At 52.9% G+C, this 60,948-nt stretch overlaps 3 protein-coding genes across 3 annotated transcripts; 1 reads left to right on the forward strand and 2 right to left on the reverse strand.

Annotated features, from left to right (window-relative positions):
* Window positions 1-8,145: 8,145 nt before the first annotated feature.
* On the reverse strand, window positions 8,146-10,087 carry LOC124518256 (cytochrome b-c1 complex subunit 9). The gene is made up of 2 exons (XM_047088157.1): window positions 9,926-10,087; window positions 8,146-8,406 (listed from the first exon to the last, which is right to left on the reverse strand). The coding sequence occupies exons 1-2, from the start codon at window positions 10,073-10,075 to the stop codon at window positions 8,365-8,367; spliced, it is 192 nt and encodes a 63-aa protein (XP_046944113.1). The 5' UTR covers window positions 10,076-10,087; the 3' UTR covers window positions 8,146-8,364.
* A 282-nt stretch (window positions 10,088-10,369) lies between these two features.
* Window positions 10,370-37,812, forward strand: ZMAT5 (zinc finger matrin-type 5). Its single transcript, XM_047088455.1, has 6 exons — window positions 10,370-10,521; window positions 22,909-23,057; window positions 28,513-28,575; window positions 29,949-30,029; window positions 31,776-31,887; window positions 37,391-37,812. The coding sequence occupies exons 2-6, from the start codon at window positions 22,931-22,933 to the stop codon at window positions 37,518-37,520; spliced, it is 513 nt and encodes a 170-aa protein (XP_046944411.1). The 5' UTR covers window positions 10,370-10,521; window positions 22,909-22,930; the 3' UTR covers window positions 37,521-37,812.
* A 1,234-nt stretch (window positions 37,813-39,046) lies between these two features.
* CABP7 (calcium binding protein 7) lies at window positions 39,047-53,848 on the reverse strand. Its single transcript, XM_047088512.1, has 6 exons — window positions 53,811-53,848; window positions 47,671-48,200; window positions 41,224-41,367; window positions 39,972-40,084; window positions 39,501-39,654; window positions 39,047-39,271 (listed from the first exon to the last, which is right to left on the reverse strand). The coding sequence occupies exons 1-6, from the start codon at window positions 53,846-53,848 to the stop codon at window positions 39,144-39,146; spliced, it is 1,107 nt and encodes a 368-aa protein (XP_046944468.1). The 3' UTR covers window positions 39,047-39,143.
* Window positions 53,849-60,948: the final 7,100 nt, after the last annotated feature.

Consider the following 60,948-nt stretch of genomic DNA (forward strand, 5'->3'; position numbering starts at 1 on the left):
TCTTTGCTCGTACGAAAGCAACTGCCATCACCTTCACTCTGCCTGAGGAATTTGTATTCCCTCCAACTATGCACATTGCTCAGACATTTGAAATTCATTGATTTCTGTCCTTTCCTTGCAAGGCTTCAAATTCATTTGTAGGACAGTCCTTGTTCCTTGTTATCGGAAGGGCTGGCTGAGTTACGGGATGGAATCTATTTCTTTTTAATAACTTATATTGCTCCCCCCCCCCCCCGGGCCACATTACAAAAACAGTAACATGCTTCTCGGTGTGATTCACACAAGTAAGCAAAGAGAAAGAACATTTCCACCATCCGGAAATAATTGCTGTTAGGATTTTAGCTCTTATCCTTCCGACATTATTTTAGAAAAAGGAATATGCATACGGGTTTTCTCTGAAAATGGGATCATACTACATGTGTTACTGTCACCGTTTTTTCAGTTAGTTAGACATTGTGAACATGTTCCATTTCTCATCTTTGTCCTTTTAATGGGTTAATGCTGTTCTATCAGATTACACTTTAGTCAACCTGGTAGCTGTGCATTTTGGTTTTCTCATTATTTGCTATTAAACTACAGTGAACAACCTCCTGGCTAAATATCTGTCCACATCCATGATTATTTTCTCAGGGTAAGTTCTTAGAATTGCTAAGTCAAATTTTTTGACTGTCGAATTGACCTTCCCAAAAGGATTTGAGAACAATCATTTCCTATGTCTTTGCTCAGGCTGGGTATTACAATTTTAAAAATTTTTCCCAAGTTTATTTTTTAATTTTCATTTTATTTTTTTGAGAGGACGCAAGTGAGCAAGCTGCAGAGAGAGAGAGAGAGAGAGAGAGAGAGAAGTAGGGCTCACTCAGGGCTCATGTTTTTACCCAAAGCAGGGCTCGTGTTCACCCAATGCGGGGCACAAGCTCACCCAACGTGGGACTTGAACTCACGAACTGTGAGACCATGACCTAAGCCAAAGTCAAATGCTTAACGACTGAGCCACCACCCAAAATCTTCACAAGTTTGCATATCTAGCTATTTTAACTTCACAAATCCTTTCTTTTTTTTTTTTCAACGTTTATTTATTTTTGGGACAGAGAGAGACAGAGCATGAACAGGGGAGGGGCAGAGAGAGAGGGAGACACAGAATCGGAAACAGGCCCCAGGCTCTGAGCCATCAGCCCAGAGCCTGACGCGGGGCTCGAACTCACGGACCGCAAGATCGTGACCTGGCTGAAGTCGGACGCTTAACCGACTGCACCACTCAGGCGCCCCTTCACAAATCCTTTCTTGCAGAACCTCAAGGAGTAGATGCAGGTATAAAATGGGCCCGAGAGGGTGGGGGGTGGGCAAAATGGGTGAAAGGGAGTGGGAGATAAAGGCTTCCAGTTATTGAATGAGTCATGGGAATAAAAGGCACAACATAGGAAATATAGTCAATGATACTGTAATAGCTGATGACAGATGGTAGCTATACTTGTGGTGAGTATAGTATAATGTATAAACTTGTCAAATCACCATGTTGTACACCTCAACCTAATGTAACACTGTGTGTCAGCTACACTCACATAAAAATTAATTTAAAAAAATTAAATGGGGGCGCCCGGGTCGCTCTGTCGGTTGAGCGTCCGACTCTTGATTTCGGCTCGGGTCATGATCCCAGAATTGTGGGATCAATGCTTCGGGCTCTGCACTGAGCGTGGAGCCTGTTTGAGACTCTCTCTCTCTCTCTCTCTCTCTCTCTCTCTCTCCCCCCCCCGCTTTGCCCCTCTTTCCTACTCTCTCTGTCTCAAATTAAAAATAATAATAATAAAAATAAAGACAACATTAAAAAAAATAATCCAATGGACCTGAGAAGCAAACCTCTTGCACACTAATGACAGCCCAGAGTCGGTTTCCCGAGGAACTCAGCCTATGATAGGCAGCATCCTTGTGTCTACTGGGGAAAAGTCTAGAATGTTCCAAGGGCTGGGCCTTTCTTTGAGCTGCCAGGACAAGTTGGACTCCACCCAGAGCTGAAAAGTTTTGAACATTGGCAGGCAGCCCTAGAGTGCCAGCCCGGATAGCTCCTGGCTGGGTTAATTAAGCAGTCAGCTTGGTGAGGATTTACTGCACAGTAATCCTTACTCCCTTTGACACCCCTCCAAGATGACAGCATCTCCAGAAATAACAAGAATCATAGCTGCCATTCTGCAATATCATGGTGGGTATCTTACAGATGAGAAAACTGGCTCAGGGAGAGTAAGTAACTTGCCTAAATTCACTCAGCCCGTGGGTGGTGGGGCTTAAATTCTAACCCAGGACTGTCCATTCTGAAATCAGTGCTGTTTACACCTCACTAGAGCTATTCAGTGGGAATAATAAAATGACCTCTTGGATTATTGGTCAAATAAAGTGACACATAAACTGCAAAGCACTTAGTACAATGCCTGGCTCATGGCAACTAGTTGATAAATGTAAGCTACTAATCAGAACTCCTCCAGGGTCTGACCTTTCTTCTTAGAATGAAATCCGCATGACCTACAAGACCATACAATATCTGACCCTGTCTATTACTTCCTCCCTTCCTTTAGTTCAGTGAATAAGCCAAACCCATACTCACCCCAGGGCCTTTGCACTTGCTGTCCTTGTTTCCTGAATGCTCTTTGGATCTTTACCCAAGATTCAAATCTCAGCTCAAATGCCATCTCCAAGGAGAAATGTTCCCTCACAGTTACCTGAGCATTTCACACTGCTCTTTAAACCTGAGTTACCCCCTATATTTTACCCAGTTTTATTTTATTCATAGCCCTTAACATGAGCTGAAGTTCTTATTTAATTTCTTGTTTACCATCTGTCTCCCCTACTCGAATGTAAGCTGTAAAAGGGTAGGGATCTTTCTTGTTCCGCACTCTATAGCCAGGGTCTAGAACAGAGCCAGGCAGAGTAGGCACTCAATACACATGTATTGGTTGACTGACTGAATGAATAAGTGGTTTCTACCAGTTTTCTAGAGATTTTTGAAATTGGACATCAGCTCCAATACGCTTAGCCAAGAGAGTGGTCCTGCTTGCTCAGAGCTACACTGGATGCCAACTTCTCAGAAGAGGATTTCAGAGGCCTTCAGTAACCTACTTTTATGAGGTATCCAGGCATTTAGCTTTTCCTAACACCTGTGCAAGGGGAGCAGGTGGGAAGTTCTTGGGGCTTTCTAACCAAAAAGCCCCTTTTCAACTCTTGACTCCAGGAAATATCTCAGGCTGAGCTGGGGAAGGAAACTTTTTCCAGTAATAAACAGCTTCTTGGTGCCAGTCTGAGGAGGGTGCTAATCCTCATTTCCCCCACCTGCGAGGCACATCCACCCAGGGAGCTCTGGGGAGGCCCAGCTCTCAGTTGGCAGTGCCACTCAAGGGCAAATTCTCATTGGGACCTCAGGAAGGGGAATCCTGGGGCCTCCAAGTAGTGGGTTCTAGGCCTGGAGCCAGGGCTGGGGGCACACATTTTGCATTGGTCTGTGTTCACACTTTCTCTGGGCAGCCCCCTCTTAAGACCCCCGCCCATTATAAAAATAATACACGCTTGGGGTGCCTGGCTGGCTCAGTCAGAAAAGCATGCAACTTTTAATCTCGGGGTTGTGTGCTCGAGCCCCATGTTGGGTGTAGAGATTACTTAACAGTACATTATTTAGGGGAGCCTGGGTGGCTCAGTCGGTTAAGCGCCCGACTCTTGATTTCTGCTCAGGTCTTGATCTCACAGTTCATGGGATCGAGCCCTGCATCAGGCTCTGCGCTGACTGCACAGAGCCTGCTTGGGATTTTCTCTCTCTCTGTCCCTCTCCTGCTCATGTGCGTGTGCGCTCTCTCAAAAACAGACTTGAAAAAAAAAAAACTGCATTAATTAATTAATCATAACAACAGAATTCCTGTTACCCAGTAATTCTATTTCTGGTATATACCTAAAAGAACTGGGGCACGTGGGTGGCTCAGTTGGTTAAGTGTCTGACTTCCACTCACGTCATGATCTCGTGGTTCATGAGGTCCAGCCCCACGTCGGGCTCTGTGCTGACAGCTGAGAACCTGGAGCCTACTTTGGATTCTGTGTCTCCCTCTCTATTCCTTCCCCGCTCGCAATCTGTCTCTCAAAAATAAATTAAAAAATTTTTTTAAATAATTAAAAGCAAGGTCTTGATATTTTTGTACATCCACGGTCATAGCAGCATTATTCAAAATAGTAAAAACGTTGAAACCCAAGTGTCTACTGATGGATGAATGGATAAGCAAAATGTGGTATATGTATATATATGATGAAATATTATTCAGCGTGAAAAAGGACATTTAGCGAAATGCTACAACATGGATAAACTTTGAGAACATTATGTTAAGTGAAATAAGCCAGTCACAAAAAAACAAATACTATATAATTCTACTTATATGAGGTACTTAGTCAAAATCATAGGGACAGAAATTATAATGGTGGTTGTCAGAGGCTGGGGGAAGGGAGAATGGGGACCTATTTAATAGGTACAGTTTCAGTTTTACAAGATGAGGACAGTTCTGGGGATGGATATGTGAGTTTATTTAATATCCTGTACACCTAAAAATGGTTAAGATGGTAAATCTTGTCATGTGTATTTTATTATTTTTTTTTTTTTTTTTTTGACAGAGAGAGCATGAGCAGAGGAGAGGAGCAGAGAGAGAATCTCAAGCAGGCTCTACACTCTGCACGGAGCCCAACTCAGGACTCAATCCCACAACCCTGGGATCACGACTTAAGCTGAAATCAAGAGTCAGATGCTCATCCAACTGAGCCACCCAGGCAACACCCTTTTTTTAAACACGAGAAAACCAAATTTATTTTATTTTTTTAATGCTTATTTAGTTTGAGAGTGTGAGCAGGGGAGAGGCAGAGAGAGAATCCCAAGCAGGCTCCACGCCGTCAGCACAGAGCCCGACGCTGGGCTCGAACTCACAAACCGTGAGATCATGACCTGAGTGGAAATCAAGAGTCAGACACTTGAGCGACTGAGCCACCCAGGCGCCCTTATTTCATTTTAAAGTTTTATTTATTCAGGTCATCTCTATACCATCATGGGGCTCACAACCCCAAGATCAAAAGTCACAGGCTCTTCTGATAGAGCCAGCCAAGTGCCCTAGAAACCATTTAAAAGCGTGCATGTGTACATAGGTAATCAGATACGGAAATTCTCTGGTGTTGCTAATCTTTTTCATCTTTGTCGATTTGGTAGTCAAAAAATAGCATTCCATTTTGTTTATTAGTGAAACTGGGCATTTTTTCATGTTTGTAGCCACTTTTATTTCTTGTACTAACTTCTGAGTTATTAACCTTTTTCTTAGTAACTTGGAAGACTGCTTCATGTATTAGTGAGGTTGGTACTTTGCCATATGTGTTGGGTATTTCAGTTAAAACAAGGTTTTCAACAACTGCATATTTCACCTCAACAGTAATTCTTATTTAGGATATTTTGTTTTCACTTTTCCCATTACAAAAAACACCATGATGAACATCCCTTATGGATACCCATATTTTTTTAGGAAAATTTGCCAGAAGTGGGGTTTCTTGGGTCAAAGATATGCACATTAAAGATTTTAATACAGGGGCGCCTGGGTGGCTCAGTCGGTTAAGCGTCCGACTTCGGCTCAGGTCATGATCTCATGGTCCGTGAGTTCGGGCCCCGCGTCAGGCTCTGTGCCGACAGCTCAGAGCCTGGAGCCTGCTTCTGATTCTGTGTCTCCCTCTCTCTCTGACCCTCCCCTGTTCATGCTCTCTCTCTGTCTCAAAAATAAATAAACACTAAAAAAAAATTAAAAAAAAAAGATTTTAATACATAAGTACAAAATATCCTTCAGGAAAACGGTGCCACTGCACATGCACTTTCTTACAGTACAAGTTCCATATGTATTTGATACAAAATGGCATTTACAAGGGGCACCTGGGTGGCTCAGTCAGGTAAGTGTCCCACTCTTGATTTCAGCTCAGGTCACAATCTTGCATTTCGTGAGTTTGAGCTCCACGTCAAGCTCCTCGACGACAGTGCGGAGTCTGTTGGGATTCTGTCCCCCCCCCCCCCTTTGCCCTTCCCTCTCTCTCTCTCAAAATAAATATGCTTAAAAAGTGGCATTTACAATATCTTTTGTAGTTCAAGCCTGTTAGCCACCACATGCCTGGTTGCACCTACCACAGTGCCTCACACACAGTGGCCACCCAAATATTTGTTGAATGAATGACTGTACTATGTTCCTTGAACCTCTTCCTCCCATCCCTACTGCTCCATAGCCTGCCAGCAGAATCTTCTGGTTCTCCAGGTCCTTAAGCATCCCCCCATGTCTCTCTGCCAGCAGTTGTGTCCACGAGTCAGGATCTGTGACTGTTAACTACATTTAAATGTTTCTTTGAGAGAGCGAGAGAAGAGAGGCGGGGGGGGGGGCAGGAGGGCAGAGAGAGGGAGAGAATCCTAAGCAGGCTGTCAGCACAGAGCCCAACACAGGGCTCAATCTCATGAACTGTGAGATCATGACCTGAGCCAAATTCAAGAGTTGGACGCTTAACCGATTGAGACACCCAGGTGCCCCTTAACCTGCATTTAACAACTCATTTAATACTCACAAAGAACCCACACAGAAGGTACCTCCATGAATCCCATATTACAGACCAGGAAACTGAAGCTCAAAGAGGTCAGGTGCCTTGCCCTTGGTTCACACAGCTAGAACTGGTAGAGTGAGGATTCAAACCTATCAAGGAAGCACCATGATAAACCAAACTCATTAGAGAGGGGAACTCTGGCAGGAAGGTCAGAGTTCTGGTCCAACTTCAGCATCAGAAGATGGGCTGTGGCCCAGAGAGGTATGCCAACTTGTCCAAAGGCACTCAGCAAATTAAAGGCAGAATGGAGAGACCCAGGGGCAGGGAATGGCCCCAAACCCTCAGGGCAGGGTTTTTTCCTACAGCTCAATCCACTGCTTCCCTATGGTTAAGCCAGTCAGTTCACCCCCATGAGATTTTAGAATGGAATTTTAAATCTTAAATAGAATTTAAAAATTTAATTTTGGGGGTGCCTGGGTGGATCAGTCAGTTAAGTGCCTGACTCTTGGTTTCGGCTCAGGTCATGATCTCACGGTTCATGAGTTCAAGCCCGGCAAGGGGCTTGCTGCTGTCAGCACAGAGACCACTTTGGATCCCCTGTATCCCTCTCTTTCTGCACCTTCCCCGCTCATGTGCTCTCTGAAAAATGAATAAACATTTAAAAAATAAACATTTTTTATTATTTTTTATTTTTTTTTAATTTTTTTTAACGTTTATTTATTTTTGAGACAGAGAGAGACAGAGCATGAACGGGGGAGGGTCAGAGAGAGGGAGACACAGAATCCGAAACAGGCTCCAGGCTCCGAGCTGTCAGCACAGAGCCCGATGCGGGGCTTGAACTCACGGACCGTGAGATCATGACCTGAGCCGAAGTCGGCCGCTCAACCGACTGAGCCACCCAGGCGCCCCTATTTTTTATTATTTTTTAAATGTTTATTCATTTCTGAGAGACAGAGACAGAATGTGAGTGGGGAAGGGGCAGAGAGGGAGACACAGAATCTGAAGCAGGCTCCAGACTCTGGCAGTCAGCATAAGAGCCTGACATAGGGCTCAAACTCACGAACCACAAGATCATGACCTGAGATCATGACCTCAGATGCTCAACCGACTGAGCCACCTAGGTGCCCCCAAACTAAAATGGAATTACTGGGGCACCTGGCTGACTTAGTTGGTAGAGCATGCAACTCTTTTTTCAAGTTTTATTTATTTAAGTAATCTCTACAACCAACACAGGACTCGAACTCAACTCCTAGATCAAGAGTTGCATGCTCCACCAACTGAGCCAGCCAGGTGCCCCAAGCATGCGACTCGAGCTCAGGGTTGTGAATTTGAGCCCCACACTGGATGGAAAGCTTACATTAAAAAAAAAAAGAGTGCAATTACTGATTTAGAAGCAAAAGTGGAAAGTAACACCTCCAATTATAGTTCATGTTTTGCAAACCAGAGTTCTTTGGAAGTTAACGGGGAATCCGAAATAATGGAACTTGCCCTTCAGATGTCTGCAGAGGACTCTGGTCTCAATCAATAAGTGAAGATCGGGTAGAGTTAACAAAGCACTAGATGCAGAAGCATGTCTCAAGGACAATTTACATTTATTTGCTGATGACTGATTAAACATGCTTCAAACACAGCAGAAGTTAAAGAGTCTGTCAGGTGAAGCCACTTCTTGCCAACAGCTAAAGGTGGTCGGTGAAGAGTAATCTGAGCATCATCTTCAAGCTGAGGCCCTGGTTCTGGGCAAACAGCTGGTGGATGGACCTGGTCCTTTTGGCTTGGGTAGGGGTCTCCGGGGAACTACTTATTCTCATACTTGTGCTTGATGTGTTTCCACAGCTTCTGCATTTTAAAGACAAAAGTCACAAACTTTTAGTTTTGTTTCTCTCATTTTGCAGCTACTCCCACTGTCCTGGTCTCTAAAACAAGCTTGAGAAAAACATATACCACGTCTGGACAGTTGGGGTGGGCAAAACGGAAGCAACGCTAGGCTTGACGCACATTCCCAACACTTGCAAAATGCGTTGATGTTATCAATTGCCATGTAAAATTAAGTGGGAGAGGATGATCCTTCTTTTACAGGAAATTGAGGTAACTGCTCAAAAGTACACAATTAAGGAACAGAGCCCAGAAGATGCCTTATTTCCTTAACTCCCAGGTATTATTCAAGAGATCTAAATGCATAGGCCCAAATAATTCACACTGCATCATTTTTTAGTTCCTTAAACATATTATTCTTGGGTCAGGAGCTAGTTGGATTCTCATTCCTAAAAGCACAGATTGATGTTTTGATAGCATACTTAAATCCTGTTCCCAAACATTGAAAATGGCCAGCAGAACTGCTTTCAGGAGATGGAACAGTGGCAACACTTTCATAGGGACAGAAAGTTGTCCAGGCCACAGGCGGACAGCATTAGTGGGCAGAGTCTTCCTGTGCCATAAGGTCAGACAGCTCTGAATTAAAACCACAAGTGAATGGTGAAACAGGGCTATCTGTAGGAGACCTTCCCTAGTATAAGCCACAATTTAATGATATAAAGCATGTACAGCATCTAGCACACTGTTGGCACACAATGAGTCTAAAAGGTGTGGTCATTCCCTACCTACATTCTCCTGAGGAACGTCACAAACGTTATTTTTTTGATGCACCACCTACCAGGTACTGTGACACCTTGCAAGTATCTCACATAATCCTCACAGTAATTCTCTACTGTAGTTACTGTTATTAACATCTCTATATTACAGATAAAAATGAAGTTCATAGAGGCTAAGAAACTCCCCCAAATGAATGCCACAGTTATCAAGTGACAAGGCCCAGTATTCCCATCCAGGGCTCTGATTTCATATTCCCATCTCCTAACCATTATGACTACCATAATGCCTGCGTGGGAAGCCTTTGGGAAGTGAAGAGTGCTGTCTTTCAGATAGGCCTTTTCAAGGCCAGCCACAGTATCTAAGGCGATGTCCTTTTCAGGACACTTGCCCGCTCAAATCTGCCCTTGAAACCCTCAGAGGAGACAATGGGTCCGGGTTCTAGCCCTGACTCACCACTGACTTCTGATTGGGGTAGCCCTAGTAAGACCTCTGCTCTCACTAGGCTTTAGTTTCTACTTCTGCAAATGGACAAATGGGGATGTGATATCAAAACTTACAACCCCCCCCCCCCCCCCCGCCAAAGGATCTACTGACCTCATTTAATGTTTTGGGATTCACATCTGGTGGAGAGAACATACGGCAGTCGACCGACATAAGGCGCCCATGGCTTTCCCCCCTCTTAGTAAGGAAGACTGAGTCCCAACCCATCTCCACTCCCAGTCACCCCTCAGGTGGGCCCAAGGTCAGGAATGGCCCAGTCCCTCACCCCCTCGTTGATGTGTTCGTAGATCGCGTCCGCGCCTTGGTCGAAGGCGCGCTCGAAGAACAAAGCGCCCACGGCGATGGTGAGGGCGAAAGTGGAGGTCCTGCGGAACAACAGGGAGTATAACCTCGCAGTAAACGTCGGGGCCGCCATCTTTCTCCACTGTGGAGCCCGCGCCTGCGCCGCGGCCGACCATGGGCTCCACAAGCCCTCGGCGTGCAACACTTTATGGGATATGTAGTTTTTCTGAATCTCAGTGCTTGTCGTTTTGAACAACAGAGGTAAGTGATGGCTTGCGGGGGAGAAAAGTCTCATAGGATTCAGATTAGGGCAGCCCAGATAGTGCGGTAAGATTTTTTTACCCATTTTTTCTCTTCAATAATCTCTTGCCGATTGAATACCTCGAACTACAACACCCAGAAGCTTTCGCGCTTCCGTTACCTCTCCCACCACCTGCGGTGTCTCAGCTATGATTCCCAAAGGTTTCTGGGAAGGGCAGGCTGGTACTCAAGGAAGGACTACGAATCCCAGCAAGCAGTTCGAGACTCGAAGTCACAGGAGGAGGAGGAGCTCGGAGCCGTCGGGCCCTGCGGAGCCAGGTACCCTCTTTGGCAGTACGTCGAGGGGCGAGTCTTAAGTCTTCTTTACTCCACGGGAGGACGTGGGCTCTTCTTTCTAAGTCCCTGCCCTCCGCAGTGGGCCGCACCACTTAACGGAATGGGGAGTGAATAAAAGGGCCAGAGGGCTTCGCTGCCCAGGTACCTGGCTCATCTCAGCCTGTCACCTTTGTTAGCCCCGTGTCTAGGCCTAGAGTTGGAGTCCTTGTCAAAAGTTGGGTCCTGGGGCTTGGATTTCTTTACCCGGCCTCCGGGGAAGGGGCGGTTCTGCATATGCTTCCTGTTCCCCTCAAGCCCGGTAGAACCCTGGCCTGGAAAGGGGAGGTCTGGAGACCACTCATTACTTCTTGGGAATAGAAATAGCAGGGGCTTTGGAGTGCCCTTCGACTGATGTTTTGTGAGCCCTGCCCTAGGCCATGTGCCGGGGACTTAATGGGTGAATAAGTCCCTGCTCTCGTGGAGGGCTTGTGTGTGACAGATGGGGAGGTGCGGTAACCACAAACAAGTAATACTTTAAAAAGCAAAAGACAGGTTGATTGAGGAGAGTCTGGTGGTACTATTTTAACCAGGGTGCCTAGGGTGACACTTAACCAGGGACCTGAATGAATAGAAGTCCCATCAAACAGGAAAAGTTTGGTGCGAAGGACTTGAGGCTGCGGCAGTCCTGGAGTACTTGAGGGAAGGCAGTTGGGCGGACTGTGAAGAGGTGGGCTTGGGTCAGCTCATATGTGTCCTTCTAACCCGTAGTAAGGAGTCTTATTTCTCTTTCTAATTGCTCTAGGAAGCCACTGAAGGGTTTTAAGCTGGGATGTGACTTGATCCAATTTACATTTTAATGTCATCATTCTGGCTGCTCTTTGGAGAGCACATAGAAGAGGGGAAGTTACCGGGTTGGGTCAGTTGGGACAGGATGGTAATTTGGGATATGGATTAGAGTAATGATCAGATCTGGGATGTATTTGGGGAGGTAGGACAGACAGAACAAGCTTTCAGATGCATGTAGGGGCTGCAGGAAAGAGGAATGGAGAATGACATCTCTTAAATTTTGATCTCAACAACTAAAAATCCACAAGGATGACCTTAAATTCTCTTTGGCCATGTTTGGTTTGAGCTGCCCCTTAGTGGAGATGCCAGGAGGCCAAAGGGGATTTGGATCTGAGTTCAAAGGAGAGGCCTAAGCATCGGCATCAGCAGAGGTACTGAAAACCAGGGATTAGAGGCCTGGGTCTGCCTCTGACTTGGAAAAGTAACAGGAATGCCTCACTGGGTATTGGGAAGAAAAACGTGAAAAGCTCCACAGCATGATGAATTAACCTTAATTAGGGTGATTTTCTATTTGAAAAGCATCCTGGTTGCTCCTTGGGGTGGAAAGTTGTGAAGCTTCTAGGAAAGAGTACTTATGTCTTGCTAACAACAAATCTGGCTGGTGGGAAGTTCAGGGGATGGAAGGATTATTTTAAGTGGAATGGGTAGGAAAGACAACAGGGAGTTAAGGTGTGGCTTGTTTTAATTTACTTTACTTTAATTTTATTTTATTGTCTTTTTAGTTAATTCTCATTTTTGGAGCAACAGTTTTGAAATACTTAATTTTCTTTAAGCCATTTACTTCAACTTAGAAATTATTTTATACATAACTATAGAAAAATAAGAAAAATGACCTTCACTTTTCCTTTGATGTTTGAACTCAAGTTGAACTGAATTCCTTAAATTCCTTCAAACAGCCCTTTTAACAGCTTAATTACATTCCCTTACACATTTATTTCACTTGTAAATTTAATATGTTTGATTTCCTCTTTAAGTACTTCAGATATATAGCCTAACAAGTATAATTTCCCAAGAATTTCCAAAACATTACCAGAAAATCTAATAAATTAAGCTTACAAACATAATGAATTTCAAGTTCTTATAAATAGTTCAATACTTTTAACAGACTTAGATTCTTTTATGTCACTGGTTCTCAGTCTGGGAAGCTGAAAAAAAAAATTTAGGTGCCATGTGACAAGAAATTAACATATGGGGGGCACCCTTAGTAGCTTTCACAGCACTCCAGCTGATTCTAATATACAGCCAGTGTTTCCAACCATTGCTAACCTCTCAATTTGAAATCAGAAATCTAGTATCAATTACCTAACTATATATTTTAACTTCTTTATTTTTTTAAGTTTTATTTATTTATTTTTGAGGGAGAGAGACAGACACACACACACACACACACACACACACACACACACACACGTCAGGGAGGCACAGAGAGAGAGAGAAAGAGGAGTGAGAGAGAATCCCAAGCAGACTCCACACTGCCACTAACTGAGCTGGCCAGGTGCCCCAGTATATTTCTCAATTCTTGACTTCTGTATGTTAAGTTGGAATTGCAATGTTTTTCTGTCATATACTCAACATGTCTAGCTCTTTTCAATGTTATAGATATTTTTACTTTTTTTATTAAAAAAATTTTTTGTAGTGTTTATTTTATTTATTTTGAGAGAGAGAGAACAAGCAAGTAGGGGACGGGCAGAGAGAGAAGGAAAGAGAGGATCCCAAGCAGGCTCTGGACTGTCAGTGCAGAGCCTGATGCAGGGCTCGAACCCATGAACTGTGAGATCATGACCCAAGATGAAATCAAGAGTCCAAATGCTTAATGGTCTAAGCCACCCAGGCGCCCCAATGTTATAGATACTTTTAAATACCAAGTATACACTGATTATTACTAAACCTAGGTCGGGAACAGTGAGTTTGATTTATTTTATTTATTTTATTATTTATTTATTTACTATTTTATATTTATAAATTTACTTATTTATTTTTATTTATTTATTTTATACAGTGAGTTTGATTTATTTTACTACCTCTATTTTAAATTTTTTTTTTCAACGTTTATTTATTTTTTTTGGGACAGAGAGAGACAGAGCATGAACGGGGGAGGGGCAGAGAGAGAGGGAGACACAGAATCGGAAACAGGCTCCAGGCTCTGAGCCATCAGCCCAGAGCCTGACGCGGGGCTCGAACTCACGGACCGTGAGATTGTGACCTGGCTGAAGTCGGACGCTTAACCGACTGCGCCACCCAGGCGCCCCATACTACCTCTATTTTAAATTCTAAACTTACCTGGAGCGTGACAGGATACTTAAATAGTAAGAAAACAGCTTTATCTATCCTAATGAATTGTGTTTAGCATTCCAATCATGTTGGGTTTACCATTTTAGTGAGCTGAGGTTATTTTTATAATCAGACTGATTTCTGACTGGGACAAGAATCCAGGGATTGTGTCTACTCAGAGTGACTGTCCCCAGCAGAGGCTGCCTTTGGAATGCAGGGAATAGAGAGGTCGATGAGCTGGAGAAGCTTGTTCCCCCAGGCTTTGTTTCTTTTTTTTCTTTAAGTTTTGTTTGTTTGTTTTGAGAGAGAGAAAGAGAGAGTAAGAGAGAGAGAGCACATATGCACATAAGGGGGGAAGGGGGTGGGGGAGGTGGGGGCAGAGAGAGAAATCCGAAGCAGGCTCTGCACTGTCAGCATGGATCCCAATGCGGGGCTCAATCTTAGGAACTTTGACATCATGACCTGAGCTGAAATCAGGAGTCATCAAATGCTCAACCGACTGAGCCACCCAGGTGCTCCCCTTCCAGGCTTTGTTTCTTAGGGGGTACTAGACTCGCTGATTAAAATGCAGATTTCTGGGGGTGCCTGGGTGGCTCAGTCAGTTAAGCGTCCGACTTTGGCCCAGGCTATGATCTCACGGTTTGTGAGTTCAAGCCCCGCGTCAGGCTCTGTGCTGACAGCTCAGAGACTGGAGCCTGCTTCGGATTTTGTGTCTCCTCTCTCTCTGCCCCTCCCCAACTTGTGCTCTGTCTCTCTATATCTCTCAAAAAATAAATAAATGTAAAAAAAAAAATTTTAATTAAAAAAATAAAATGCAGATTTCTGGGCCCCTCTCCAGATCTGCTGAGTCTGAAATCCTGGAGATCTGACAGAGGAGACTTCATTTGTATTAAGCTCCGCACCAGGAGCCATGGAAAATCTTGAGCAGGAGTCCTTTTAAGAGGGTTGATCTGATGCTGCCCAGGGTGGGGTGAACTGAAGAGGCTGGATCAGGTACTAGGAGGTGAGAACTGACTTGGGCAGCAGTGATGGTGGTGACAGGAGGGAGGCAGAGGCAGTTCTGAGTCTGCGTTTCTGGTTCAGAAGCCTCATTCATACTATTTTTACCTTTCCTATTTGGAAGCTCTGGCCTCCTGGGACCTGTAACTATCTGATGAGAAACTGTGTCTCCAGCCTACAGCTCCCTGGAGCCCAGATTCTGGTTTAACCAGCCTGTGCTGGGCCAGGTCTGCTTGGAATCAGAATGCCTTCAGCCTTCAGCCAGGGACTGAGGGTAAGATCTACTGTAGATCTTTTTTTTTTTTTTTTTTTTTTTTTTTTTGCTTATTTATTTATTTTTGAGAGAGAGAGAGAGAGAGGGAGGCCAGGAATCCCAAGCAGACCCCCTGCTCTTAGCACAGAGCCTGCCTGATGCAGGACTCCATCTCACGAACCGTGAGATCATACATGACCTTAGCCTAAATCAAGAGTTGGACACTCAAACGGAATTTTTTGAGAAAATTTAACAGTACACACTAAATGTAGAAACTTAGAAAAATAGAAAAACACAAAGCAGGAAAAAAAATTCTGCACATAATCCTTTTATCCAGATATAACCACAATAAATATTTTGTGTCTGCTCTAGTGTGTGTGTGTGTGTGTGTGTGTGTGTGTGTGTTGGGGCAAGAGGTAAAAAAAAGGGTATCATATTGGACAAACTGTTGTGATAATGAGCGATTTTTTGTTTAGCTATATGGAGTGAATATTTGTCCATGCGAGGGAATAGTCTCCTTTGACTTGTTTTTTTTTCCTCTGACTTGATTTTTAATGGCTGTGTGGTAGTGCATTGAACAGATGTGGCTCATACCCTACTCTTGATGGTTGCCAGCTATGGGATCCCTCTGTCCATTTTTTGTTTTGTTTTGTTTTGTTTTTAGGGTAAGATGAGGATAACAGGCTTTGTGCATCATGTCATTGAACCCCCAGTTTCCCTATCGGGGAAACTGAGCAGCATACATGCGCATAGTAAGCAATGAACTGTCAGCTGTTCTTACTGTTGGACATTTAGATTTCACTTTTAGGGCAAACTACACTGCAGTGGCCATTTTGGTACCTAGATCTTTGAGATCATCTCTGATCATTTGCTTGGAGGAATTACCTGTTGGATGTAGGTGCCCTCCTTGGTGCCCTCTGGCACACAGCTTCTTACCTACTGCTGTTACTAGGGGCACATCTGTTGGCCATCCCAGCATGTACTCAGTACACTGTCTTGTGAGAGCAGGGACTCTGTGTTGTGAGATGTGAACCTGAGTCTGGCAGAGAAGAAATGTTTGTTTAGTGAATAAATGACAGAAAAGGGAACCAGAGAACTCGAGGGTTATGCCTGTGTCAGGAGATTGGCTCCTTTGACTCCACTCAGGATATTTTGGGACATGGGGCACTTTATGCCTGTGGTCTTCACATATTTTAAAGTAATTTAGTTTTTTCATTTGTTTATTTCACTGTATTAGTTAGCTATTGCTGCATAACAGATTACCCCAAAACTTAGCAACCTAACACAATAAATATCTCATACAGTTAGTTTCTCAGGGTCAAGAATTTGGGGGGCGCCTGGGTGGCTCAGTCAGTTAAGCATCTGACTCTTGATTTCAGCTCAGGTCATGGTCTCGCAGTTCGTGGGTTTGAGCCCCACATCGAGCTCTGCACTGGACAGCACAACTTGTTGGGATTCTCTCTCTCTTCTCTCTTTCTCTGCCCCTCCCCCTGCACTTGCTGTCTCACCTTCAGAATGAATAAATGAATAAACTTTAAAAAAAGTTATTAAATAAAAGAATTTGGGAGTGCAGGTGCAGCTGGCTGATTCATTCGGAGGAGCAAGTGACTCTTGATCTCAGGGTTGTGAGTTCAAGTCCACACTGGGGGTATATAGCTTACTTAAAAAAAAAAAAAAGGAATCATATTTTAAAAAGAAAGAATTTGGGACTGGTTTAGCTGGGTAGTTCTGGCTCAGAGCTCCCACTAAGTGGCAGTCAAGCTATCTGCACTCATCTGAAGGCTTGACTGGGCTGGAGGATCCACTTCTAAGCTTACTCACATGGCTGTCAGCAGAAGGTCTTAGTTCCTTACCACATGGGCCTCCGCGGGGGGGTTGTTCACAATATGGCAGCTGGCTTCCCCCAGAGTAAGTGATCAGAGAAAGAGGCACCAGGATGGAAGGCATATTGTCTTACACCTGATTTTGGAAGTAAATACCATCTTGTCTATTCTCTTAGTGACACAGACCAATCCTGATAAGATTGGGAGTGAACAACACAAAGTGCAAACCCCAGGAGATGGGGGCCACCGAGGCTGGCTGCCACATCTACAAATGTGTATTGAGCACCATTGACATGCCAGGCACTATGCTAAGCGCCTAGTAACCATGATTTAATCCTCATAGTAATCTTATAGAATCATATTATTACTCCCGTCAACCGGATGAGGCCCAGAGTGAGTAGTTTGCTGAAAGTTTCACAACCTAGAAGTGGCAGGGATGAGATTCAGATCTAGGTTGAATGATTAGAGTAAGGATTGGCACGGGTAGTCTGTGTGACTTTGGGCAAGCTCTCGCCCTCTCTGTTCTTCAGTCCATCATCTACCTTAGACCAGCATTTCTCTGAGCATGGTCTGTGGACTACACATCAGAGCTGCCTTAGATCCTGGTCCTGGCCCAGACCTGCCAAGTTAGAAATTGTTGTGGGTGGGGCCACCACTGCCGTATAGTGCCGGAGGTATGATGATTTATGCACCTTACCCCAGGGGGTGGAACACATAAACGAGGTCAGGATAAGAGAGGTGTATGGTTGCTACTAAGCACTGAGGGGTCTGAGAGAGACCCCTAACATAATGGGGCTCCTATCAGGGAAGACATCTGGATCTTCCTGGCACTTCTGTTGGAGTTGGGTTCTGAGTGGGTAGTCTGTGGGCCACCCCCACAGGCAGCTCTGATGCCATCGACTCCAGACGGCAGGCATATGTGGCACTGGGACATTGCTGTGCTCCTAGTGGGCGTGCGATAAAGCTGTCCTCTGGCTGCTGTTTATTGTTTACCTGGGGTCTGGCGGTGCCATAATTAGAAGAAATGACAGGTGAGCTTGAGGGCAGCATGTGGTGAGCACAAGTCCTAGATAATTATTACAGTGCGCATCCCAGCCCTTGGCTACGGCCGAGCTGTTGGCTTATTTTAGCCTTGTGCCAAAGACAGCTCTGTACCTGAGACGCACACAATGAAAGAAACCAAGAATATCAATGAAGCACAAATGTCTGCCCCATGACAGCCTCACAGCAGAGCAGTGGGCTGGGAAGAGAGAGGGTTCGGGGCTCCACCAGACCCCAGGGGGATTGCTGGCTCTGGCTCTCCACGCCTTGGCTGTGGGGTGTCAGCACATGGCTTCACGGCGTCATGGTGAGGTCTCCCCAAGAGGGTGTGTGGGGGTCCTCAGCGCTGCTGGCCCTCCTGTAGCACTCAGGTTGATGAGAAATTGTTATCAGTGTCTCTCCCAGTCTTGGCTCAGAGCAAATTGGGAGTATTTCTGAATGTGTGTCCTCATCTGTGAAATGGACACCTTGATGTCATCTGTTGAGCATGAAATAAGAGAATGAAAGCCAAGTGCCTAGCATGCAGGAATGTGATGCTATCTTCCCTCACCCCATCCCACCCCCATTCTCTTTTCTTCGCTCTGCCCACAGTGTCTCCACTAGTAGGTGATCTTTTCCTTGAGCCCAGAAGACTGAAGTCAGGCACCACAGGATGGCCAGGTGTGCTTTAAGTCAGCAGAGCAGGGCTCTCTGTTGGAGACAGAAGTCCTGCGGGGAGGGCAGTGGTGGCAGCGAGAGATCTGTTTTGGGGACCTAATGTGTCCTTTTTCTGTATCCCTCCTCGTCCTGGTCCCTAGATCCAGACTTGAGGAGAAGAAGGTCTGGGAACTGTAGGTGAACAGAGGGTGATAGGCCTCGGATTCTGCAGGCTGCTCCTTGGCTCATTCTGCAAGCAATTGTGTGTGCGAAGCCCTGTTCCGGGTGCTGGGGTGCAGCAGGACAGACCGAACTCTCTGCCCTCAGGGAGCCTGTATTCTAGTGGGGAGGCAAGCACACGTGACAGTAAGTCAGCATGTGAGGGGAGACGAGCTGCAGAAAACAGCAAGTTGTAAGGGGGGCGGAAGTACCTGCGGCTGCCACTTTGGCTGCAGTTTTCGATCTGGTGGTCAAGGTAGGCTCACCAGGAGAGCAAGGGAGTGAGCCGCCTGTGTGGTCATAGTACCAGCAGTCACAGCCTCCATTCTTTGAGCACTAACTATATGGTAGGCATCCTTATATACTCCTGCCTTGGTCAATCCAGTGTAGCAGTGGGGTCCCTATTTTATAGCTGAGGATATATGCAGGAAGATGAAGTAACTTTCTAGAGGTCACCTAGCTGATCAGTGGCAGAGCTGGGATTCAAACCCACACCTGTGGGCTGTCCCACTAGCCTTGCCTGCTGCCCCTTGGCCATGAGGAGCCATCTTGTCACCTGGTGAAGCCCCCGGGAGCCAGCAGATGCTGTTGCAAACATGGACCTGGTCCCTGAGAGTGGGCCGGTGGCACAGCCTGTGGGGTAGAGCTGGATGGTTTTGTACTGCAGGCAGGGCCCTGCTCTCATGCTGCCGAGTGCGCCAGCCTCAGAGGATGAGGATGAATCACGGCGGAGAGGGCCAGCTTAGTCAGCACCCCATGCTGGTGTCTGGGCGCCATCAGAGGTGTCCAGCTGTCTCCACCCCCCTTCCCTGACCTCCCACTCAGGGCTGCCAAGTGTGGTGGTGCAGGCTGTGCCTTGTGCAAGGACACCTGGCTGAGGAGTGAGTCGGAGTGAAATACGCTCTGTTTGCCAAGTTGCCAAACACGCTCTGGCAGGGCACCGTATCTGTTTAGAGGATTCTGTGCCTGCACCTTTTCGAGGTGTTCCAAGGCACTAAAGAGGGACGCAGTTGGGTCAGGAGCTCCAGAAGTTCACACCTGGCTGATGCCTGGGCGAGGTCACCTTGCTGAAGCCCAGCTCCTGCCCAGGAACAGGGCCTCTGCCTCCGTGGGGACAGGCTTGTTAGGTAGGTGGGAAGCACTGGCTCCCCTGGAACTGGTCTGCCTCTAGGTGTCTAGATGTCTCAAGACATCCAGGTTTAAATCCAGGTGCCACTGCTTTCTAATTCTGTGAATTCTGTCACCTAGCAGAGCTGGGACTAGAGTGCAGGATCCACTGACCCGTGCTGGACAGCCAAGCACTTCCTCTGTGCCAGATGCAGGGTGGGCAGGGGAAGGAAGGCATGGGTGGACAGCACTGCCTCTGTGGCTCTCCTCCATGATTTGTGCATGTGGGAGAGAAGGGGAAATGTGAACACACACACACATACCCGTAGAAACAGTCCACTCCTGAGGGGCTCATCATTAGACTTCAGGGAGGCTTTCCTAGCAGGTGCAAGTATGGGCACTGTGAGACCTGTTCTGCCTTTCCCAGAAGTGTGACCTGGGACACCCCACAGCACCTCTCTGAGCCTCAATCGTCTCTTTCACAAATGCGATTATAATACGTACCATTTAGACTTTGAAGGGGCCATATGGTCCCAGGGATACAGTGAATGATTCATAAAGGAGAGCCGTCAGTAGTATGATTTTATGGGGAGGAGACTTTTCTAAGTGATTAGGAGTGTGGGCTCTAGATCCATCCTACCTGGATTCTAAACCCAGCTTGGGGTTACTGGGTGGCTCAGCTGATTAAGTGTCCGACTCTTGGTTTTAGCTCAGGTCATGATCTCATGGTTTCGTGAGTTCGAGCCCCGTGTCGGGCTCCGCTGACAGTGTAGAGCCTGTTTGCGATTCTCTCTCTGCCCCTCCCTCACTTGTGTGCCTGTCTCTCAAAATAAATAAATAAACTTTAAAAAATAAATAAACCCAGCTTGGCTGCTTTCCAGTATTGTGACCTTGGCTAGGTCACTTCACTTCTTGGAGCCTCAGTGCCATCATCTGAAAAAGTGTAATGGGTCCTACCTTACAGTTTGTTCTGTGCACTAAATGAGATGATGCATTATAAAGCTTTCAGCCTAGTGCCAGCCCGTGGTAGGTGCTCAATAAATCAAATAGTAGGTAACTTTTATTGAGCACTTGCTCAGTGCTGGACATTATTAGTGTCATTTGTATTTCTATTACTCTTTTATTAACAATTCATTTGCATTAGCAAACGTCTGTGTCCTGCTCCCAAGCAATCAGCTAACCTGTCAGACCCCTGCCTCACATTCCTGCAGTGAAAGTAGAGGCCTAGAGAGGTCCAAGGTCACACGACTGGCTTCTCAGTGCCCTGCGTGATTTTGTCCAGCTAAGTCTGCCGCAGAGCCACCATTCCATCTCAGTTTCCCGGAGGGACACCTCCCCAGCCCATTACTCTCCAGAGCCAACAGCTCCTCAGAGCTTCAAGCTTCGTGAATGGCTTGGTTAAGCACTCGGCCGTTAAACGTTCATCTCTTACAATTTCAATCCAATTCCTATAAGTTTATTGGCAAGACGGGGTGTATTAGAGCTGCCAAATTTAATATATCAAGTCCGTGTGTCTGGGATGCGGTTTCTCAGCCGTAATAGGAGAAGAGAGGTTTTATACGTTTTCATTTTGAATGACTGTCTGTTCCTGATCCCATTACAGCCCTTGACTTAATGGCTGCTGTCCCTGTCAGCCGCAGGAACAGCCTTCTCCATCGACCCACCTGGCTCCTGGACAGTCCAGGGGCTTGTTTGTCTCTGTCTCTCTCCCTCTTCTCTTCTTCCCAAGATACATGCCCCCAATCCATCTGCCCTGTGGTCAGGTCCCAGCTGTATCTTTAATTTGCCAAGTCCTGGGAGTTGGCTGTGGGCTGCTTGGGGAAGTCACTCTCCTTCTTCCTCTGGCACTCAGGAACCTGCTTTGGGAAATGAGAAATCTGACTATAGGACCTGAAGGGCAAGGGGCTGGTCTGGGCTCAGCCTTTGTGATCCCACTTGACAGCCCAGAGTGGACCCATTCATCCTCTGGTCTTTCGGCAGCAAACTGGGGGACCAGGGCCAAGGGCTGGCCCTGACACTCATAGATTTGCCTCCTGCCTATGGCTGTGGGTCTCCCGGGTCAGGTGTGGCAGCTGTGGTCACTATGACTGAGGGGTCTTCAGTCTTAAGGCTGAGACATTCTCATGTCCCTCTCTGATTGACCTGCCCTCTGAGAGTTTAGCTAATCTCTTGGGAAGCTGTTTGCATTTCTGCCTGAGCTCTCTGGCTTCTGTAAGCTTTGAGCTGGCTGTGGAAGTGAGGATACCCAGCAGTGGGATTTTAGGGCACTTGGCTTCACCTTCTGCTTACCGGCTGTGTGACCTTGGACAGATCACTTCCTTTCTCTGAACCTCAGTCGTCCCATAAGGAATATGGGAATTAATCCACTTATTCCTCAACTATTGGTTGCCTACTCTGTACTGTGCACCACTTTGGGTACTGGGGCTCAGCAGTGAACAAAACAAAGATATCCCTGCCCGCCTGGATTTATATTTCTGTTGGGAGAAAAAGATAATAAACATAACAAGTAACTTATTACTTCAAAGGTGATAAAAATGAAGCAGGGAATGGGGAAAGCTAAGTAGAGTGTTCTGCAATTTTAAATAAAGCTGTCACAGGAGATTACTGAGAAGACAGTATTAGAGTGAAGGTTGAAGAAATCAAGTGAGCAAGGAAGGAATCTGAGGAAGAGCATCCAGGCAGAGGGACCAGCAGGTGCAAATGCGAGAGGTGGCGGAGTGCCTGGAGTGTGGGAGCGGAGGAGCAGAGATGAGGCTGATGTGGCCAGATTGGAGGAGAGGGGAGAGAGGAAGTCAGAGTGGAGTAGGGGCAGGGGCAGTGGCCAGAGGGTATAAGGTGTGGTTCTCCCACGCAGCTGCATATGAGAACTCCCTGGGGAGTTTTACAAACGTGCCTGATGCCTGGGTCTCCCCCTCTCCCTGCACTGAGGTTCCACTGTCCCTGGCCTGGGCATCAGATTTCTTAACAGATCCCTCTGAAATGAGGCCTTCTCAACCCGTAATCAGTAATCATTACAGTAATGATTGGCCTGTGTGGTTCCTCATGGGCTGTCCTGGGGTTGAAAATGAGGGTTTGTGTATATAGAGCCTTCCTCACACTGGCCCTCAGGGAGTGCTGGTTTGGTGTGGTGCACTTTGGGCCTTAGTGTGTGGCGTTTCCTCCATACTCCTGACTGAGTGCTTTGTGGCTTCCCAGACAGTATCTGGCGGAGGTGGCCATGGGGAAGCATTACTTCTGTGACTACTGCAACCGCTCCTTCCAGGACAACCTCCACAACCGCAAGAAGCACCTGAATGGGCTACAGCACCTCAAGGCCAAGAAGGTCTGGTATGACATGTTTCGAGGTGAGTGGCAACTGACCGGGCAGCTGGGCCATTGGAAGCCAGCTCTCAGATCTTTCCGGTTGTCAGACAAGGAAGTACCGTGTGCCAGTGACAGTCTCCACAGCCTAGGTTGGCTCTTTGAATGGCAAAAGAGAGGAAGTTGGGCCCCTAGGGGCAGATGGGCCCTCCAAGGGGCAGTCTGGAATGTGAGCTGCTTCCCCCAGTAATCTTGACTGAGGGCTCCAGTCTGCCAGCCTCTGGGGATACTGTGGCCAGGAAGGAGGCTGTTTCAAGGAGGTGATGTTTGAGCCAACAGCTGGAAAGATAGGGAAAAGCCAGCCACAAAGCCACACCATTTTGGGCAGAGGGCATGCAGAAGCAGGTGGCCAAGAGCAAAGCACCAGGTGCTCTTGGTGCAGAGGAGAGGGGATATGGCTAAACACAGGGGGAGAGGAGGGTGGTAGGGACTGAGGCTGGTGACAGGGCAGGGACCAGATTGTGCCGGCCTGTGGAGGCCACAGTAGGAAGGGTGGTTTGTCCCTAGGGCAAAGGTGGAGGGCAGCCTTTGAAGGGCACCAGGCAGTGGCCAACATGACCAGACCTACAGTTGACAATGATGACTGTCTGCTGCGTGGGGTGCAGTAAATAGCTGTTGAATGACTGGCTGACTGGATGAATAATCGGCTGCCGGAGCCAGGGCTTTTCCGGGAAAGGCTTCTTAGAGCAGGTGCTACCAAAGCAAATGAGCTCAGGCCATAAGCACCTAGCACAGGGCCTGGAACCTTCGAGGTACTCGCTTCAGGGAAGCTGCTGCTGCTGCTGCTGCTCTACTGTCATCAGAACAGACAGGGAGCTTGGCAGTGGGGTGGAGGTGGGCCAGGAGCTTCTAGAATGAGCTGGGGCAGGGCTGATGCTTCAGTATTTGGGGAGCAGGATTCCCAGAGCAGAAGGAAGGAGATGAGTCTCAGCAGTTGAGAAGGGAGAAGTGGAGACAAGGTTTCCTGGTCTGAGACTCAGAATTTACAAGAAGGGAGTGAGCATTTATGGAGTGCCTGCTGCATGCCAGGTACCATTTGTGGTTTGTCATTTGCTTTATCAGTAATCCTCTAAGGCAGATCTCCACCCTTCAAGTTAGGATCACCTGGAGACCTTGAATAAAAAACCGCTGGTCACCTGACCCCATCCTCAGAGGCAGGTTTGAGGTGGGGCCTTGGCACATTATTTTCAGATCTCTCAGACTCTCATTTCAGATGAGGAAGCTGAGGCTCAGAGGCTTGGGTGAGAGAGGGTGGCCAGGCTGCTCAGCAGGCCAGGCATGGCTGAGGTCGCAAGGGGCTGGGAGTGGGGGCGGAGGGGAAATCAGCGCCAGAGGTGTCTCCTGGGTGCCTGGGAGGCCTCTGACTCTGGTGTCAGGCAAAGGATCCCTGTGCTCCAAATCCAGTGGGGACTGCTATCTGGCATGGAGCCAGGTTTCAAGATTACCTTGGTGTTTCCTCTTAGCCCCAGATTCTTAGCTGGGAACAGGTGGGACTTTGGGTCTAGGGCTGATTGGCAGAGGCTATTGTATTACATAAAGGAAAGATGAAAGAGTGGGTATCATAAGCCCCTTCGCAGGAGTCCTGTATTCCTAGTGTCTTCTCTCATCCCCAGGCACATTCTGTCCCTTGAACAGCTCTGCAAGGGAGGCTGCATGGGGGGGGGGGGTCCCCACTTAAAGGTGTTGATTTCAAGATCCAGAGTGGTGGATTACTCACCCCGGGGTCCACAAGTTGGCCCATGAGCTCTTTCCACTTAAAGGGGCTTCCCCAGGGCTCCCGCTTACCTGAGCAAACTGCACAGCACAGACTTTGGGGAGGCACGTGACGCCCCAGCCTGGGCTAGGACTCAACGTTCACTTAGCCCCCAGCTCCATGGCCTTAGACAAGTCCCCTAATCCCCCAGAGGGGCTAACCATCCTTCTGCCATGGCCAGGACAAATATGAGTCCTGGAGCTAAGCTGACTGGCTGTCAGTCCCAAGGTGTCACTCCCAGTGTGGCCCTAAAGCTGCCATGTGTAAAACGGCCCTAACAACAGTACCCACCTCCCAGGGATGTGACAGGGACTCAGTATATTTCATACATGACTGTGTGGCCTGGAAGGGTTCACTCAGTAGGAACAATGTTTATGGGACCACAAAAGGATTGGCCTCAGGCCCTTTATCTCCTGGACTCATCTATTCAGACAGTGCTCAGTGAACACTTAGCATGTTCTCTCTGAGGCAGGCTCTGAAGACTTCCAGGTTAATAAGACAGGACCCCTCTCCTAAGCAGCCTCACTCCCAGTTACAGCAGTGTGTTCTGGGCAGAACCCCTGTCTTGTGCAGGCCTCCATGCCCTGCCCGCCTCTCCCTCCAAGCTCCAGCCACCCTGGCCATTGCAGGTACTGTCCTGTCTGTGGGCATGTCTTTCCTGCTATTGTCCTGCCCTCAGCCTAGCCCTTCCATCCCAGAACTCAACTCAGGCAGAGCGTCCTCAGGGATGCCCTCCCCACCCCCTAGGCAAGGTGAGGTCATTTGGCTGAATGCTGGCTTCTCCCGTTTATGTCCCCCACGGCTTAGTGTGACTGTTGAACTGGAAGGGAGGAGCAGGTCTGACTTACTGTCCACTAAATCCCCATCCTGGCATGGCGCCTGGCGCACAGGACCAGCTCGGTAAATGTTTGTTAGATGAATATCTTAGTGAACGAGCAAACAAACACCAGGCACCAAGGTGGCTGTTAATTTTGGGAGATGAAGCAAGAAGGACCAAGGGGGTCAGATCACAAGGAGCCTTGAATGCTGGGTGGAGGAGCATGCCTTCTTTATGCGGGCCCTGGGCTAGGGTTCTCAGCCCTGGGTGCCCTTCAGAGTCACCAAGGAGCTTTTAACAATTTTCATGCTCTCCCCCTCAGATGAGTTAAAGCAGAACCTGAGAAGGATGGGCCTCAGGATTATTTATTTTATTTTAAGAAGAATTTTATTTTTTTAATGTTTTATTTATTTTTGAGAGAGTACAAGCAGGGGAGAGACAGAGACGGGGACAGAGGATCCTAAGCAGGTTCTGTGCTGACAGCAGCACGCCCAACGTGAGGCTTGAATTCAAGAACTGCGAAATCATAACTTGAGTAGAAGTTAGACACTTCACTGACTGGGCCACGCAGGTGCCCCAGAGAAGAAACCTTTTTTTTAATGTTTATTTTTGAGAAAGAGAAAGAAAGAGAGAAAGAGAGAGAGAACACGAGCAGGGGAGGGGCAGAGAGAAAGGGGGAAGAGAATCTGAAGCAGGCTCCATGCTGACAGCAGCGAGCCTGATGTGGGGCTCGAAGTCACGAACCATGAGATCATGACCTGAGGCAAAGTTGGACACTTAACCAACTGAACCACCCAGGCGCCTCGGAAGAAACTTTTTAAAGTTGTTTATTTATTTATTTTGAGAGAGAGGAAAAGAGACCGTGTGCTCAGGGGAGAGGCAGAGAGAGAGGGAAAGAGAGAATACCAGGCTCTGACAGTGCAGAGCCCTGTTGGGCTCAATCTCACAGACTGTAAGATCATGACCTACGCTGAAGTCAGGAGTTGGACTCTTTACCAACTGAGCCACCCATGCGCCCTGGGATCCATGTATTTTTAATGTTTATTTATTTTTGAGAGAGAGAGACAGACAGACTGCGAGTAGCGGAGGGGCAGAGAGAGGGGGAGACGCAGAACCCGAAGCAGGCTTCAGGCTCTGAGCTGTCAGCACAGAGCCCAATGCCGGGCTTAAACCCACGAATGGCGAGATCATGACCTGAGCTGAAGTTGGACACTTAACTGACTGAGCCACCCAGGCACCCCAGGATCCACATATTTTAAAAGCTGCCTGATGATTCTCCCATGTGGCTGGGGTCAAGAACCACCAGCCAGAGACTGGGCAGCCTGGAACTTTTCTCCCACAGTGAGTCTCCCAGCCAGGGCGCCCTGGCTAAGATGCAGGCTCAGACCCCCCACTCAAGCTCAGCTGTCCTACCTCTGGGACATGGGGGCAGGACCAGGCAATGTTCACATCAGCTGGGTGAGCTGAGTCTGACAGGCCCAGTGCTGACAGATAGACACCCTCTATCCTGCTGGCCCCACCCAGACCACTCTGCCAGGCCACCCCTGGAGTGAGTCCTTTGATAACCAACTCCTGACCCCAGAGGCCCACCCCTCCCAGCTGCCTTGCCCTCAGGAAGAGGGAGGGAGAAGCTCCTATCAGAGTTGGCCCTTACCCAGCCACCAGGAGATCACATGGGAAAGGGCAGGGGCCTTAGAGTCACATGCCAGGGTTAAACCGGGCACTGCCACTTCCTGACTGTGTGCCCTTTCCCCTGTTTGAACTTCAGTTTTTCCCTCTGCAAAATGGGGATGGTAGCACTATGCAGTGGGTTTGTGAGGAGGACATGAAAGAAGAACTGCCACCGTTTGTTGAGCGTCCATGACAGAGGTTCTGAGCCCTGGCTGCATGTTAGTGTCACCTGGGGAGTGTGATGCCGAAGCCACTTCCAGCCCCACATTCCTGGCAATTCTAATGTGCCATGAGGGTTGGGAATCATCGGCCACCTCTGCCAAGTGCTCTGCATCCATTACTTTATTCAATTTTCACAGCAGCCCTACAGGGGAGAATTTTCCTCCCATTTTGCATATGAGGAAACAGAGACTTGGGGAGATTAAGCAGCTTGCCTCTGGACTCGGAAACCCATTGGTCTTTCCTTTACTCCAGCAGCCTCTAGAAAAGACACCAACAGGGAAAGTGCCCAGCCCAGGCCTCCAGGGCAACATCAGGGCCTCTGAGTCAGGGCATCTTCCTGTCTTACTCACAGATTTTGACCGATTGGTTCCTTACCTACAAAGAAGCACACGAAACTTAAACCATAAATATATGATAAAAATAAAGGGGGAAAAGTTGGAGGAAACCAGGGTTAAGGTTCATATCCAGAAAGATTGCTGTGAAGTCCCTTTGAGGCCGGCAGCTGGTCTGGCTCTGAGAGCCCGCAGGTCTCAGGTATAACAAGGGAGCAGAGAGTGACCTGCTGCAGCGTGGCTGTGGAGGGATGCCTGAGCCCCGGGGCTTACTGGTGGGCTACCTGGACACCAGGAATTTTTTTAGTTTTCTATTATTGTAGATTCACAGGAAGTTACAAAGACAGTATGGACAGTGTAGGGTACCAGGATTTTAAAAAACTAAACTAAACTGCCCAGGTGATTCCATTGTTTGGTCAAAGCCAGAACCTCAGACCTAAAACTTGGTTCTTGCCTTTGGCTGGGTCTGGGAGGGGTTGAGGTCACCTGAAGCTCAGATGCTTCTGCCCAGCATCCCCACCTGTGGTCATCCCCAACTGTGGTTGTCTCTTTCTACACTCCTCTGTGGATGGGAACTGTTTCCTTTTCTGATCTCGGTGCCTCTGTGCAACTGGAGTCTGAACCCGGCTCCTCTCTCCTCGCAGATGCAGCTGCCATCTTGCTAGATGAACAGAACAAGCGGCCGTGTAGGAAGTTTCTGCTGACAGGTAAAGTGTTCTACTCAGTTCAGGTCCCTCCAGGGACCAGCATGCCCTGTCTGGCCTGCTTGGACCTCTGCGGAGCCTCTCCCCTTCCCCAGCCACTATCCTACACCCATTTTGTGGTCTCAGTGCATCAGCCAGCTGGTCAGTTGAGACCTTCCCAGGGGTTGTGCCTTAGGACTTCCAGGGCCTAGTCTTCAGCACTTCAGACATAGAATGTGATTTTATCGGCCCACTCAGAACAAGCAAGTGCTGGGAGATTGCGAGTAAATCTAGGAGACACTGATGGGTGTGATTGATTGGCTGATTAAGTTAGTCTGGGAGTCCAACCTCCTGCTCCCACCCTCCCAGCAGGCAGGCCTGGAGACAGATGGTAACAGGTCTGAGGAGAAGGTTCAGAATTAGAACCAAGGGTGCTAAGTGTTGATTTGACTGCTCAATACCCAGCTAATAAAGATACATATAGTTCAAAGAGATCAAACAAACAAACAAAAAAAGCCCTCAGTAAACAAAGGAACCAAGTGCAAATGAAAATAAAGGTAGGAAAAATAAGACAGAGCCCAGAGAATGATTAGTTTCCTCCATGCTTGCTTTGAGTTTCTGTATATTTTCTGAGGATTTGGCCCTGAGCTTCCTAGCAGCCAAGGCGAGGAGGGGAACCATGGTAATTAACATGGTATGTAGCACTGGGGAGAGGTACTGCTGTCAGCCTAAGGAAGCCAGGTGTATGGCCACACTCCCCTCAGGAGACAGTGCGACCCCTAGGATGGTCACTAGGCCTGCAGATCAGGGCCTTTCCCCACAGACTTCACCTTGACGTGAAAATGCCACTGGTAGGTTATGCTGGCTTAAGAGACCTCCAGTCTCCTGTTATTTTGAGACATATTTTGGTCTGCCGGTTAAGATTTGGAAAGCCACACTGGGCTTTGGTACCTCCTTGGCAAAGCTGCCATTAAAGCCTTTCTGGCGAGCAGTCCAGCCGCTCCTGCAAGCCAGATGGGCAGGTGGGCACCAAGCAGAGGGCACAGCATGTACAGTGGCCTGGATTGGGGAAAGAAAGCATGACTCTTTCAGGGGCCCACCCATGGTTTGTTGAGGCTGGGGAACAGAGGCTTGGGGCCAGGGCAGTGGTGACAGTAGAAAGCCTGCAGAGGTTTGTGCAGCCCAATCACAGAAGGCTTCAGGATTTGATTCCCAACGGGCTTGTTCTGGCTGCTTGTGTGGGCGGGGCCAAAGAGATTCCAAGTTTTTCTCTGGAGGCGGAGTTGCTACTCTATAGACTCTAAAGCCTCACACCTAAAACTCTGATGGCCCCTCAGCCCTTGGAGGGAGCTCTTCCAAGCCGTGAGTAACTCTGTCTTCCCTGTCTTCTGTTGCAGGCCAGTGTGACTTTGGCTCCAACTGCAGATTTTCCCACATGTCAGAGAGAGATCTGCAAGAGCTGAGTATCCAGGTGGAGGGTGTGTTTTGGCGGGGTCCCTGGGTTGGAGAGGGGTGCAGTCTGCTGGGGGGATGCCAGATCTGAGGCCCAGGAACCTGCCCAGTGTCTCCCCACCTCCTCCTCTTTTGTGGACACCGTGTGGGATAAGCTGAGAGCTGCCTAGGTGATGGGGTGGAGGTCAGGAACTGCCTCCAAACCGCCCCAGGCATGAGTGGAAAAAGAACAGGGGAACTCCCATTTGTGTTCCTGCTGGGTCTAAAGTGACATATGGGGCTTCCTGTCCTGGAGCCCTGACGGGGGTGCCTCAGCCTCATCTGGACCCTGCTGGGTGCTCATTTGTGTGTATCATCCCCCCTTCCTTCCATCAGGCAGCACCTGTCTCCAGCCCTTACTCAGCACCAGGCAGATCCCCTACCTCATCCTGGGGACAAAGGGATAAAGACGACACCTTCCCCACCCTCAGAATTCTCAGGCCCGGTGGCTCCAGGGAAGAACAAGTGTAGCTTCCCCTGGAAATTGCCACATCTGTCTTTGGGAAATTCACTTGTCACTTCTCCAGTTAGAGAACAAGGACATTTCCATTGAGATGGTTTATTTCGATCTTCTGATGAAGCCCCCACTGAACAGATAGAGAAACTGAAGCTAGCGTAGGGCAGAAGGCCCTCACGTGAGCCCCCAGCAGGTTAGAGGCCAACTCTAGTCTCCTTGGGTGCTGCTGCTCACTCTTCCCTCTGTCCAGGAAGCTTCAGGGCAGCCAGTGAGTGTCCGAGGCAGCCTGGCCTTTGCCCTCGTCCCCAGTGGGACTCTGCTCCCCTCTGACCAGTCATACTCTGCAGGCCCTGCCCTGGGGAGCTGATGGCACTGTGGCCACAGCCCTGGCACAAACACAGGGTTTCCAGGAGCTTTCCCAGGGCAGAAGTGAGGCCCCATCGGCCTCGCCAGCGAGTCCTGGCAGTGGTGGTATCTCCAGCTCTTCACTGGCCTAGGCTCTCGGGGAACAATTGGCCCGTGGCAAGGAGAGCATAGGCCAGTGGGCCTGGAGCTGGAGACGATGCCTGGTGGAGACCCGGATGGGAGAAGCCCCAGGGGGCTGGGAACAGACGAGTGCCCTGTGACCTTGGCACATGGCTAACCCTCTTGGAGGCAGTGTCCTGGTGTGTCTAGGTGTAGAGGCGAAGTGAGATGAAGCGTGTGCAGTGCTAGCCCAGGCCTTGGGCCCCCTCGTTGGTCCACGAGTAGGATTGTTTTCCTCCAGCGCCAGGCTTCATCCCAAGTCCTCCCAGAGACCCTGACCCTTCTCACACCCAGCTTGTTTGAACCATTGGCTCAATTTTAATTCAGTGAGCAAAGGTTCTTACAGGACATTTTATGAAAAGAAAAACCAGGAAAACTGAGGCGCCTTCCCCTGCCCAGGGTCAGAGAGACCCACAAGGGGCAGAGCCAAGATTCAAACCCAGCTTTGCCCTGTTCTGCAGCCCATGTTGCCTCCCTGATCCCGGGTTTGGGCCCCTTCTGAGGACAGGCTCTCTACATACTTTATCCTGTGTCCAGCTGCAAAAAGCTTGGGAGGCGCCCATGTTTTATCTCCACTTGATGAGGAAGCAGAGTGAGGCCCAGAGGAGCAAGCCTAGGAAGGTGGCAGCAAGGTGGGGACAGCGCAGCCTGTGCTGCACTCCTCAGGAGGTTCTGACTGCTTTGTGGGAGGGTGGGGTTCAGGAGGGGGTGGATGTGCCCCTCACTTGCCTCTCTCTCCCTATCCCCACAGAAGAGAGGCGGGCCAGGGAGTGGCCACTAGATGTCGTCGAGCTCCCTGAGGGCCATCTGGAAGACTGGTTGGAAAAGAGAGCAAAGCGGTTGAGCTCAGCCCCAAGCAGCAGGTACAGGACCTGTGGGTCCCCTCCTCCTATCCCCTCTGGGAGAGTACCCTAGCCAGCCTGCCCTGACCAGCAGCTGAGCAGTCTCCATGAACCGTCCCAGTCCAGGGACCAGACATGGACGCCCCCAAAGAACTCCCCAAGGGAGGGGCCACACTGGGGCTTTTGGGGACTTGTTTAAAGGTTCTTGTTCCTCGACCTCATCCTCCTGCCTTAGTGGCTCCTCCCTTAATTGGTGTCTATGCTGGCTGGTGGGGAGGCAGGTGGCTAAGCCGACTTGACTCAACATCACCAAGTCCATTGCCAGAGGGAGGGGCCTGATTGTGGTTACTGAGGCCCCAGTATGCCAGTCACTGCGCTCTCTTTCTTCTCCAGGACCCCAGACCCTGCAGATGGGGAAGTGCGGCTCACAGGAGGGTGTGACTTGCCTAAAGGCACACAGCTGAGAGGCAGAGCTGGGAATACATAGAGATGTGACTGGCTCACTGCCATTGCCTCACTCCTCCTTGAGGAGGAGGCTGGGGTGGGTCGGCCCAGCTGCTGCCTGGGTCTGGCACTCAATATGTTCAGAAGTGGGTGGAGCACCCTGAGTCGGGGGCCCTCAGGTGTATGCTGTCCCAGGGCTCCTGGGCTCTCCTACCAGGTGTTGAAGGAGACAGAGGGGAGGAAGGGGGCTAACAGATGTGCTTGTGAGTTGCCTGTGACGTTGTAGTTTCCTGCACTGGGCTGCCTCATTTTGCCTATCTTGCAATGGGGCTTCAGACCCAATTGTCTCTGTGGTGTGGTCTCCTGCAACAGTGGCCTGGCCTGGGCTGAGGGAGCCTGGTTGGACAGTAGGGAGTGAGGCCTTCTCTCCAGGCTCCGCCAGGAGGTGGAGGCTAAGCTTCTTGTCTTCTCTGTGCCCCGATGAAAAGAACTTTTTGTTAAACTATTTTATTTTATTTTATTTTTTTAATTTTTTTTCAACGTTTTTTATTTATTTTTGGGACAGAGAGAGACAGAGCATGAACGGGGGAGGGACAGAGAGAGAGAGGGAGACACAGAATTGGAAACAGTCTCCAGGCTCCGAGCCATCAGCCCAGAGCCCGACGCGGGGCTCGAACTCACGGACCGCGAGATCGTGACCTGGCTGAAGTCGGACGCTCAACCGACTGCGCCACCCAGGCGCCCCTGTTAAACTATTTTAAAATTAACTTTTAGTTGTTTTTTAACTTTGTTTTAAATCTGTGTTGGTTTTGTCCCCCACCTTAAAACAACATAGTACAGACGTGACTAATTTGTTGGATGGAGTGTGATGTCCTTCCCTTCTGGTCCTGTCTGAGGTGGTTGTGATTTTGGTCAGGGGAGCACCCTGTTTGGGACTGGTCCGGGAATCCATGTCCTGAGCCCCAGGCTCCACCAGCTGATGTGTCAGAGTGCTGGGGCTGGTTGGAGGCACCCAGAGAGCTCCAAGGCCTTCTCCGCTCTTCTACTGCTTGGACCTGGCCACCCGTGGGTCTCAGCAATCTGCTCTGACTTGGTGGCCCTCTGTTGGGAGTGAGCACCAGAGGCCTGGGCACCTCCTGAGCATTTCCAAGGGCCCAAGGAGACCCAGTGCCTGGGCTGGCTTGAGCACAGGCATGGGGTAGAGGTGGGTGCTCAGAAGTCCCTCCCTGGGGACAGATGTGTCCCACTGCTGTCCAGTGCAGGAGCCTGTGACCATGACACTCAGAGGACTGGGGGTTGAGACGGAGAAACTGAGGCTGAATAACGGGCCTAGAGTCTCAGGTAGAGGTGGTGACCACATGATAATTGGGTGTGTTGGTGCTGTGGTGCACCTGGCCTTTGGCCCTGGGCATTTAGGGGGATTGGTGCCCCTAGTTTATGGCTGAGGAATCTCAACCTCTCCAGGAGCTTGTGACTGTCCTGGTCACATACCTGCTATCTCTCTCAACTGACACTTGAGAGAGAACTTAGGCCTCTCTTGGTCTAGTACCTGGGCTACCTCTGTCACCATGTTTATGGCTGGCCGAGGGGCCCTGTCAGCTGGAGGTTTGGAGTGGTAGTGGCAGTAGCCAGCTGCTGGGATGGCAGTAGTGATTTCTGGAACAGAGCCTCCAACTAGGGACCACCCAAGACTCTATGGAGTCTCAACCTTGTCCCTTGTGCCCCTCACCCTCTGGCCACGCAACCTGGCCCCATCCAGAGGACCTGCTTTTCCCAGCCACCACTTGTTCTCTGTGCCCGTGTACCTTTCCACCTGCCTCCTGAGGGTTCAGAGCCAAAATGAATTGTTCTGGGCAGAGCAGGCCTGTCCGGCCTTGAGAAAAAGGTTGTTGGAAGGGAAGTGACCATTTATTATTACTTCTGCTATCACTGCTTCGGTCTTTGTAAGCCCTCTTCTGTAGTGTCTCATGAAAAATAATGCCCTTATCCCACAGCCCCTGGTTTTGGGGTCTGTTCCTCCACTCACAGCCCCACCCTACAGGGTCAGGGGGGATGGATTCAAGCCCCCGGGTGGCCTTGTTCTGTTCTCTGAGTCTCTTACCCTGGAGGCAGCCCTGCAGAAAGTTCCCTCTGTGCCTTTCATCCACCCCAGCTTTCCTGATGGCCACAGCAGCCCATCCTGCCTTCCCACCTCTCCTCTGCTCATCCGCTCCATCCTCCACACGACAGCCCCAGCCAGTTTCTAAAACACTCCCTGACCTGGCCCCGACCCTGACCCCTGCACCTCAGAGATTCTGGACTCTGCAGCCCGGCTCAACAGACCCCGGGGAACTTCCCTGCCACCTCCCCAGCCCTTGGGGTCACCTTCTCACCTCTCCCATCTGGCCTCTGTCAGTCTCACTGGATGCTCGGCGGCTTCTTGGATGGTATTTTCGTGCACCTTGTAAATGCTATTTCATCTGCCTGGAACTGCCTCCCCACTTCTGCCTGGCAAAGTCAGACTCATTCTTCAAGCTTTAGCTAAGACATCCCCCCTGACACGGCCCTGAGCTCACATTGTTGTCATTTGGGCTTGGCGCAGGCTCAGGACATGTTGACTGCATGTGAGCATTTGGGGAGCAGGGTCCCTGGCCCCGAGGACTATTCCCTAGATGTGTTGTGGGCCCCTTGTGGAGACGAGTCTGATGGCTCTGCTTCTCTGGGTGTCTGTTTTCTCCCCTGAGGCACAGGGTGAAGATGGCTGCCTGGTCCACGTACGTGGGGCCACCCAGACTCGAGGGCCCCAACCCCACAGGCTGAGCAAAGCCTTTGAGGTAAACCAGGCCAACCCTCCTCTTAAGGGCACACTGTGCCATCCCCCTCAGCAGACTGACCCTGAGGGATCTGCCAAGAGCAGACAGTGGCAGGAGGGAGAGGCAGGCCTCAGACACACAGACTAATCCCCCGGCAAGGCCAGTGCTTGTCCCTGTTTTCCATTGTTGGCTCTTCAGATCGTGATTTTATCCCTTTTAATCTCCCTTTTTGCACCCCTCTCTGGGCTGACGCTACTGTTCGGCCCAGGTGCCTCCCTAAGACTCTTTTCTTCTGATCAGAACCATGGCTGGGAAAAAGCAAAAGACAGTTGCTCCTGTCCTTGTGCTGGGGGCAAACAGGCCACTAGAGAGGCCACGAGCAGTCTTGTGCACCTCAGTGTCCCTGTGTTGCAGGGCTGAAGGGGTGTGCCCCAAGGGCTCAGTGACCCAAGGAATGTGTCTGTGTCTGAGCACACAAAAGGGGTACTCTCATCCTGGTGGGAGGCCTCAGCTGCCCAGGAATCTGCCCCATCTTCTAGAGAAGGGTCTGAGGTTCATGGGAAGGGGCTCTCCAGGATCACACCCTCCCCGCGGAGAATTGCATTCACCTTAACCCTGTGGGAAGTCTGGGGTTGGCTGGCAGCTGGGCTCTCCCTTCTGACAACTGCGGAGCCTCCCCCACTCCCACCCTTCTCTGCGGCTGGTGGAGTTTATGAAGTCTCCCCAATGTCATAAATCATCCCAGGAGCTGCTTTCTGCGCTCTCCAGCAGGCAGCAGGCAGCTAAGCAGGGGATTTCCCTGGCCTGAAGTCTTCAAGTCAGCTCTGTAAGGCGGGTCAGGCCCCGAGAGGGGCAGGCTGGGTGGCTGCAGTGAGGCAAACTCCCGGGGCTCCTGACCCCAGCCCCCACTCCGCCTCGGAGGCCTGAGCCCTCTCCAAACCTTTCAGAGGGCCCAGGACTTTCCCTTTCTGCAGAGGGCCGGCCACTGGCTCCGAGCCTGCTGGAGGTGCCAGGGCATCACCTCCACTGAAAGCTGGGTCTGCAGATTGGGGGGCAGTGTCTGGAGCCCACGAATATGTTGCCCATTAGCCCCTAATCCCCTGATCCCAGACTCTGTCACTTGGGCATGTGACTGACTCTGTGTACTTCAGTTACCTCATCCATAAAATGGGGTTCACATGAGGATGCTTGAAGTTTCTCTAGACATTGGTGTCTGGCCCAGAGTAGTGCCTAGTCAGTAAGAGCACCCAGCATTGCTCTTTGTCATCAGCAGACATTCACTGAGTGGCCTTCTGGGGCCAGGCCTGGCTCTGGGCACAGGGGGCGGGGGGAGGCAGATGGAGCCCAGCCCTACCCCTTGGTCTCTTCCATCTGAGAGCTCCAGTCCCACAGGGGAGACTTGAGCTCCCAGGTGAGTTTAAAGTGCCCCATAGCCCGAGAGGGGCAGTGCAGCCCTGGAGTAGCAGACGGAGTGGGAATTAAGTCCAGAAGCACTGGAATGTGGGACAGTTGGTGGAGGGAAGCTGCCTCCCTTGGGACAGAGTGGCCCCCAGCTGAGCACCCAGGGTGGATGCTTCAGATAGGCCCTGGGTTCCCAGGTGGCCTCCAGGGTGGTGGGCCTTCAGGGGAAGGAGAGTGAGTAGCATGAGAAATGAGGCTTTTAAAAAAAAATTTTAGACAAGTATTTTTTTCTGATTTCAAAGGCTTGCGTGCTTGTAAAACTTTTCTTGAAAAGTATAAAGAAGTAAAAAAATCACCCATAACTACACCACGCAGATAGAACCACTGTTAACATTTTGCTGTGTCTTCCAGGGTTTTTTTTTTATGCATTTATATATGTTATATATCTTTAAACAAAAATAGTATCATGCTATATACATTATTTTATAAGCTGCTTTTTCTCTCTACTCACACAGTACATCATGATACCTTTCCTTATCAGTGCATATAAGTCTGCCTTAAAGTTTATGCAGGCTGCATAGCATTCTCTGCTGTGGACGTGCATATGTATTTAATCAATCCCCCACAGGTGGACACAGGTTATTTCCATTTCTTGTAGCTCAGTCTCTGCCCACAGCTCTGCTATTTCCTTGGGCTCCTTCCTAGAGGTGAGGTTGCTGGCTCAGAGGGTCTGCATGTTTTTGAGGCTCTGCCTTCCAGAAAGGTCATGCAAGCAGCTGACCTTTTCCATAGCTGGGGTCTTAAGGAGGGGGAGCTGGGGGAAGGTGCCCCAGCCTGGGCCTGGGCTGTGCCCCATTCTAATTCTCTGCCTTTCTCCTTCTCTCTAGGGCCGAGCCCATGAGAAACACCATCTTCCAGTACCCCATAGGCTGGCCACCAGTCCAGGAGCTGCCTCCATCCCTGCGGGCACCCCCACCCGGGGGGTGGCCCCTGCAGCCCAGCGTCCAGTGGGGCTGAGCCCCTCATCCTCATCTGACCCCCATCTGGTCAGCGTTTGTGTCAGTCACGAGAAAGATAAGGGCTCATACTGGGGACACCGAGGCCCGCTCCCGCTGCACGCTGTGGAGCCTCTGAAACCATTGGCTTGGCCTGGCTTGACTGAGGCCCCAGAGTCTCCCTACCAGGTACAGCCCTGGTCCTAGCTCTGCTCCAGGCAGCTCCACCCTCCCTCCCTCCCTCATGGGACATCTTGAGAAGATGGGTGAAAAAACTTCCTTCCGGATGTTTATAAAGAAAGTCTTTCACCATGGTGATGTGGCTTCCTCCTTGCCGGGCGCCCTCAGCTCTGTGCCCTGGCCCCTGGTTGGAGGACGGGCAGGACTGGAGTAGGTGACGTCCTCTGCAGGGCGATGAGTGCTTGCTGCCCGTCTCCCTGGAGGGCCGGCAGAGGCTCAGCACAGCTGCGCAGACAGTGCGCCAGTGTGGCTGTGATAAGTGACTCCGGGTGTGGGAGAGGAGCTCGAGGACCCAGTCTGCTGTCCCTGTCCCCATGTCTGCCCATGCTGAGCTGGTGCCCGAACGTGGGGCTTGGTGGGAGCTGTGTCTCTGGCCTAGATGGTGTAGAGAAGTTGGGGGCCCCAGGTGGACAGGCCCCGGACTTGGAGTGGCCTGGCTGAGCTTCCTGGCACCGACAGTGCTGGGCTACACCAGCCCCTTAGCCCAGCGTGACACAGGGCCCCTCCCAGGGCTTCTGCCCCAGAAGAGCCCCCTGCAACGGGAAGGTTGCACAGGCTGCTCAGATTTGGGAACTCCCGGCCCCTGGTCTGCTTCCCTCCTCACTGCACTCCAGTTCTAGATTCTGTGCTGGGTGGTGATGGGCAATGTGGCCCTCAGGCCAGTGGGCCTCTGATGAGGGGGCTCAGAGGGTAGAGAGACTGCAGGGCCACCTCAGATGCCCCATCTGCCATGCGCTTCTGCCCTTCCTGAAAATCCCTGTTGAAGGGGGTCCTGAAGCCAAATCTGGGGGCCCTCTGAGTCTCAGGGTCCTCCTCTCTGAAATGGGCAAATTCTTTGGCCCCAGTGGGTACATGGAGGAAGGCTGGGTTTGAGTCTAAGGAGGGTCAGAGAAAGGGACCCCACAGAAGGCCAGAGGCCTTCCCAGACTTGGCCAGGGAATAGGACCCAGGAAACCCCAGCCTCACCCCCTCTCCAAGAGGAAGCATTCTGCCCCCATCTCCACCCTGCCCACAGCCCTGGGCAAATGTCAGGGACCACAGTCGGGACCACAGTGTGACCCTGGGCACAGGGTCCTCCTTCCTGCCTAAGTGCCCACAGCAGCTACAGGACCCTGTATAAATTCCTCCTAAACTTCCCAGGAGCCCCTGGACGGTGGGAAGAGTGAGTGCTACATTCGGGCCAGGATGGGCAAGGTGGAGGCGGGGCTGGGGGCTGCCCTCAAGAGCCACCACCAGGCCCTCCACAGCCAGGCCACAGCTCCATGCAGGGCCCACAGGGTGGGTGGGGTGGGGTTGCCAGATGTCCAGGACCTGAAGTACACGCGGCGGTGGCCCAGGGAGCCGAGTGAGGGAGGGGACTGCAGGCGGTGGCGGGCGCAGAGGGGGCCCCATGCACCGCGTGCGCCTACTTCATGCCGCTGCGCAGCACCTGGTTGGCTGCGATGAGCATGACGCTAATGATGAAGGCGATGGCGAAGGCGCAGATCAGACTCTTGCGCACGCACGTCTGGCGGATCTGCTGGTTGGAGCAGGCTGTGGCCGCCCGCCAGGGAGCACCAGAGAGAGACAGACGGGGACAGCGAAGCATGGAATCAGGAGCCGCCTGCACTTCCGCACATGGGCTTGTCCCATGGGACGCGCAGGGACACAAGGCTTGGGGCTGGCAAGGAGGCCCCCAGCCGCCCCCTGTCAACCCCTGGTTCCTCCTCCCCCTGCCCAAGCAGTTGGCCTGCCCATGGGGTACCAGGGGTCGGTCACTCACTCTCCACGTCCACGGGGCACTCCTCAGCTGTGCCCAGGTGGCTTTCCTCCTCCGTCATGATGATGTTCTCGATGTCCTTCATGGACAGGTGCTCACAGAAGGTGTCGTACAGCAGCCGCTTCAGCTCGTCCACGGTCAGCTTCTGCATGTCGCACTTGCAGAGGGGAGGAGACACAGTGCTCTGGCCACTGCCACCACCACAGCTGCCACCCAGAACCTTGCAGCCACACAAGCCCAACAGGCCTCCAGACTCTGGAGGACTGGAAACCACTCACTCTATTCCTTGAGTCCTCAACCACACCAGCCCCCCCCCCACCCAAGGGAGCCCATGGCTCTCTGGGAGACAAGACATCCAGTGGATAGAAGCCTGGGATAGTCATTCCCCTTTACAGTGTGGCCCTGGCTATTCACCAGCCCCAGTACGGCCCTCCACAGTGTGCACACCCTAGGTCCCAACCAGCCAGTGCATACCTTCCAGAAGACAGTGTCAAAGTCAGTGCCATGAAACTTCTCTGGGATCCCCGAGGTAGAAAGCTTGGGTCCCAGGAGAGTCACAAACTCCTCAAAGTCCACTTGGCCGTCGCCTAGAGCAAGCATAGGTTCAATCAGTGGCCAGCTTACAACTGGGCTGGGTCCTGGGCCACCTCAGGCAGGTCCCACCTTCTCTGAGCCTTGAGTTATTTTCAGGGACACATAACATCTGCCAAGCTCTGGGCTGATGCTAAACTCACCAAATATGATGAGGCCCCACCTGGTAAAATGGAGATGGAGTGCAGCAGGTGGGCCCAAGTAGATAGGAGACCCTCAGAGTTTACTCAGAAACCATGGCTTCCCAGCACCCTGCTTCCTTCCCCCGGCAGGTGTGGGGCCTGACATTCTCCCCACACAGACAGCTCAGGGCACAATCTACCCAGACCACCACCTGCTCTCTAGGTGCATAGGAGGCAGGGCTGGAGGCCCACAGTGAGGACGAGGGGATGAAAAGAGAGGACTGGAGGGGCGCCTGGGTGGCGCAGTCGGTTAAGCGTCCGACTTCAGCCAGGTCACGATCTCGCGGTCCGTGAGTTCGAGCCCCGCGTCAGGCTCTGGGCTGATGGCTCAGAGCCTGGAGCCTGTTTCCGATTCTGTGTCTCCTTCTCTCTCTGCCCCTCCCCCGTTCATGCTCTGTCTCTCTCTGTCCCAAAAATAAATAAACGTTGAAAAAAAAAAATTAAAAAAAAAAAAAGAAAAGAGAGGACTGGACATTACTGGTCTTTTTTACTCGTTTTTCTTTAATAAAATGCCAGGTGGCAAATGCAACTAAATGATTTTTTATTTGGGGTGAGGGGACCTGGGGTATTTAGTATACCCTTTCTACTTTCCTGTATTTCAAAAATTGCTCAGGGGGCACCTGGCCGGCTCAGTTGGTAGAGCATGAGACTCTTGTCTCAGGGTCATGAGTTCGAGCCCCACATTGGGTGCAGAGATCACTCAAAACTTAAAAAAAAAAAAAAATCTTAAAAAAATTGTTCCGAATACAGAGCAAGAGAGGCAGAGCTTCTGACCTCCGTGCGTGGGTATGATTGGGGCCATCACACTCTGGCCTCTATTCTCTAGGCTGATAAATAGGTCCAGACCTGGCTGCATACTGCTATGGGCTTAGGGGGTGCCTGGGAGGGAGAGGCTCAAGGCCTCAGAGGCCCAGGTGAGGGGTGAGGAAACTGAGGCAGGGGGTGATGCTCACCGTCCATGTCCAGCCGCTGGATGATAACTTCCAGCTCCACCTCATTGGGCATGTAGCCCAGGGAGCGCATGGCTGTGCCCAGCTCCTGCTTGGAGATGAAGCCATTGCCATCGCGGTCAAAGACTTTGAAGGCCTCACGGATCTCTGTTGGGGGAGCAGAGCAGATTGGGACCTCGTCTCTGTCCTCACACCCCCCCTCCCAGGCCCCCAGGATCCCCAAACCCGCAGCCTGAGCACAGCATTGAGAATCCACTATGGAGCCTGCAGGTCTGACTGATCAGAGACAAGTGGCAGGTGGTCCAGGAGTCCACCATAGCACTCCCTTCTGGGAGCTCAGGGCAAGCCAAGCTGGGCAGCAAAGCTGTGCAGGCCCGTGGCACTGACGAGAGAGGAGAGCGCCCTCAGGGTCTCAGCCTTCGCTTGTCAGGCTCCCACAGCCTCTCAGGGCGTGCTCACGACGACCCCGTGTGGCGGGTAGCATGAGTCCCACAGGGCGGGCTCCTGGGGCCTGGTAGTGGTGGCCTCTGTGAGCTGCCAAAGGCTTCCCTGCCCACCCCTCACTCCTTCCGTCCCCCACACCCCCTCATTCCCATCACATGCTTCCTCCCTTGGGCTCAGCTTAGAAACTCCAGCCAACACTCCTTAATGGTGCCACGTGGGGCAGCCACCATCTCCAGCTCAGGGCTGACAGGCCTGCCAACTCCGTGCAGACTGTCTCCCCAGCCCAAGGTTTGGGGGAAGGCAGACACTGGATAGAGGGGCCACAGCAAGCCCAGGCCTGCTCAGATGTGGGGATTGTCCCTTGCATTGTACAGAAAGGGAGACTGAGGCCGGAGGACCTGGGTGACTCAGGGGTGGAGAGCAATGCCCTGGGCTGGGAGCAGTGAGTGACCTTGGGTCAAACTCCGTCCCACCCACAGTAAAATGCCAATAGTGATGTGGGTATGACAAGAGTTTTACCAAAGATGTCTAGGAACTGCTGAGGGGTCCTAACCTCTCTCTGCTCACCTTCATTGTTACTCGGCCCAGGAAGGGCCCTAAAGAGCATTTTCCTTTGGTGGGAGCGGGAATCTCACTCCTCCCACACCCTCTCCGCTCCAGCTCCCTTGTTCAGTTCACCTGCCAGCCTCTTGGCCTCTGCCTGAGCCTTCCCCCAAGACTTCAACAGGCACAATCCTGTCCCTGGGTGTAGGTGTGGGTGTACTTGGAAGCAGAGACAGATGAAAATGCTCCACACTGCAGACCTGTAAACTGAGGCATGGAGAGGCAAAACAGCCAGCCCAGGGTCAGTTTGGAGTTAAGGCTGTTTCTGGTGAGAGCAGAAGTTAGGTTGGCCTAGGCCTGGCCTTAAAGGTCTATGAGCCCCTAAAACTGATTGTGGAATCCTGTGCCACGCAGTTATTCCCAGATCCCACTGACCCCATTGAAGACTAGGGGCCATGGCAAGGTGGCCATGACCAAACTTTATCAGGTTCTTCCTACCTGGTGTCTGCACCCAAGGCCTGGAGGTTAGACCAGAGGGCATGCAGGCCAAGACAGAGACAGCAGGCTACAGTTGAGATGTCTGGGCCCCCAGACCACCCATCCTAGGCTGGGCCTGAGAATCTGGTCGAACCAGGGGCCCCTAAGCCAGAAAGGAGCTGGGATGGGAAATGTGGGCCCAGCCCAGGGATTTCTATAAACCCCAGATCGGAACTCCAGGCCAACTCCCACCTAGGGTTTTCCTGGGCCACTGATGAGGTGGTAAGCTCCTTATCACCAGAGGTATATATGAGCGGACACCCAGAGTCATGGAGGCTGCTGAGGGATTCCTATCGCTTGGGAGTCTCTAGGTAGAGATTAAGGCACTGGCCATGCAACCAGTTACACCCTCTGCCACTTTCACTGCCACACACACTTGGGTTTCTGGCCAGCACTGTTGCCCTCCTGACCAAGCCACAGGCTCTGTCCACCCCAGGTGTCCTGAACTCCAGCACTAGGAACCTGTTCAGCCTTGCTAAACACCAGCACTGCTCCACATCCAGGCCTTCGAACATGTGGCTCCTTTTGCCCGGAACTTCTTCTCTTCACCATGGTAAACTCAGACGCACCTCAGGTTCCCAGCATGGACTACATCACCTCCTTGGTGTCCTCCCCGCCTCCACCACCAGCTGACTCTGGCTTTCTTCTGGGCTCCCACAGACCCTGTTCTTCCCTTGCACTGACCACACTGGATTGTGAATTACTAGTGCCATGAGGGCAGGGGCCAGGTTGGTCTTGTTCACAGCTGGGTCCCCATTTCCTGCAACAGTCCCTGTCTGTCGAGCATAAACATCTGCTGACCTAGTGATTTAATGAATGAATGACTGATTTGGAGAACCTACCCATCTGGAGCACACAGAGAAAAGAGCTGAGCAGAAGTTCATGCACCACTTGGTGCAAAGCCATCATTCAGAGCCCATTTACTCCTAGTTTACAAACAATCCTGGTAGGAGTAAGCATTTGCTTTCTGCTCCCCAAGCAGGCAAGAAACATGAGGGAAGACTGAGAATGCTGCTTGTCACCTTGTCCAACCGCCAAGGGCCCCACCCCTACCCACCCTATGGGCCACCACTGAAGAGTGGAATCAAGCTGAGGGCAGGGTCGAGGGTGCCACCCCCAAGATTTCTGGGTCAAGGGCTGGTTTTAGAAGGAGGAGCCCAGGGTCAAGCACCCCATTTTTCTGGGTCCTCAGTTTCCTTCTCTGTAGACGCCCATTTGGGAGATCACAAGGTGGGATGGCAAAACCCTCAACCCACGGTGGGGCTGCAGTGGGTGCTGGCCCCCTCCCCTGCCATGAGCTGGGGTCCAGGCTGTTCCTCCTACCCTGGCAGGGGCCGGGTATGGCCCCCAGAGCCCATGGCTGCTTCAGTTGGAGCCCCTGACCTTCCTCTGAGAGCTCTGAGGAAACTCACTGAGCTGGACAGGAGACAGTGAAGGACAGGTGAATCTTGGGTTATGTGGGCAGGTGACAGACCCTGAGGCATCCCCACAGGTCCCAAGAGGCACCAGCACTCTGTCGGGAAGCTGGAGTCCAGAAAGGGGGCACACACTCTGGAGGTCACTCGCAGAGCAGGGGCAGTGTCTGTCCTCTGCAGCAGCTGCCATTCTCCGCGGCATTGGCCCCACGCCCCACCACTCTGGCGTCCCTGAGTTTCCAGTATGCGCAGAGGCGGCTGCTGGACTTGCAGGGAAGAGGGGCAGGATAGGGGACTCCCCCACCCTCCATACTCTGAATGCCCTATTTGGCCACTGTCGATGCAGGCTCCACTGTCTGAATGAGCAGGCCAAGTGCCAACCTCAGAACTCTGCCCTGGTGGCTGCCTGCCTGTCTGTCTGTCTGTCTCCTTTCTCTTCTCTCTGGCCAGAAAGGGCTGGGCCAGGGCCTGCAGCCACCTCACTCCTACCCTCAGGTGCTCAAGTCCGTTGATGCCACTGGGGCCAGCCTCTCTGCTCCTGCAGACCCTGGAGGGCTTTGCTGGGTGTATATGTCATGGCCGGGATGGTGGTGGAGCGGGATGAAGGGAAAATCTGGAAAGCCTGTGCCTCTTCTCAGGGTCAGACAGGCTGCAGGCCAGTTTGGCCCAGCCACATCTACTCTGCCAACTTCCACCCATGGCTCCCCAGGGTCACAGGCCCCCAGACGCCTTTGTCAGACCTTCAAGGACTCTTCTACCCAGACTTTCCCCAGATCCTGCCTTCCGGACCTGTCCTACTGCACACCATGGGTCCCTGACTCCAGACCTTTCACCCATCTCTCTACACTCCAGGCTCTGACCCATGCAGGATTCTCCCCCCCCCCCCCCGCCGCCCCCTCCTTGGCCTCTCCTGCTGCTGCATCTGAACCCGTGAGCCCGCCGCTGCGTGCCAGGTCCCTTGATGAGCACCTCCATTGCATCCTCTGTCACCGGCAGCCCAAGGGAGTGGCAATGCCAAGCCCCTTTTACAGATGGAGAAAATGAGGCAAGAAAGGCAAGTGATTGTCCAAGGTCACTCCATGAGTTGATGGTGTAGAGATCTGAACCCAGTGCTGCCCGGCTGGGAAGCCCTCATCTACACCCTGTGCTCTCCACCTCCCTTACTGGTCCCTCTCCCCCTCGGATTAACCGCCCCCTGGATTTCTGCGGCAGGCACATAATGTCTGCAGCATTTCATCCCAAGCTGCTGGGCTCCCTCTTCTCTGCACATGTGGATCCTCCACCGGTGGGTGTCCTCCCAGCAAAGGGCCTGGGTCTTACCCAGACGGCCTTGGGGCAGGAGCACTAATGCAGGACACTGGCAGGGGGGGTGTCACCTTTTCCATCTAGCCCTGGCATTCAAGGACCACTGGGGCCTACAGAGACTTGGTCCCTCAAGAGGGCTTTTGGTTGCCTACAGCCAAGACAGAGGTCAGTCACGGAGGACTTTTTGCCCTCATCTACAGCTGCTCACAGGCTCGGAAGTAGGCTGGGGCCACCCAGGCATCTGCTTGTTCCACGACCCCCACTTGACCACCCTAAGGAGGGCCCTGCCCTTCAGATGCCCCCTGCCAGGGTCCCTCTGCTCCTCAGGGCCCAGGAGAAGGGGACAGGAGAGAAGCAAGGAGTGCATTTGGTGTGGCTGGTGACTAACGCTGCTGGGTTCCTGCCAGTGTGTCTGCCAGGCGGCCCAAGGGGAGCCTGCGGCCTCCTTGCCCCTGCACTGCCCTCCCTATGCCTGCTCACCCCTGCAACCCAGCCTCTGCTTGGCTTCTTAGAGGGTCTGCACCCCAGGGCTGGGAGATCAAGAGAAGAGAGACCCTGTGAGACATGGTGGGGTGCTGGAAACAAGGGTAGGGAATGAGGTGGAAGCTGCCGGGATTTGGGGGGGACAATGTTGACCCCTGCCCAAGTGGCCAGCAGGAGGGTATGGAGGAAGACCCATGGAGGCAGACACTGGCAGAGGGTCGGGGTGGCTCAGGGCAGGAGGAGACAATGGTGGGGAAGTGACGGCCTCTGCCCCATCCCCTGCCCTCTTGGTCCTCATCATACCTCTTCCTTTTCCCAGGCCCTGGGCAGACAGGGAAGACACCTGGGCTTTGGGGTTCAAGGCTAGAGACCCAGCAGTATCACTCATCTATCTGTTCTGCTCACATCAGACACCAGACCCCATCTCCGTGGCTCTGACAGCCTCTGGTGGCTTTCAGGGGACTTGAGAGGAGCAGGTGGCTCATAGCCTATGGTGCAGTGTGGTTTTGGGGGGGTGGGGGTAGCTACCTTTTTCTCTTGATCTTCCCCTCACCCAGTCTGACTCCCTTGAGATCTACCCTCTCTAGGGCTTAGGAATGAGGGAGGACCTCTCTCCATGCCTTCCCCTGTGCTCCCATCATCATCCCTGACTGCACTGGTGTCTCAGATACACCCCCTTAAGCCCTGATGAGCACCAGATCTCAGAGATCCCTGGACCCAAGATAACCAAAGGGAGGCCCAGCCTCTGGGTGATCTCAGCCCTTTACCCAACAGCAGACAAGTAGATCCCAGGGGTCCAAGACTCCCATCAGCTCAGAACCCCCACTCCACACCAAATAGGGCCCTAGGAGGCCTGGGAGAAGGGAAGACTGAACACCTGCCCCCAGCCCAGGAGGGAAAGAGCTTACAGGCCCCAGGGGGCTCACTGCTCCCCCAGAATCTTTGGTCCAGGGATTCCAGCCCCTGACCTCTGCTCAGATCTGGCCTAGACCCTGCTTTTAAGGTCCCCCATTCATGTTGAGAGACAGAGAGACTCTGGGGGGCCAGATTTGGGTCCCAGCCTCTGCCTTTCCCTTCCAGGCTTGGTTATCGAGACCAAGCCGCCCAATCTGGCCACTTGTTGTCGCCACCACCTCCTGGGCCGCCCTCCCGGCGCTCTGGGCTGGGGGTCCCTGCAGGGCTGTGGGGAAGGGGCTAAGGCCGCAGGAGGAACTGGGGACAGCCTCGCAGGCGTTAAGAGCAGGGCAGTCGCCCTCTCCCCTTCTCCGGCTCCCCGAGCAGATTGGATTTTAAAAGCGACACGAGCGGAATGTCAATTCGAGCGCAGAGCCGCGGGCGGGCGCCGCGGAGGGGATCAGGATGCGGGTGCTCCGGCCGGGCCCGCGCGGGGGACACAGCTCGGACCCCCACCCAAACCGCCGCGTTGCCGCACCGTCACCGCGGACTGCGCGGCCCCGTGACCCCGCTGCGGGGCTCAGCAAGTTTCCGCAGCGCGGGGGACCATGCGGACAGGGGCTGGGCCGCCCCTCAGCCTTGGCAACCCCCACCGCGGCACCCAGAGGTGTGAGTTGGTCCTGACTCCCCACGCAGCTGCTCGCTGGAGCTCCCACCTGGCAGCCGGCACCTGAGGACGGCCCCCCCACCCCCTGCGCCCCGAGTCCGCGCTTCACCTGGGCGCACAGGTAGGAGGGCGAGCGGGCGGGGGTCCCGGCGGGGCACTCACCCTCCAGTTCGTCCTCAGGGATGTCCACGGGGCGCTGCTCCGACAGCAGGTTGGGCACGGTGTAGATGCCCCGGTACATCAACGCCGCCGTCACCGGGTGGAACGGCATCTTGGAGGCTCCGCGCCCGCCCGCCCGCCGCAAACTTTGAGGTCGGGGCTCATGGGCCGGCGGCGGCCCCGGGGGCGGCTGGAGCGGGCGCGGCGCGCGGTTGCGGAGGGCGGCCCGGCGGCAGCAGCGGTGGCGAGGCGGGGGGCGCCCCTCCGGGGGCCTAGCGCCCCCGCGCCCCGGGCCACCGGTCCATGCCGCCCCCTCCCTCGTCCGGCTCCCGGCCGGGGCCCCGCAGGGGCGGCGGGGGCGGCGCCGTTCGGGCCTCTCCGCTCTGGTCGCCGAGCGCTGCTCCCGCCGCGCCCGCTCCTCGGTGCCCCGCGCGCTCCGCGCTGCTCGCCGCCCGCTAGTCCGCTCGCCGGCGCGGCCGCCCGGCCCGCCGCTCCGGCTCTCGCCGCCTCCCGTGCTCGCTTGCTCGCTCGCTCTGTGCCGCGCTGGCTGCGCTCCCCGCCTCCCCCGCCCGCCCGCCGCCCGCCCCCTCTGCGCTCTCCACCCCCCTCCCGCCCCTTCCCGCCGCCGGCCCCTGCGCTGTCGCCCCTAGCCCGCCGCTGCTCCTTCTCTCCTTAGCCCCAGGTTCCCCTTTCCCCCTGCGGAGGATCACTGTCCCTCGCCCAGAGTCCGCAGCTACCAAGACCAAGGTGGGGGTGGGGCCCTTCCTTCCTGCCCCTTGGCCCGCCCCCACCCCCCACGAACAGAACAGGGAACTGAGGACCAGAAGAGACCTGACAGAGAGGTGAGATGGGCCCCAGATGCCTGGGTCCTGGAGGAGAATCATACAGTATTGGTGTCAGGAGGGGCTCCAAAATGGGGAAACTGAGGCTGAGAAAGAAGGGCGTTGACCAAGGTCATAAGGCGCAGGCAGCAGGCAGAAGCTTGGGACGGATCTGGGACAAGCTACCTTGCCCTGTGGCTGAGACTTGGCAGCTGACCTTGCCCTCCACAATAGAGCCCCAGTCCTGGCTCCTTTCCAAGTCCCCACTACTCTGCCTGGGGAGCTGCCAAGGGTTTGTCTGTCTTATGCCTCTCCCCACCCCCAACCCAGGGCACTGAGGGACAGAGAGGTGGCTGGGTGCCTGTAGGGACTGGTGTGAGTTCACGTGGCTGGTTAGACTTAAGGTGTGTGCAAGGCTCACCCAGGCCCCAAGGCATGTGTGCGCAGCAGGGTGAGGCGTCAGGTGTTTGTGGGAGCAGTATGTGTGTGCTTATATCTGTTATCCAGGAGGTGTGTTCATGTGTTTTTGAGTCCACATGCAGATGGATACATGTTGGGAGTGTGTATGGAAATCTGTGTGTGCCAAGGTTGTGAGCTGGTGGGGGAGGGGAGGGCAGGAGCTTCTGAGCAGGAGCCCATGGGCGGGTTGGGGGTGGTGTACAGGCCCATGGGCTAGGAGTGGCATGGGCATGTGTGCACAGATGTGTGTGTGTGTGTGTGTATGTGTATATATATATATATATATATATATATATATAGGGGTTGACCTTCTGGACTCTCCATGGCCCCAGCTGCAGGACCAGCCCCTGGAGGCCCCATTGGAACCACCTTCAATCAGCCCTGCCCTTACCCAAGCTGATTACATTTTTCTGTTTGTTTCTGCTTTTGTAGTTGATTAATCACAGCCCTATCTTGGGGCCTGAGGAAAGGGGGCTCAGGGAGAGATGCCAGCCCTGGCCGAGCTGGGCTGGGCCAGGCCTGGGCCCCAGCACTTCTCAGGCACGGCTCTGGAGGGGGATCCCAATAGCGTCCACAACCTACAGAGGAACCAGGAAAGACCCCAGCTATTTGTCTCCCCAGCCTCTATGGATCAGCTGGGAGCCCATTAGAACTGTAGGCCGGGGGTGTGAGAGGCCCCAGAAAAGCACCACTCCCAAACCCTCCTCATCCACCTGTCTCCTGGTCGGACAGTCCACCATCGAGCTGAGTGTTTTGAGCTCCCTTGGGTCTTCCAATGCAGCAGAGGAGTGGGGAAGAAAGCACCCAGAACTCAGAGCCAGGCAGACCTGCGGCTCCTGCATCTACCACCTCCTCACTGTCATAGGACCTTAGTCCCCTCTTGTAACCTCTTAGGGCCTCGGCTTTCCCTTTGGGAAGTGAGAGTGGTGATGCCACCTCCCAGGCAGTGGCGAGGATGAAGTGAAGTAACATGTGAGTCTGCCAGTGCATCCCTGTACCTCTTGGGAGTTTCCTATTAGCATGAAAATTCCCCCAAGGAATATGAATTAATAATAATTATAGCTGCTATGTATTGATTGAGAGCATGAGCTATAGCAGCTCTCTCTTTCCGTGTTTACTGAGTGGCCAGGCTGCACCAGCCCAGGCCAACCAGTTCTAAATCAGGACCCCTGTGCCAAGGGAGACTGGGCAGGTGCTTGCTAAGGGGCTGATGGGAAGCCCAGCTCCCACTGGCGTCTGGAGAGGCTGCTACAGAGCATGTTTGTGCTCGCTTGACAGAGGGGTAGCTCCTGCTGCATCCCCTGTAGCTCCCAGCCTTGTTGCCCAGGTAGAGAATTTTCAAAGGACAAGGCAGAAACAATCTGCGAGTAAATTAAGCAAAAATCAAGTGAATGGGCCTACCTAATACAGCCAGGCCCTGTAGGTCCGTGCTGAGGGAGGGCACGGGTGTCCATGGAGACACAGGCCTCCCTCCAGTCTGTGGCCAAGGGATCAGGTTATACATCCTGTGACTGGGCTGTTCCCTGGAGCAGGCTCCCACCAGGTCAAAGGGACAGGACCCAATGGGGGTTGACAGCCTCAAGGTCACAGTACACCCCACTGCTTAGGCCATCCCTGGCACCCCTGTCCCTGGTGATTCAGGCCAGTCCCTGTCTATCTCCTGATGCAAAGCCATAGCCCACAGGGATGACTGTGGGCTTAGGGGACTTCTACGTGCCACCAGCTACACCTGCTCTCCCTTCTCTATCTGCCCATGGGTACCTGGGCTGTGCATATAACCTGCATGGCATCCCCCAAACCTCTGAAAGCAGTTTGGCCTTGCCCTCATTCATGGCTGAGGGCACCCCTGCTTAGGGAACTAAAGGGACCAGGTTGGGTCATGTATCATTGTGAGGCAGCACTGGGGTTGGGGTAAGGGTAAGGGCTTCAGGAGCCAAGCTCTGGGTCATTCTGGTCTCAGCCTTCTAGGCTCAGAGGAATGTTGCTTCCTCTGGGAACCATCGTAGACCTCTGCAGCCCTCTACCTTGGACCACTGGGCATCTCAGCCACTGGGCAGCCCCTGGGTGCTAGCTAGGTCCTGTAAGCAAGTGAGGCCAGAAGTTGGAACACGAGAGGGTGCTGCTTATACCTGGAGCTCACAGAGCAAGCACCAGAGAACTGAGCAGCATGGTTGGGGTGGCAGCTCACTGTCTGGCGAAGGGCAGTGGAGGGGGTGGGGGTGGTGCCTTTTTTGCAGAGGAAGGGCATGAAAGCAACTTGGAAAGTCTCAGGCGTGGGGTGGGTAAGGCAGTGCCATGAGCTCTGCATGGATAACCCAGAGCTGGGCATGTGCCTTTGGGTGGCTACACTCTCTGAGCCTCGGCTTACTCACCTGTTAAATAGGAGCAGGTCTAGCCCCCAGAATGAACACTTAGATCCTGCATGTGAAGTGTTTGGTGCACAGAACATGGTATCTCTTACTATGAGTGAAGGGAACTCCAAGAGGAAAAGCCAGGGTAAGCAAAACTCAGAAGTGTGAGAGGACCATCTTCAGCTCTGGAGGGCAAGCTCTGAGTCTGTATCTCCTGGATCTAGTGCCTGGCACAGGGCTGGGCTGGGCTTGGGAAATTGGCAAGGGCTGGATGAATGTCTGCTGGATGAATGAATGACAGGATGAATGAATGAATGAATGATCGCCCACCAACCCACCCGCCCTTCGGCATTGCAGCCCCGTCCTCTCTCTGCACATCACAGGGGAGCAGATGGCGTGATTGCAGGGTGTGAATTATGTCTGTCGCTCCCCCATCTGGGGAAGGTAATGCCGCCATCACAGTACACTCCCTGGGGTGCCTTTGGGAGACTCAACTCGTGGGCCCCTCCGGAGAGGGGTCTCCACATCCACAGACTTTGCCCACTAGTCCTTAGCTCAGGGTGCTGGAGACACTGGGAGAGGTTAACCACCTGTGACTCTGGGAGAATCCACCAGGTGGCAGGGAGGAAGGGGAGAGAAGTGGAGACCACTCTGTCCAGAGGCTGGGTGCCTCCCTCCTGGAGACTGGAACCCTCTCATCTCAAAACCAGCAGGCTTGCCACCCTCCCTGGCTGGAAGCCACTCCTTGGAGGCCAGCATTCTCTTGCCACCCATATTCAGCACCAGGGAGAGCTCCTGGCAGAGCCCAGGGTCCAGCCACGTAGGGTGCAGTTGTGGGGGGATGGAGAGCCCGGCAAGACAGTAAATGAACCCATAGTCCAGAAGAGGATATCAAAGTGGAGGGAGAGCAAGTGTCAAACTCAAGGTCAACTGAGGACCGCTAACCACAGCCCTGTACAAATTGGAGGGCGTGCGGGGGGAGGCAAGGAGGTGCTGAGGGGAAGGGAGTGTCCAGGGAGGGCAGAGGCTCTGGCCTCTGCTCCTTGGCTAGGGAACAATATTGTTCCAAGAATCCGCTGGGGACAATGTCTGGAGGTGAATAAAATATTCATCGTCTAGGCAAACTCACACAGTCACTTGATGAATAATGGAATTTATAGACTTGCAGAGGCTGACCCAGCTGGGCCGGCATCTAGAGGCTCCTGTCTGCTCTAATCCCGCCCTGCCATGGGCACCCCCTCTAAACCTTCAGATGCCTGGCTCCTGCAAGTGACAGGGGCAGACAGGACAGAGCAGGAGACAGAGTCCAGCAGGGGGACACAGGGCAAAGGGGACAGGTCCTTGAATTTATTGCTCCTTGAGAAGTGATTTGGTGATGGAAAAAGAGCACTGGACTCAGAATCCAGTGTGGCTGGGATGAATCCTACTACTGTTGCTAGTTCTACGTCCTGAGTATGTCAGTTATGCCTCAGTTTTCTCCCCTGTGAAATGGGATTGATGCAGCCATCACACGACCCAAGTTGCTGAGATGTGATGAGATGAAGAAAGTGACAGTGCTTGGTGCCTCTGTCCCTGGAACACACAGGTGGCCCTGTGCTGAAACATGTTGCTGAAAGGCTGGACCTTTAGAGCCTCTTTCTCTGGACCCCAGACTCCCCTGAGCCCAGGAGGGGTCTAGAAGGCAGAGAGAGGCATGGCCACAGAAGTAGAGAAGCTTCTAGTCCTCAGGGCAGGGTTTGATGTCAATAAGTGCAAAAACCCAGCCAAGGAGAGACAGACATGGGCACTCACCCAGGCCCTCCTACCCCAAAGAGTCTGCTCCCACTGGGCTGGGCATGAGCCTGGGCAAGGGTATTTTTAAAATGCTCCCAAGAGCTTCCAAGGTGTAACCAGGATTAGAATCCCTACTCCAGGGGCAGAAGGCTGGTGGGGGAAAGTCTGGGCAGGGGTAAGAGGAACATGGGGATATCCCACCCAGGAAATGACAGACATCTCTGGCCCTTGTCTCCTTTGGGCCTTGGTCTCCCCTTCTGAGAAGTGGGAGCCTATGCCCAGCATATGACCAGGCTGCTGTCTGGGAGTGGGATCATGGGTACCTCTGGCCCAGCCCCTGCTCCAGCCCTACTTCCTGAGTGACAGCTGTGGCAGCTGGCAGGAGACAAGGCGCGAGCCAGCTCCTAATTGCTCTGGGCTCCCAGATCCCTGCCTCAGTCTGTTGCCTCTGATGAGACATTCGACTGACCTGCCCAGGGCGGCTGCTTCCCCCAGAAGAGGCCCCGTCTCTGGCTGGTCCGGGCATTATGCAGGTGGGGGGGAAGCTGCCTCTCCTTGCAAGGTCTTACCACCTCTGGAGCAGGGTGAGGCTGGGACCCTGCAATCCCCCTTGGGCCTGCCTCCTCTTCTCTGAATCTCTGTGTGTAACATAAAGAGCTGTGTGTAATTTTCCATTTGAACAAGCAGCTGCACAGGTGCTGAGATACGCAGACCCCGTGGCTGGGCTCTGTGGCCTCACCTGGCACACCCTGTCCCCTCCAGGGGGGGCTCGGGCATGTTCGCTAGGGTCAGACCCAAGAGAATAACTGTGTGACCTCAGGCTAGTCGTTGGAACTTGGACACTTGGTGCAGCTGTTTCTGAAGGTGAATATGGACAGAGGAAGCCCAGGGTCAGGGTTCACCATCACTGTTCCCTCAGCGTTTCAGAGGGGTCCTCAAGATGCTGCAGACTGGCAGCCTTTAGCACAGCCCCTTGGGCTGAATTTTCAGATTCACAGCTGCCTTTCTGTCTCTGGTTGCCTGGACCCCTGCCACTGTCCCCTCCCCTGACTCCTGACCCTCTCATTCTGCGGAGGCACCTCCAGGGCAAGAAGTGGAGAACAGAGAACAGAACCTTCTGGCTCCCCGAGGGGTTTCTCAGACCCTGACACCTCCAGTTCTTTCTCAGGAGGACCAAGTTATTTACCTGGTTTCGGTGATCTAGCCCAACACTTATCCTTTCCCACATGTGAGCTGCTGCCTCCACCTGCTGTGACATGGCCTGAGAGCAGCTCCTATTTGCACACCTCTGGGGATGGGAATCTCACCCCCACCCCTGAGGCAGAGTCAACACTTGCCTATATTCCCTGGGCTCTGACTTTGTCCTCCAAGATCTCTCCTGTTCTGAGACAAGGCACTGAAGGCCCCCCAAAGGGGCCCCTGCATGTCACTTGGGAGATATACCGACCTGTGAGCAGCTCATCAGAGTGGCACCCCTGCCCCTACAGTAGGGACATGGGTAAGAATGGCACTGCAAGCCTGTGGGCAGAGGAGCAGGCTCTGTGGTGGTAGAGAGGGGGCAAGCGAAGTGGGAGCCAGGTTCTCAGATGAACACCTCTGGCTCCGTGTCCCAGAGCTGCACAGATTAGCCTGTCACTGAGAGTCCAGGACATGAAATGGGTGAGTTTTGACGAGGGGACTTTGGGAGAGGCCCAGACTGGAGGCGCTGTGGAGGGAGTGGCCCCTCCGGCCCTGGCCACCACCAATCGGGGAGCCAGGCTATGATCCTTTGGAGTCCCTGATGTTGAGAGACAGGGCTGGGGCAGGGTACCAGGATGCCCCGGGGTGGTGGACGAAAGAATCCCTGCTGAATCTCTGTCCTCCAAGGCTGAACTAAGTCTGCAGCCCCGCCCCCAGCTGGTCCCCCACCCTAAGGCCCGCTAATGGGCCTCTGAGGCCCACAGTGCCCTGGTCGTGTCGAGCCTAAGTGATGATAAAATCGACAGCAGTTTAATTGGTAATTTTAATCCTGGACAGAGCAGTAATGGCGTTACTAATTGGATCGTTAGAGATTTGTGCTTTATGGCTGTGTAATTAGAGGAGCTGTGGGGGGCCGGGGTGAACTGGGGGGCCATGTGGGGCCAGGGGCAGGGAGCAGCAGGCAGGGCCCCTTCCCAGGCTGTGGCTGGGTCACCACCGGGACCTCCTGCTCATCTACTGCTCCTTCCAAGCAGGTCCCCCGGGGCAGTGGAGTGAGGGAGGTCACAGTTAGGGGTCTGTTTGTGCCCCTCCCAGAACTATCATGTTGGGAGGAGCAGGCCTTGGGGTCCATTACACAAAAAGACCCCAAATCTCATAGCCCAGCTCCCTACAGAACAAGGCACAGGGGTTCCCACAATCCCAGCCCTTCCCTGCACCCTCATATACGTGTGTCCCCTGTGCTCATGTGGGCTCACACCGTTCTGTGCAGCCTTGCCCATGGGCTTACTGTGGAGCCACAACGCCGTGGCCTTGCAGTATGGCCCCCAGGACTCTGGGTGACCACAAAGTGTCCCCATTTTAGAATAAGAAAGGGCCTTAGGTTCTCCCACCCTGCTCACTTCTCATATGGGGAAACTGAGGCCCAGAGAGGGGAGTGGACATCCTGTGTGTGTGTTCCATGCTAGTCTCATATGTTTATGTGAGGCTTACATCCCTGAACACCGATATTCGGTGGGTTTTCGTCACGCGTGAGACTGCCACTCTGCACCTGTGTGAGGGAGGCACGTGGGCCGGAACGCGGGCCCAGCCCCCACCCCTGGCACATGGTGCATGTGTTGTCAAGCGTGGAGGGGAGGCAGGGCGGAGCGTCCTTTGGATTGGATTCACTATGCCTGGCACTCAACAAATCTTTGCTGTATTAATTAATAAAGCAAAAAAAGAAAAAAGAGAAGGAGGTCTGGAGGGAGGACAGAGAGATCACGGGCCAAGGGCTTCTGTCACATGCCCCTCTCATTGGTCCCCTAGCCTACCACTGGTTGTTCTCCTAAACACAGGCCACGGTCCCCTCACAGCCCTGCAATGGCATCCACCTTATTCCAAGGGAGGGCCAAAGTCACGAGGGGCCCCAATACTTCCCTCCTCACCTCTCCGCCCCCACCTGCCCCCTGCTCACCTGGCGGTTCCTGGCGGAGTGTCGGGCACACTCCTACCTCAGACCTCTTGGTGCTGGCTGTGTTTGTCACGCGCTCCTGCTAGACATCTTCATCGCTCACTCCTTAAGCTCTTCACTCAAAAATCACCCTCCCAGTGGGTCTTCCCTGACCACCCTAGCTTTAAAAATTATGTTTAAAAAGGGGCGCCTGGGTGGCGCAGTCGGTTAAGCGGCCGACTTCAGCCAGGTCACGATCTCGCGGTCCGTGAGTTCGAGCCCCGCGTCAGGCTCTGGGCTGATGGCTCGGAGCCTGGAGCCTGTTTCCGATTCTGTGTCTCCCTCTCTCTCTGCCCCTCCCCCGTTCATGCTCTGTCTCTCTCTGTCCCCAAAATAAATAAAAACGTTGAAAAAAAAATTAAAAAAAAAAAATTATGTTTAAAAACACACATCAAAAGACAAATGGTGCCTGTTCTCCCACTGCCCTGCTTGTCCTGGCTTGAACATACCACAATGTAACACACATGGATTCTTCCTTCTTCCTCTCTCTTTCTTTCTTTCTTTCTTTCTTTCAAGTTTATTTATTTTGAGAGAGAGAGAACATGCAAGTGGGGGAGGGGCAGAGAGAGAGAGAGGAAAAAAGAGAGAGAGAATCCTAAGCCGGCTCCACATTGTCAGTGCAGAGCCTGAGGCGGGGCTTGAACTCACAGACTATGAGATCGTGAACTGAGCCGAAATCAAGAGTCAGATGCTCAACTGACTAAGCTACCCAGGCGTCCCTGGATTCTCCTTTCTTGCCGGTACGGGTTTTGTTCATTGCTGCATCCCTAGTGTTGTGACATATAGTAGGTGCTCATATATAGCTGTTGAATGAATGAATGAATGAATGGGAGTGTCCCTACAGAGGCAGCCCTGGGAGGTGAGGGCGGGTTGTGGGAAGTGTGCAGGTTGAGGGGGCAGGAGGCAGATGTTGGGCAGGGACTGTGGCTGAGGCACCCCTACCTGTGAGCCCTTCCTTCTGGCTGACCTGGCTCCCACCTCCTGCAGCAGCTCAGTTAGGAGACAGTGCCTGGCGACCTATATCAGCAAATTAGACAGACGGGGGCCGGGGGGAAATGAAAGTGTCTTCCTGCCAATGTCCACCTCAGTGCCCTCCACCTGATGGCCATCAACCCAACCTCCTCTCCCCTTCTGCCAGGTCATCCCGTGGCCTCTGACTGCCTCCTTCCTGGTCCCCCCACAAGAAGTGGCTGGCTACCTCTGGGCTACTCTCAGGGACTCTAAGGAGACCCCTCCTCTGCTGGCCCTATCTCCCTGTTCCCAAGCAGGAGACAGTGCCTGAAATGCCACTACCAGCACTGAGGTGGCTTGCACCTGGGCCCAGCACTGGGGTCCAGAGTTTTCGATAATGCCCTGCCCACCCGCCTGGCCCCACTGCCTTAAGCTTCGTCAGGTGATGTATGGCCCACTGGGCCTGCCAGGAAGTGACAGCAGATGGATGGGCAGTGCCGAAGGGTGGGCTCAGAGCCAGGAGCAGAGAGCAGAGAGGGGGGAGGTGCCTGGCTCCAGAGAAAGCCATTCCCGGAATGCCACCCTCCCTGACCGAGGGCAGGACGGGGAGTATCAGAGTAGTCTCAGACATGGCTCCCACACAATGGCCCTGAGTGTGAGGAAGTGGAGGGAGCTGGGGGGCTCTTGGCTCCTCAGGGCATCTCTCCAGGCCTCAACTTCCTCATCTGTAAAATGGCAATGATGCACCCACTGGGAGGTGGCAGGAAGGGTCAACTGAGAGAATGCACAGCAAGCAGAGTCCCCAGACTCAGGGGTGCTCTAATCACCAACCTTCAGCCTTGTTAGGCTTGGTGCTGGCCAGGGAGGGGTGGTCCCTAAAATTCTGCTTCCTTCTTCCTGTATCTCCCCACCTGACCCCCTCCCCCATCTTCCCTCTCCTGGCCTTTGGGAGAATCGCACATCCAGAGATGGACCGGCAAAGTTCTGTTCGACCTCACTCCCATTTTCCAGAGGGGAAAACTGAGGTCTTGAGAGAAGAACCTGCTCAAGGTTAGTTAGGAGGACTTGTAAGACCCCTCGTGGTGATTGCTGAAAGAAGTGCCTTCCCCACTGTGGACCTGGGAGGGTGGGGAGTGGGGGGCCCATGCAGCTGCCTAGCAGGTGGACAGTGCTGGGCACAGGGAAGGGGACTGGGGGACAGGGGTGCAATGCGGTTTCTTCGGCCAAGTCAGGATGCGCCAGACACCGCCATGGGCTCTGTCTGCATCCAAGGAGACCAGGACACCAGGCGGGCGGACGGCATGTCCTTGCTGGCTGGTCCTGGAGGAGGGATGGGGAGTAGGGGGGAGGGTCATTCTGGGAACCGGGGCTGCCTGCAGGGCCAGGTGGCGTCTCCTGGCATCTGTTCACCTGCCCTGCTCCCCAGAGGAGCACGGGCTTCACGTGGGTCTCCCAACGGCTATGGGCATGTGACGCAGATGTACACGGACAGGTCTGGTGGATGTGTGAGGGGGCGTGGGCGTGCACGGGTGCATGTGGGCATGTCAGACCTGGTGTGTGCACATGTGTGGAGGCTAATATGCACATGTAGAGGTCTTAACGCCTGGGCCCCAAGAACCCAGGGCCAGGGCAGAGCAGTGTGGGCACTGCACGCATCTATGTGGGCAGTGCACTTTGCACATGTGGGCCTCTCTGTACACTCGGGCATAGATGAGATGTTGACATATGTCAGTGGGTATGAGGAAAGACATGTGCTCAGTCAACACCCACCAGGTCCTATACAAGCTCGGTCTCAGCTTTAATCAAAAGGAATCGTGTCGGGGCGCCTGGGTGGCTCAGTCAGTTAAGAGTCTGACTTCAGCTCAGGTCATGATCTCACGGTTGGTGAGTTCGAGCTCCGTTGGGCTCTGTGCTGACAACTCGGAGACTAGAGCCTGCTTTGGATTCTGTGTCTCCCTCTCTTTGTCCTTCCCCAGCTTGTGCTTGTGCTCCCTCTCTGTGTCTCCCTCTCAATAATAAATAAATAAACAAAAAAATTATATATATAAAAAAGGGACAGTGTTGGCCCCCCATTGTCAGTGGGGAAACAGGGCGGCTGCCTGCCTAAGGCTACCGGGATTCCTGCCTGTAAATCCAAGAGAACACCCCCTGCCCTGTCCACCTCACAAGGTGGGACACGAGTTTGGCCCTGAAGAAAGGCTCCGCCCAGATCACAGGCCCTATTCTGGAATGTTAGGCTTGCACTTCTTCTGCGTAGTGACAGGGTGGGATCATGGAATCCCAGGGTTGGATGGTCCTTTGGGGTCACTTGGGGCAGCCCTCTGCTGCTAACTGGGGGACTGATGGCCAGTACCCTTGTGAAGGAGGGAGCCCCAGCTGGAGGGCCTCACTGTCCCCTCCTTGGGGCCTGCTTCCTCACCTATAGAATAGAGCAGCCTCCCCAGCTCCTCTGGGGCCAGGGGACAGGTAAGGGGAGGAGGAAGGGCTGCTGGAGGGCTGAGACCCAAGGTCAGCTCAGGGACGAGGCGGTGGTCCCAGCGTGCTCTCCTGCCAGTCTGGGAGGGGAGATGAGCCGGGGGTTGTGGGGAGAGGGAGGTTGAAGGGATCTGAGGCAGGGAGACGGGCCTTCCAGTTCAGTTAGTGAAGGGATTTGTCATTTTAATGATGTGATATTTCTTGCCTGGCTCCGGTCTGTGGCAGCACGAAGGGGACAGCTGCCTCCCTGAATGAGGTGGTGCCTGTGCTGGTGGAGGGTGTCCTCGGGCTACAGCACCCGGCCAGGCTGAGTCTGGGGACAAGGCTTAGAGGCCGGGGTTTTGGGGACCACTGGCCATCATGCAACTGCATCTCTAGTCCAGCTCTGCCTCTCCCTCCTTGCGTGACCTTGGACGAGTCCTTCCCCAAACTGAGGCTCAGTACCATCTGTGAAGTGGGGCTAATACCGTCACCCTGGCTGTTGGCTCTGGCATCTTTCACATCCTCCCCTTTGCTGTCTCTTCCAGTCCCACCACCGGGACCCTCTCTTCTGCTCCTGAATTTCTGCAGACCCTCAGCAGGCCCCCTCCTTCCAGGCAACAGGGTCTTTTGGAAGTGCCGACCTGACTCTGGCTCCTTATCACTCCGCCTCCCCTGGCCCCCTGCCCCCATCCCAGCTCCAGGCCGTAAGTGTCCTGAACTTGTCCCAGCTGCTTGAGCATGTCTTGCCCTTCCTCGCTTCCAGGACTTTGTAGAAGCTGCTGCCTCTGCCAGCACCCTGGTCCCTCAGGTCTGGCCAGAGGCCTCCTCTGGCCTTCATAGCCACCCTTTATTTGCCCCCCGACCACATTTTGTTACATTGGAGGGTGACAGCTGATTTCCCGGTTTGTCTCACTTGCTCTGTGTTCCAGCACACAGTAGGCCCTCAGTAAGTGTGTGATTGTTGAATGACCGAACGAGGGGCTGCAGAGCTGCCCTCCTGACCCTGGCGTGCAGCAGCGGGGATGTGGGTGGCGGCTGCAGTTAGGGTGGCCCAGTGGGTGGCCTATCCATCAGCCTGGCACTGCGCCTGACCAGATGGAGCTGAGCCCCTGGGGAAGGGAGAGGAAGGAAAGATCCATCACCCAACCGGTTGGTCTGCGGGTGTGTGGGTGTGTCGCACCTGCCCCCAATGAGATCCTCATTCATCATGCTGTCCCTGGGATGCTGGGATGGGAAGAGCAGGCGGCAACCCCTCTGGCAGCCCCTGTGGGGCCCGAAACTTCAGGAAGTCTGCAGCTCT

The sequence above is a fragment of the Lynx rufus genome, unplaced genomic scaffold, assembly GCF_022079265.1.
Source record: "Lynx rufus isolate CCGP_SWC_20201006 ecotype Redwood Valley unplaced genomic scaffold, mLynRuf1.p SCAF_24, whole genome shotgun sequence".
In the NCBI taxonomy this organism is placed as follows: domain Eukaryota; kingdom Metazoa; phylum Chordata; class Mammalia; order Carnivora; family Felidae; genus Lynx; species Lynx rufus.

What these genes read in the sequence shown, in the direction of transcription:
- ZMAT5 (XM_047088455.1), top strand. Translation starts at nt 22,931, where the DNA reads ATGGGGAAGCATTACTTCTGTGACTACTGCAACCGCTCCTTCCAGGAC. An exon ending in GCTGAGTATCCAGGTGGAGG is followed by an intron (nt 30,030 to 31,775) that starts GTGTGTTTTGGC and finishes CTATCCCCACAG; the next exon opens with AAGAGAGGCGGGCCAGGGAG. An exon ending in AGCTCAGCCCCAAGCAGCAG is followed by an intron (nt 31,888 to 37,390) that starts GTACAGGACCTG and finishes CCTTCTCTCTAG; the next exon opens with GGCCGAGCCCATGAGAAACA.
- CABP7 (XM_047088512.1), bottom strand. Translation starts at nt 53,848, where the DNA reads ATGCCCGAGCCCCCCCTGGAGGGGACAGGGTGTGCCAG. An exon ending in CCCTGAGGACGAACTGGAGG is followed by an intron (nt 41,368 to 47,670) that starts GTGAGTGCCCCG and finishes CTCCCCCAACAG; the next exon opens with AGATCCGTGAGGCCTTCAAA. An exon ending in GTGCCCCGTGGACGTGGAGA is followed by an intron (nt 39,272 to 39,500) that starts GTGAGTGACCGA and finishes GGGCGGCCACAG; the next exon opens with CCTGCTCCAACCAGCAGATC.
- LOC124518256 (XM_047088157.1), bottom strand. Translation starts at nt 10,075, where the DNA reads ATGGCGGCCCCGACGTTTACTGCGAGGTTATACTCCCTGTTGTTCCGC. An exon ending in ACGAACACATCAACGAGGGG is followed by an intron (nt 8,407 to 9,925) that starts GTGAGGGACTGG and finishes TTTAAAATGCAG; the next exon opens with AAGCTGTGGAAACACATCAA.